Raw genomic sequence first — 72,089 nt, 5'->3', positions numbered from 1 at the left:
CAAAACACTTGGCATGTTTAATATTGAGAAAAGATGACTCGGGGAAGGGAGCTGATAAGTGTTCAGAAATGTTAAGAGATAGGTTCATTTGATCTCCACAGCCAACGGAGATAGGACAAAAAGTAATCAACTTAATCTATAGCAAGGCAGATTTAGGTCAGATATAAGGAAAATATTTCTACCGATAAGAGAAGGTAGTCTCTGGAATAGGCTTCCGGGGAGGTTGTGGAGTCCCCATTGAGGGAGGTTTTCAGAAGAAAAGTTGGACAAATAGCAGTCAGGAAAGGTCTGGGATTACTTTTATTGCCTAAATATTGGTGGCTGGACTTGACCTTATAAAGTCCCATCTTACTCTACATTTCTATGATTTTGTAAAAGGTCAGGCGCCTTTTACACTAGACACCATTCTGAAGAGCGTATAATATAAATGGCCAGCAAACAAAGGGTGGGAGGGGACAGAGAGGTGAAGTGGCTTGTCCAGAGTCACACACAACAGGTCACTTGCAAACCCAAGATTAGAATCCAAGTCTTCTGGCTCCTAGCCTAGTGCCACTACGAACTTAAGTATAAAGGGCCTGTTGCTTTTTCTGTTAACTCAAGACTCTCTCTAACTTTAATGGGAGTTGGAGCAGGACCTTAGACCATGTAATTAGCTAGTCTAGCAAAATGGCATGTGTGACATAATTTAATAGTAAATTGTAAAGCTCCCCCAATTCCTGATCAAAGGTTAGTTATCCTGTATCTGGGAGTGAAGGTTTTCAATAGTGAGCTTTATTAGATTCCTAATTACATCACTGATAAAATTCAACATGTGCCTTATAGAAATGTACTGATGTGTTGCTTTAAACACACCACATTGGTTGTTGAAATATTTGAAACTCTCAGAAGTTTTCAAAGGTGTGTGTTTGGGTTAAGGTTAAGTTGCCCTTGACAGCATTAAAAAAGTGGGGGAGTTTGAATTGTTGAATAACCACCTTTCACCCATCCCTAATTGTAATTTAAATGACAATATGCTCCCAATCAATAGCTCTTTGTTACACTTTGAAGATCAAGGATGAGATTTCACTCCATGAGTTTACATGGCAAAAGCTTCTTGTTCATAATACTAAAAATGTTGCATCCTGCTGTTCAAGTAGTATTAGAATACCTGCTCTCAAATAATTAATTTTGAATAAAAGCATTTAAATCACATTTTATAGCTGTTAATTTGAAACAATTCAAAGCCCTTCATTTTTGTACTTTGTTCACAGATAAATATTACAATAGAAATTTTAACCAATTAAAAAAATCAGTCATTACAGGATAATTTGAACAATTTAAGTTAGGTATTATTATAAGATGTAGATCTTGAGTAAATATATTTTTTCTTCCTTTCTCTCTCTCTCTCTCTCTCTCTCTCTCTCTCAATTTTATATATATAATTTTTTGCAGAGGGAAGATTGTAAAGCTTTTTGTGGTGATCAATTAATGCATATGAGCTGGTATTTAGAACATAGTATGCCTGTGTAGTACGTATATCTGTGGATATGTCTGACTTTCAGTATACATGTAAAAGTGAGACTTAGATACACAGACCCCAGTCATGCCATCATACCTAGGATTGTTATTCTTCTGTTCATTTGTTATTGGTATTACTACACAACTAGAACACCTACAAGCCCCATGGGCTATCAGTACACCAACAGACTAATTAGTATCAAACTTTTTTGTGGGCATCACAGCAAAGTGACCTGTTCATTGGTCAACTGGAAGAGATTGTCAACATCTTAATAGTGAATGAGATATGACAGGGTACAGATAAAATGTGAAAAGGCTTGAGGCTAAAGAGCAGCATTTTGTTTGAAGTGAGAGTGAAGTGATGTAAAAGAGAAATGACCCCTTTTGGCAGAAAATTCATTGGATGGCTTCTGCAATAGTAGAATGTAGTCATGATTTCTTCTCAGCTGCAGAGGGTGGGGTGAGGCGGAAGAAAGAAGCAACCATAGGAGGTAGCTTTGCCCCAAAATAGTCAATGCTGTTTCATTAAGACAAAAAGGCAGTCTAGTAGCACTTTAAAGACTAACAAAATTATTTATTAGTTTTGTTAGTCTTTAAAGTGCTACTACTGGACTGCCTTTTTGTTTTGATAGAAAGCTGTGTTAGTCTATATTCTATCTGTTACTGTTTCATTAAGGGATGTGATCGGGGCAACTGGGATACAGTGACTTAGGGTCTTCCCTCTGACTTCATAGCTGGAGCTTCTGTGTAGCCTCAGCTGACTTAAAACCTGCTCTCAGATGGCAGAAATCCTGAGCAAGGGCAGGTGGCAATATCACTGCTGTTTCTTCAGACTGACTTTCCCTTTGGAATATAAGGAAATCAGTTAGTACAAGGGCATTTTAAATACACCTGCACCATTCTTAGCTGCAGCTCACTCTCTGAACATAAACTTCCATTCATATTTACACAAACAAAGGAAAGAACGGCACTATGGTTAAAACCCAAGACTTTGAGCCAGGAGACACTAGTCTCCATTATTATTTATTTGTTTTTTTGTTTATTTGTTTATTAATTTATTTATTAGATGTTATTTGTAGTAGGGTAGTATTTATGTGCCCCTATTGTAGAAGAAGGTCCTATTATTTTGAGCAGTGTATAAACGTAAACAAAGGGGTGGTTCTTGACCTAAAGACATTACAACCAAGATTTGGAAGTCAGACAATCTTTCTATGCTTCAGCCTCCTGTTTGTAAAATGAAGGTAATAGTATTTCCAGATCTGACAGGAGTTCTGCAGGTGCTTTGAAACCCCCTAAACATAAAATGTGATACAAGGGCAAACTATGATTAATAATCTTCATATTGGCTCAAGTTATTAGTATAGTGACTGTGTTGTTAGTATAGGTTTTAGAAAAATATGATTTGTTGACTGTTTTTATTTCCTAGCTGTGTATCATAAATGCTTTAACAGTTATGTGCGGTAGTGGGGAAAACAGAGAAAATTCTGAAAGCTGAAATTCACTCCTCCCTATGTAAAGATTTAATTATAGCTTTTCACGAAGTACTCGGCGGAGGCTGGGAGAGATGGAATTTTCACACCCCAACCCATACACAGGCAGCAAAGTCCATTAAGCATGGCTCTGCAGAAGAGTAGATCTAATGTGCTCACCTCTGGCCTGCTTCCAGTGACAACACCGGCCTCTTCCAATCAGTTCATAGCCCCTATGCAATGTACATTGTGACTGGAGGCACAAGTTGACTCACTCATGTGCTTCAGTTCAGCCCCACAAAACAGCAGATCCAGGGTGCTTTTAAGTGGTATGAAGGACATTGCAGAGGTCTCCACAATGTGAATGAATTTCAGTATATATAACAAGCTATTAAGACAACCCTACTATCATGTGTTATTCATAGACTATAAATTTCCAAACATTTACCACACGACCATTGTGTTGTTAGACTGTGGCTATTTTATTTCTTTAAAGCTCTTTTCTCTAAGTAGTCCTCAAATAGCATTCATGAGATGAGAGGAAAGCTGTGCTCCTACAAAACATTTTAACAGTACTTGTTGTCACTAAGGACTGCACTTTAAAAGTGAGCCAGTATCAAAATGCAGTTTACAGGGGGCCAATGATGGGATATTACACTGATATAATAGTTGGAGCTGCAGTTAAGCTTGCGTGGGAATTTCTGCCACAAACTCCAGCTGTTGGAGTTTAGTATTTTGACCTTAATCTGAGAACGTCAAGAGAAACTTGTCCTATGAGTTGTTACCAGTGTTTCGCTTAGGTTGAGCACTTGGGCGGGCAGCTGCCCAGCTAAGATTCAGGTGCCACACAGCTGATTAGCAGAGCACCCACAGCTACCCAGAGCCAGCAGCATGTGTTTCTTTTCGTGGTGCACATCTGTTCATGCCTTGGTGCACATAAAAAATGTATTCCACCCTGGATGGAAAAAGTTAGAGGGAAAAAAGGTGAGCACCCAAATACATAGACAACGCTCCCCCACCCCCAAAACAAAAACCACCACAAGCAATGGCCGTCCTCCACAAGTATTAGAATTTTGATTGAGTAGACTTTATGCTACTTAAACGTCTTGTAATTTTGGGAGGTGCAGCTGGGACAAGGAGAACTGTGTAGGAATGTCTTGTGAAGAAAACTAGATGTAGAAAATGCTCAGCAGTGACTGTAGCTTTTCTACTCTTTGTGGTTACAGTGACTATCCTTCCCCATAGAGCACACAGTTCATCTGCAGAACTCATTGCAACCAGAGACCTTTGAGGCAAAGAGTTTAGCAGGATTCAAGAAATGGATCAGACCTTTGTGTAATAATGAGGATGTCTGGCTTTGTTTACAAAAACTAAAACTGATAAAAATAAAGAGATTTGGAAGGAAGCATGTTCTCATGTTTCAGGACATAACTTCTAACCAGGGAGGATTAGGAAAGATTTTCCCCAAGGTAGAGTTGTTCCATAACTGATTACTGGGAGGAAGGTTGGGCTAATTGTTAGGGTGCTAGCCTGTGAAGATCAAGTGCAATGCCCTGTTTCACCATAGTCTTTCTGCCTGACTTTCTCTCTTTGTGCCTCAGTTCCCCATCTGCAAAAACGGGATAAAACACTTCCAGCTTTTGAGGATAGGAAGATAAATACATTGCAGTTGGGAAGGTGGTACTCAGGTGCTATGGCAGTAGGGGCTGTACAAGTACCTTAGCTAGATAGCTTCTGATATTGGCCACTGCCAGAGACAGTCTATTGAACCAGCTGGTTTTAGTACAGAAATTGCTGTTTTTCTGTATTTCCATCTCATCAGCAAATTAGATAGAAATGGTACAGAGGATTCCATCATGCATACTCTAGTTTTCATAAATTTTATAATGATTTCTTCCTTAACAGAGAATTCTATGCTCCATGCTAGAGCAAATGTTTTGAAAGCAGATGAGAAGCTGTCTGGCAAATCTTTAAAATTACCTATGATACTCAAGATTATAAAGATAGGTTGGATAAGGTTCTAGGCTATTTGAGCATGAACATTTGCTTAAAAAAACTCCACTGAATTGCTAAGCGCAGAAACATTGTAGAAATAATATACAGTTCATGAATAGGAGCGAATAGATACCTACCCCTCGCTAAGAGAAATTTGTACTTTGGACCTGTGCTTTGCCAGGACTTTAATAACTTTCTTGATAACTTCTCTGCCTTTGCAAATGCATCTAATGATGTTGTTCTTAAGAATTTGCCTCCCAAAATTTATTAAAGTTTTGTTACTAATAGCCAAAGTTACAATCTGTTTAGGGCGTAAAGATGCAGGTGCCTTAGTGGAATCCGCTCCCCGCCCCCACACACAAAGAGGTTAACTGCCTATCTCCACATCAATAAATAAATAAAAAGTACATTGAATCTGAAATGCAGCTTTCGTTGAGGTGATGCATCTTTAAAAATAATGGGCCATATCATGAAGTCCTTTATGGGCAAACACCTAATGAAGTCAATTATTGTAAGTGCATCCACTGTGAAATAAACATAAGTCATCAGGTTTAAGGTGCTTTATAGTTTAAAATGAAAAGAATGGGCATACAAGTGCATTTTAATATGAAATACAGTGAGAGAGACACTTGCCCGCAAAGAACAGTTAATGCTGTACCTGCCAATATTGGGCTTTAAAATAACCTGGAAATATTTACAAATGTGGGGTGATCCTGTGATGGACTCCATGCAGATGGAATTCTGTGGTTGTGCAAATTCCCATTGGCTTCATTGCAGGATTGGGTCTGAAATCGCAATAATAGTTAGTTACACTTGTCAGATGAGCTGGAAATTGGTGCAGGTTAGGACAACACTTGCAGCCACTATTTGCTGTACAAATACAAACGAAGGCTCAGTCCCTTCCACAATGATCTTATAGAGAGAGAGCCACCAGAGAGGGACAGTATGAAGAACAACAACAAAAGCAAATTAGCCAGGAAGTGGGGTTGGGTGATCAGTGAGGACAAAGATGGTGATCGGCCAACTCTTGACAATGCAATATTGTATTAAATAAAGGGTGTATAGGAACAAGGCACATCTGTGTTGGAATTAAGTAGTGAATATATTGGGTGTCTGCTGGAGATCTAAATCAAAGCTGTCAAGGTTTTAAAAGTGATGTAATAGTGATTAGAATCCCACACTGAGGTTTAGAATCACTGAAACGGGCAAATTTTATTTTTTCCTGCATTTTCTCTCAAGGAGTTAGCATGTAAAGAATGTGACTTTCTGATGAGATTGTTATGTGTGGATCCTGACCACCCATATTCACTAAAGATTCCAGAATGTCTTTTTGGTTTTTGGTTTTTTTCAGAAGAATGAGGAGTTTAAAGTCAATGCCTTGACTAAATTCCATTATGAGTAACTACTCTTGACCTTCCAAAAACTGCTCCACTCCAGCTTCAATGGGAAACAATAGCACTTCCAAACCTAAAGGCTATGGTTACACTGACATCAACTGCTGGTAGCACTATGCAAATAGGAGGTCTCAAAAATGCAAATGGCTGCTCATTTGCATATTCACTCACCATCAGACACTGCCACCAACAGAAAAAAAGCTGTGTGAACGTGGTTCTACCAGCAAACCATCCCCTCCTCCGACTTTGTCAGCAGCCTCTTATGCCTGAAAAAAATCTGGCAGAAGAGGCTGCCAACTAAGTGCAGGGTTCACTGGCAGAACCAGGTTTACACAGCTTTTATCGTGCTGGAGGCAGTATCTGCTGGTGAGTAAATATGCAAATAAGCATCCATTTGCATTTTTGAGACTGTTCATTTGCATACTGCTGTCAGCAGTTCGCGTCAGTGTAACCATAACATGTGCATTCATCTTATTGTTTGCATTTGACAGACCAATGTTTCTCCCTAGAAATGGCTGCATTTCTGTGGTGAGTGAGAGTGGATTCGGATGATTCACCAAACTGGGTAATTGGTACTCTCCACAAATGTGCTGTACTTCCCCACCCAGGTCTCCATACACTTTGCTGTCTCCTGCAGGCCATCCACTGGCAGAACTCCTACTAAAGAAGATGGAGATTCCACTGCAGAAGACATTTGCAAATCAAACAATGGTCACACTAAGAAACATCAACTAAAAATTACTCTTGCTTTTGTTCCATGGCTCACGTATAGGCTGTGTCTACGCTCGCATTCCTCTTTCAAAAGAGGCATGCAAGTGAGGGAACTCTAAAATGCAAATGAGGCATAGATTTACATATCCAGCATATCATTTCCATATTCTTCTTTTGAAAGAAGAAAAGCAGTGTAGGTGCAGTTCTTTCAAAAGTAAACCCCATATTCAAAAGAACCCTTCTTCCTAGACTTTTTTTTTAGGAAGAAGAGTTCTTCCTTTCAAAGATGGGGATTAAAAAGCCACATCTACACTGCTTTTCATATTTCCAAAGAGGAATATGCAAATGAGGTGCAGATATGTAAATCAGTGACTCATTTGCATTTTCAATTTCCCTCATTTGCATACCTCTTCGAAAGAGGAATGCTAGTGTAGACATAGCCATAGTCACACTTCTGCTAAGCCTCACGGTACCTGATCTGGTACCTTCACCAGACACAAGGGAGCTGAGACAGATTTTGCAGTTTGCCTGAGTAGGAATGAACAGCGTCCAGGAAGGTCTTGCTAATGTATTGCCTTCTAAATTCATTTGACAGGGGAATTTTCTGATCATTTCTCCTCACCCATGTAAACAAAAAGTTGCCCGTAACACATATTTAGTATGGCTGCTGTAGAATAGCAAACAGAGCATATATCATAGTTCACGTCTCCAAGAATTAATCTTTTCACACTTAGGCTGGGCCTACATGAGCCCCTTCCTTTTGGAAGGGGCATACTAATGGGTGGGTTCGAAACATGCTAATGAGGTGCAGCCGTGAATATGCAGCACCTCATTAGCATAATGGCAGCCATGGCGATTCGAACGTGCGGCTTTCAGATAGGAAGAATGGGCTTGCCAAAACTGGGGGATCCTTTCGGAAGGTCCCCGTTTCCACAGGCGGCGCGCGATTCGAAAAGCCGCACTTTCGAATTGCCACAACCACCATTATGCTAATGAAGCACTGCATATTCATGGAAGCACCTCATTAGCATCTTTCCAGCACACTCATTAGCATGCCCCTTCTGAAAGCAAGGGGCTTTTGTAGACACAGGGTTGGTGTATTTGTATACTACAGCTGGGAGTGTGCTTTCCAGTGCAGGTAGTCAGACATTCCTCGGTGCTACTTGAGCTATTGCACTGAAAGTAACGGAGCAGCACAGGGTAGCATGGGCAGCAGTTTGGGCTAGCCATCAGAAATGTACCAAGGGGCTCTGGGTTGTTTGCTCCCCAGTGTCTTGCTACATCTGCTGTCCCGATGCCCCCAGATATACAGCTATTTTCAGTGCACTAGCTCAAGTGCCTGTGTATCTACCCAGACTGTGAAGCACACTCCTGGGTGCAGTAACATCAAGAAATTCAGTGGTACCTTAAAGACTTTTGTGAGCTGCAGATCACTATGTCAGATGCATGAAGTGAAAGAATCAGATGGGAGGGATACAGAGGCTGCTGCTACACTACCACGATCCCGTTGGAAGGGGCCATGGTAATGAGGCAATTGGAAGCAAGCTAATGAGGCACAGACATGCATATTCAGCACCTCATTAGCATAATGACAGCCATGCGAACAAACTTCGAGTTTCAGATTAACAGTGAAGATGGGGGCAGTTTCGAAATAAGTGCCCCACTTCGACATTCCCTTAATCCATTCTAGTTCTGTGGGAGTAAGGGAATGTCGAAGCAGGGCACTTATTTCAAATCTGCCCCCATTTTCACTGTCAATCTGAAAATCAAAGTTTGTGCACGTGGTCACCATTATGCTAATGAGGTGCTGAATGTGCATGTCAGCACCTCATTAGCTTGCTTCAAATTGCCTCATTCCCATGGCCCTTCCAACGGGACCATGGCAGTGTAGCAGCAGCCAGAGATGGGAGCTCTCCTTAGATATAGCCTAAGAAAAGTTATGACAAACGTCTAAGATCTCTAACCCCTGTGATTGTAGTCTAGCAATATGGTTTAGGACAACCCACAAATATAAACAATGGAGTCTGTACACAACTATACAATTTATGAAGCCCATATGATCCTACTATTGACATGAGATGGGGCCACCCAATCACAGGAAGAAATGAATATGTTGTTGGACAGGCTGTTCCCTCCCCCCAAGACACAAATTAATTAGGGACGAGTTGAGTGGGGAAGAGGTAGGGTAAGCATACACTGGTTAGGTTCCTTCTACCCCCTCCATTCCTATGCAAATCCATCATGAACCAAAAGGTTTCCAAATCATCCTGGAGATGCCTGGCTCTGCCATGCATTGTTCAACACTCTCTGGTTATTCTTTCTTATCCTTCCTATGCCTCATTTGTCCCTTGTGTTTTTATAGGCTCTGCAACAATGAAACCAGCTGCTGTTTAGCAAGGAAAGCAGCAGCCTGATTCAAACCCTAACTACAGACTGTTTCTTTTTATTGTTTGACACCACCCGCCACATACTGTACCTGGCCAAACCTGCCGAGTTATAGGTTTCCTAGAGTAGGCTTTTCATTCAGTCTTCTTGTCCACACATGCACGCGCAAACTCCAATTATATAACAGAGGAGCTTTCTGTCTTCCTATAGGGCATCCTTTGCTTTTTGCAAGCCAGCTAACGGATGTTTTTCATAGTTCACATCTATTGTTACCTTGTGCTGGAGTTCCAGTTCTGAGGACTCCTTGCTTCTTCCTTCTTTCCACTCCCAGACACCAATTTTTTATTTTTAGTCTATTTCCCCTTGACTCCATTTTCAGGGCTCTTAAAAGTTTCAAAACTGTCAGTGCTAAAAATGAGCTGGCCTTTCTAAACAGGCTCATTGAAGTGTTATATAATTTTGGACACATTTTCAATCTACCAAGAGCAGCTGAAGAGCTCAGGCAGTCATAAAGTAGCTTACTGCTTTTTATAAAAAACTAGCAAGAGATGATTCCTCTGTTACTTCTTTTAGAACCAGGTCTCTAAGTTTCTTCAGTCTGAGCAAGAAACTCCTGTGGGATGCACCGTGTTGTCATTAAAGCAGCCAGTAGGCAATTTATTTCTGATGGTGAGAAATATGCAGGGGTTTTCTGTACAGCTACAAATGATGCATGAGCATAGGACTGTCTAAAGCCAGAGCCTCAGGTGGTACAAATCAGCTTCGACAGAGAGGTGCTGATTTACCCCAGTTGAGAACTGATTTTACACAGTACCCATTCTAAGCCAGCATGGAGTTCTGTCTCCGTGAGTGACTCTGTTTTTGATTGAAAGAGCTGAGACACACAATCTTTGCCCCTCAATGAGCAACTAGATATTTTCCTTAGGAGACCACATATGAGGAGGATGGGGAAAAAAAACTACAAACAAATGAAGATGGAGTTAAGTGACTGAGCCTGAATTAAATTTGTTAGCCTCAGGCTGTTTTGTATGTTTATATATATTTAATTTAGGTTTAGCTACTTCAAAGTTCACATAGTTCTAGTTAACTGTACTATAACTTATTATTTTCAGATGTTGGCAGGTAGACAAGTTGTGAGTCACCTGGAGTTTGAGGCTAAAAAAGTAATACTCACTGGCAGGGACTTGACCATGACTGATTATACTTTGCTGTCTTCTGTGTTAGAAAAATAGAGCTCGTGGAAAAAAAAATTCTGCTTTTCTCACTTTCAGTGCCATTTTAGGTTGGAATTTCCAGGGAGTAGTTTAGATTTCATACACAACTCTGCAGTTTTCAAAAATGTTCTATCCTGTAATGTAGAGGATCTGTATTATTTCTTTTGACTATTTAATATGAACCTAACATCATTCTCAATATTTTATACAGTTCTAGTTGTTGCTGAAATTTGATGCCTACAGCTTGTTAGCTTTACATCACTGGGGCGCGGGAAAACGGACTTGGTCTCTACTTACTTGTGGTAGTAAAATTGTCAATGGAACAATTTTCTGTGTCTGTTAGCCCCTTTGTTGGAATTTATTCATAATGTTGGCAGCAGAAGAGAAAACAAGACAGAAAAAATTGTGTTTGACAAGAACAGAGAATCAGATTTTCTTGCTTCTCAGAACCAGAAAGGGCTCATGGGAAGATGTACCTGGACAAAGCAACATCTCAGTCATTGGCATAGCTTTCTGGAACTCCGGGGCTGTGAAAAATATTGCGGTGTTCACAAGTGTGCAAGTTTCCCGTGTCCCCAATATGGGATGAGAGGGTCAGGAAACATCTGTGTGCATTTCAGAATAATGCTAAATTGTACAAAGCAGCTGGTCATCCAAATGTTTATCAATTAATAATTAGAGAGGAATTAATCATGCTCTCTGTCATAGGGTTAGGCGAGGCTGCTGGGAACCCAAGCTTTTGTCCAGTAGACTGTTCCTTCCCTGAGTTGGAAGACCTCCACTTAGTTAGAATATGAATATGGCCTCTGCTTACTCTTCCTCCTTTGTTCTCTGAACAGAGAAGAGGAGGAGTCAACACCACTGCATCTTCACTCTTTGCTACACATCTAGGGACAGTTTACACTGAGACTGACCGGTTTCTTATGTTATTGCCCAGTCTCTACTCACTTTCTGAGGTCAGAGATAAAGGCCAATAAAACCCTCTGTTCTCCACTGGACTCTTTCTTTTGCCCTGACATAGAGCTTAGAAGGATATCCCTTTGCCCAGAACCAGATCAGTGAGAAGTAAGTCCCGTTCCCTGTACAGTAAACCCTCGAGTTATGCGCAAGTTGCATTTCTGCAACCCTCAGTTGGATCAAATTTTCCTGCACGTCAAAGGGAGATGGGCTTGCAGAAGCTGGAAAACTGACTAGCCCAGCAGTGCTGGTCTGTTTCCCAGCTCCCAGAGTGGCAGAGAGCCAGGAACCAGGGGGCAGCCTTGTTCCCATCTTCCTGCCACTTGCAAGACCCAGGAAACTGACCAGCTGACCAGTTACCTTCTAGCTAAGTGGTCAGTTTCCCAGGTCCCACAAGTGGAGGGGAGCTGGAGACCAGGCAGCAGCCTGATTCATGGCTCTCCTCAACTTGCAGAGCTGGGAAACTGAAAAGGGGAGCAGCAGCCAGGAAACTAACAAGTCCTGAAAAGGGGAGCAGCCTTGGAGCCAGGAAACTAACAAGAGCTGCTGCCCTGCTCAGTTTCCCAGCTCTGCAAGGGAAGGGGAACCAGGAGCCAGTCTGCCACCTAGTTCCCAGCTCCCTGCCACTCCAGAGATTGGGAAACTGCTCCTGTCGGGGCAGCAGCCTGACCCATGGTTTCCCATCGGGGTGACACCTACAAGTCAGGTTGCCATTCCTGACAGGAGCAGGAAACCACTTCTGTCAGGAGTGGCAAGAGTCAGGCTGCTGCCCCTGCCAGGAGCAGTTTCTCCGGCACTGTCAGGGACAGCAGCCATGTTAACCTGAGACGCTCAACTTGATTGTTCGTATCTCGAGGGTTTACTGTATTCCTCCATGACTTTATGAAAAGGAGATATCTAAACCCTTTTCCCACACACAAGGATTTTGTGAAGAGGTTTTTGTGTGCTGATGCTCCATTTGAAGTGTTACATTCACTGGGAAGTGGAACAACTTCAGAAGTCTGCATCACCTGACATGTGGAACCTTCTATCTTCCTGCTAAATGTTGTCAGTGAAAGGTACCCATTGAAGGAAATGGCAAAATACCTATAGATTTCATTGGGCCCAGAACTTCACCCTGTATAGTCAAAGCAATAGTTGATCTATCAGTAGCAGCATCAACTGAAGTAATGGTTAGGCTAAAACTCAAGCAGAAACAGCTGGGCTTATGCTGTATGTGGAAGCCCATCATCCAGGCCAAGTCAACTGACTGGCAGTGTATGGAAAAAATGGTGGTAGTGGTGAAAGACATTAATAGCCTTCCCCTTTTCCACTTAAAGAGCTAAGAAAGACCAAACTTTAGAGCTGTTGCAACAGGTGCCACAGTTACGACCTGTCATTCCTTATGAAACACCCCGCCAGACCATTGTGGGAGTAAATAAACAGATTTTGAAGTAACTCAAAATCAGTCGAGAGACGAGAGAGGAGTATTTCTTAGGCACCTTCAGTAGCTTATCATGGAGCAAGATTATTATTACAGTGTTGTGTGCCTGGGGACATAGAACAGCTGCTTTCATTTTCTAAACATCACTGTGAGATCCACATCTTCCCCTATCAGTATAAGCATATATTTTACAAACTGAAATCTCTATTTGTCAGGTCTACAGAAACAGCAGTATCTTGGTTGTTGCATCAGCAGAACATAGGCTGTGTATGTGTTTTGATATAGAACATTGAAATGTATTCTATGGATTAGGAGATAGTGCAAGTTCACAGTGTAACTTTGTGTTTTCTTCTCACTGGTCCTCTAGTACCTACCTTCTGAAGGTCTCTTTCATACTTTGGCTGTAGTGTTGAATACTGATCAAACAATACTTGGAACAAGTCCAGTTAGACATTTTCAGGTAACTGATATGAAAACCAAGCCCACTCTGTGTAGCTATTTAGCTATTGTGTAGGCTGAATCATCTATTTTTCCATGAGCACTTTCTGGGTACCCACATGATTTGTTTGTCTCCATCTTTAAAACAGAGCATGAATGGCATACAAAATATTATCAGGACATGTCTTGCTTTACAAGATAAATATATTTTGTTAAACAGGTGTTTTGAGAGCAAAGATTGTAAAATTGATCTAATAACACCATTTTGCTTAAGCATCCAAACGTAAGCTAACAGCAAGTTTCTTTTCCCATATATAAAATAAATCACTATTTTACAGTAAGATAAATTGTATATATTTAGAGTTGCTTGGCTGTCTCTTCTTCTTAGAACAAACCAGACAAAATCTTAGTTTCAGACATAACATACTTTCCTTTTTACTTGAAATTCTTGTTGGTTTTTTGGAGGGGCAAATCTGTATCAGCTGTAATCTGGTCATTATAAGCAGCAAGGCATTTGTCTGAGTGACGCTCTGGGCAATGGCTTCACAGGTGGTAGAACACTGATTTTTTTTCCCGTGGGGGCTAATTTGTGACACTGCCTATGTTTAGCCAGTGCAACTGTTTTCTCTCCTGCACAGGTGTGTGGTCAGTGGGCTCCACCTGAATTGTTCTAGTCCTTCCCAAAATTTGTTTGAAATGGCTCCTTGCCCTGCCATGGAGTAGCAATAGCCAATTTGTTGAAAAAAGCCTTCATGTTAATAAAGTACATTCTCTTTCTTGACATAACCAAAATTTAATGTGATGTATAAAAATATTTCTGGTTATTAAAAGGTCACATTTTGGGGAATTAAAGTAATAATTTCTGGAGTATTATTTCATAATCAGAAATGTGTGTTGTCAGCCATGGGAAAGGTCCCTTTGATTTTAAAATGTTTATTCACACTGGATGAAATTGACAAGGACTTGGTTTTCAAGTGGATGAAGTGCAGGTGGGTGGAAGTTCACCAATTCCTTTGACCTAATTGAGACAGGTTACAGAATTTCAGGTCTGCACACCTTTTGAGAACAGTGGTGAATTTGGCCTGCAAAATTTGTTCCTACATTTTTGGGCTCACAAATGAATTGTGGGTACAAATCTGATTACTTGCATCTACAACAACCAAGACTGTGGGCACAAATGGGATAGTTGTAAGCACAAATCCTTAGGCAGACACCCACAGTTCATTTTGTGGGGAAAATCTGCACCCACAAATGGGACTTGCGGCTCACAGATTGACAAAAACACCCCATTAAACACACATACAGAATGAAGACTGATAATATGGAATTACTCACTGGCACATTTGTACATTTCAATTTCCAATAGGCTGTGTTCTGTATAATCACATGAGTTCTAATCTTTTACTACCTAGTCACAGATTTTGAATTCAAATTTCCTTCTTTTTGTCTGTATTTAAAAATAATAATAATCATTTTCCATCTATTACAAATAACAATACAGATCCACAGACTGAATGCTGAAGTTGTAATTCAATCTCAGGGTTTGGCTGCCATTCATTGATACCTCGAGCTGTGCTCTTATTATTTATGACATCAGCAGAAACTCTCAATTGAATTGCAGCCTTATATTTAATTAGGTACCATGTATTATTTTGTATGCAATATCCAGAATTAAAAATAGCCCCTTTCCACAGTATAATGGGAAAAAGGCAGCAAAGTTTGAATATATGCTCTAATTGATATTTCTTGTACTTATTCTAAAAGTAATCAAATGTAAGTTAAATATTAATTATAATATTTTACTGCATTGTGCACATTGATTTATTGCTGCCTCTTTTGGTTCACTTTTAATTACCACACTTTATTTGAAAACTAAGATTTTTAATAGAAGAGTTATTTAGCATTGAAATTAATGTACAATTCAATACCGATTTTCATAGTGAACTTTATATGAAACATAAAGATCAAAAGGTGCATTTAACACAGTTTGCAAGTTTTTGTTACTTTTTTTATTTTATTTTCTCCCCTTTCACAACACGTCTCTCAACTCTCTCCACATTAAAAAAAAAAATCAGGGACAAAGCTCATAAAGGAACAAAAGACCAAAATCAGGAATGGTCTTTTTTTAAAAGAAGTGCAGTTTCAAAGCGTAGGAAAAGATATAAATCAAAGCACTCTTGAATACAGAGAACGTTTTAAAGGAAATATTGAACTGTTTGCTTAAAAAATCTTACATTATTGCCTGCTTTTTCACCTGGGTTCCTTTTTTGAAGGCGAACACCAGACAGGGACAAAGAGAATATTTTCATGCAAAAATCAGGCAGAGGTACAGTGGCACAGTCAGACATCATTTCAAGTGGGCACAGGAATTTAATTCAAGTTATTCTCCCCTTTATTCCACATTTAACAAAGTTGAAGGATTTATCTACCTCTCTGACACTGATGCAGACTTTACTAGCTAACATAAGTCTCCAGCAGCAAGTAAATATAGGGCTGGATTTTTATTTGACATGGATTCTGAATATAAACCTCAGCATGTGAAAATTGTGAAAGTTTTGGGTGAGGATCTACTCTCACGTCATCTCAAAAAGCAAGTCCTTGCTCTTCAAGGTCTTCACCAGCTGAAATCATTTTGCCGGACAAACACATTCTTTGATTTTAGGGGGAAGCAACATTACAACATTTGCGAACAAAGGGAAGAAGGTGTTTTAGTTTTAGTTGCTCAGTTGTTACTGTTCCTGTCAGCAAAGGTACATAGCAGGTTGTGTTATCTTATCTGGGAAGATTCTATGGAACACAGGAGAGAAGTGTGGGCATCACACAGGTCCTGGCTCAAACAGGTAGCAGCATGGCTAGTGAAACTGAGCTTGATCTGCACACCTTCGGAAACCCTGAGCCAGATGGCATAGATGGGCATAGCTCCACTGAAGTCTTTTATACCAGCTGACTGTCACAACCTCCTATGCTGTGGTTGCCATACCTCTTCAGATTATCAATACAGGACACTTTAAGAGCTGAATAAATTATTGCTAGTGATCATTTAAAGGCATTATCATTCGTCTGTGAACCTCCCCATCCTAGCTGCATGACCCGGTTTGATGAAAGTAAAAAAAAAAAAACAGGTTTGTTTTTAAATAAATAACTGATCCCACTTTAAATCATCTAACATACTGTCGATTTATATTTTATAAGGACAAATGTTTCTGACAATTCTCATAATAGGTTTGTACAAGCATGCCATGTTCTTCCCAAGGAGGTTTCTTTGAGTGACATAAATTGCCACTAATGAAAATTTTAACAATTCAGGCTAAATAATTTTTTACTTTTTAATGTGTAGAAATGCAACACAACATGGCAAGGCAAGCAAGAAAAGACACTTGTTTTGGAAACAGGTTGCAGAATCTATTTATTCATAGAGCAAAATAAAAGCAGCATGAACATTATATATTAATAGCTCCTGCTTTTTGGCTTGTGATACAGGACGCTGATATATTCCTTCAGTGAACACTAGAATATATGGTATGTTCGTGCCTTTAAGAAGTTCTGAGGAGCTGACATCCGCTCTTTTTCTCAGTGTGACCTCACAGGAGTAATGTTAGAGTGGTGGTTATGTGGCAGCAAATGATAAATCATCACCACATTTATCACATCATAACTCAAGATTTTATGTAAGATCATGCCACAAGTCAGCTTTTACACTCTTGAATGATACAGGAAAAGTATCCCAGGAGCTAGTAATTGTTCAGGAAGAAAACAATAATATTTCTTCACACTATTGATTTTCCCTAAGCCCAATATTGAATCCGTAACAGACAGGTAATGAATGGGACTCCTCCCATAAGTAAAGGTTGTAGGAGTGGGTTTTTTCTCATCAGGCATATTATTCCTGTCATCATAAACTATCTCAGAGGGGTACCTGTGTTAGTCTGTAGCTTCACAAATAACAAGCAGTCCTGTAGCACCTCAGACACTAGCATATTTATTAGATCATGAGCTTTTGTGGGTAAGACCCACTTCTTCACATTTTTGGAGCAGACAAACCCAGAATTCTATTTGTCTACTCCAGCCATCTGAAGATGTGGGTATTACAATGACAGCTCATGACCTAATAAATGTGTTAATCATAAACTACATCTCAGGTTCATTATTTGGTGCTAAACCCATAATCACTGTGTCATTTACCTTAGCTACTCCCTGAGGGCGTTACCCAAAGTCCGTTGAAATGAACCAAAAGACCCCAACTGACTTCAATGGGCTTTAGATCTGGTCTACTGGACTCCCCAACAAAGTCAGAGATGGATTTTTAGATCAAAAAAACCTAGCTTAATTAGTTATATTTTTCTTTTCCTGTATAATGATAACATTTTAAAATGAAAAATGGCTCTCAGGTCAGGTAAGTGTATGAGCTCTGGAGTTTACAAGATCCACCAGCCAGCTCTTTCAACTATACAACTAGCTTTCAAACACTGTTGTTTAAATGGTATAGTATTATGTAATAACTCAGCACTGAGTAACTTGTGCATTCTTTCTTACATCTTATGAGTCGCGGTATATGATTGTATAAAATATAACACTGGAAAGCTGAAAGTTTAAATGTACATACCCTAAATGTCTGATCTAGTGGAAAGAATGAACCATGCGTGTATTTTTTTAAACCATTATTAGAATCAAGGGTGATGCGCACTGCAAACATGGCCCCATAATGCAGTGCAGGATCACCTCTGAGTTGTGAATATGAATCTGACTTTGCAAATAATGGTCATGAGAATCATCCTGCATGCTCAAAATGGAAACATGCTGTCTAGCCAGGGGGTTACTCTGGTGGGCCCCAATTCAGGATGGTGCTTACACACATGCTAACTTTAAACATGCAGTTAGTCCTACTGAAGTCTATATACCCCACTGAAGCCAGTTAGGTTGCTTCTATGCTTTAAGCACATGCTTCAGGCTTTGCTAGAATGGGCCATATTATCTTCCTGCTAACACATACAACCTTATTCATGATAAATATTGAGGTTATAGTCAAGACTGTATGGGGATAGAAACCACCAAAGGAATGTGAAAATGCAGTCCATTGAAAAGACCAGAGATTAGACACCTCCTGCAAATCTGCTCCTACATTCAGAACTGTCAGAATAATCCCTGCAGGCAGGTCTCCATTAGTGCCACAACTCAGCAGAACATAGAAACGTGTATTGGCATAGTAGCTTTTTTTCATGTGTTTTCTCTCACAACAGTCATTGAATTGTCTTCTTTTGAGTGAATGTAAAGTGAGGGGGGCAGAATGAGAGGGAGGCCTCAAAGGAGCTAATCGCAAACCAACTGAAGTCTTTGGAAGGATTCACATTAATGGCCATGCATTTTGGATCAGGACCTTAGAGAATTTCCTTTAAAAAATCTCTATAGAGTCTAGTGAAATGGGAATGGAAAGTAACTCAGTCTTTTGCAAGATCCCATGTAATTATGAACTAAAGTAAGAAACACATCACCCAAATTCTGAACTTAAGGCCTGGTAGTACAAGGTTAATATACTGATACATGGACTAGTGATGAAAGAATTAATTTTTCTTTAATATAATAATACCATTAGGCAAATAATTTTCCATATCCATATTTTAATTTCCCCATCTGTAAAATGATGCTGGTCCCCATTGTAAAATCCTTTGAGATCTACAGATGAAATGCATTAAGTAAGAGCTAGGTATTATTTATGTAATAAGATTCCATTATTCTTAGTCTGAGTCACTCAAACACCTAGGATGCCTGTTGAGTCAGTGTGACATAATGGAAACAACAATCAGACTATCACCAGGTTCTGTTACCATGTGGATATTTAGTCTATCACCCACTGTTCTCAGTTAGTTTGATTTTACAAATTAAACCAGTGCGATAGCGAGGCATATAAAAGATCCTAGAGAAGTGTGATATCAGCAATATCTCAACCAATCACCACCCTTACTGTGCAGCTAACTTTCATGTAACAGTTTCATTGGTAAAATGAAAGAGATTACCCAGATTAGTTGACCCAACTCTTGCAACCATGTGACAGCATCAGCTTTCATCTACTATTCATTACCATTAAAGAACCATGGGCAGCACTGTGTCTAAAGGTGAGAGAAAGAGCTTGAGAGTCAGCATGCTTGGATTATACAGCTGATGTACCTGCTGAATTGCTGTGTTACCTTGGGCAAGTTATTTCACTTCTGAGTTGCAGTTTCTCTTTGTGCTGTATTTGGGTAATATATGCTTGCCTAATTTTGTAAGACATCTGATTGAGAGATACTAAAATGCAAAGAAATATATTATTATTCATTATATTATGATTATCTAATATTTTATTTACAAAACATACAGGATTCAGGAACACACTATATTTTGCATCAGAGGGGTAGTCGTGTTAGTCTGTATCCACAAAAACAAGAAGTCCTGTGGCACTTTATAGACTAACAGATATATTGGAGCATAAGCTTTCGTGGCCAAAGACCCACTTCGTCAGATACATAAGACATTTCAGAGACAGTAGCAGCAGCAGCAGCAGCAGTGGCATATTTGATGACCCTTTTAGGTTACAAGCACAAAATGTAAAGAGATTTTAAGACAGGGTGCATGCCAGGAATTGACTTTTTATAATGGCTTCCAATAAACAACATACTGGCTATGTCTACATGGGCACAAATCTTTGAAATAGCCATATTTCGAAGTTTACTAATGAGGCGCTGAATTGAATATTCAGCATCTCATTAGCATTGCGGGATAAGGGGATTTCACAAGGTGCAGGGTCCTTTCGGAAAGGATCCCCGTGTACCCGCGCCAAGCCACGCGCTTTCGAAAGCGGCGCTTTTGAAGTGCTGCGGCTGGAAGCATCCTAATGCTAATGAGGCACTGAATATTCAGTTCAGCACCTCATTAGTAATCTTCAAGATATGTCTATTTCGAAGATTTGTGCCCGTGTAGACACAGCCACTATGATGGGCTTCTGCTGGCCCATTATTTGTGTTGCTGGTGGGAGTGAGCTGAGCGAGAGGTGCTGGAATAGGAATTATACAGCTCCCAGCAGAGTGGTGGGAAGTTTACCAAACCAATAGACAGACAAAAGTTTAGGCTCTTTGCCTGTGCTGTCTATGCTAGGAGCTGGCAGTGATTCACTAGCTCATGTAGGCCGCGTCTACACGTGCACGCTACTTTGAAGTAGCGGCGCCAACTTCGAAATAGCGCCCGTCACGGCTACACGTGTTGGGCGCTATTTCGAAGTTGAAATCGACGTGAGGCGGCGAGACGTCGAAGTCACTAACCGCATGAGGGGATGGGAATAGCGCCCTACTTCGAAGTTGAACGTCGAAGTAGGGCACATGTAGCCGATCCGCGTCCCGCAACATCGAAATAGCGGGGTCCGCCATGGCGGCCATCAGCTGATGGGTTGAGAGATGCTCTCTCTCCAGCCCCTGCGGGGCTGTATGGTCACCGTGTGCAGCAGCCCCTAGCCCAGGGCTTCTGGCTGCTGCTGCTGCAGCTGGGGATCCATGCTGCATGCACAGGGTCTGCAACCAGTTGTCGGCTCTGTGGATCTTGTGTTGTTTAGTGCAACTGTGTCTGAGAGTGGCCCTTTAAGGGAGCAGCTTGCTGTTGAGTCCGCCCTGTGACCCTGTCTGCAGCTGTTCCTGGCACCCTTATTTCGATGTGTGCTACTTTGGCGTGTAGACGTTCCCTCGCAGCACCTATTTCGATGTGGTGCTGCCCAACATCGAAGTTGAACGTCGACGTTGCCAGCCCTGGAGGACGTGTAGACGTTATTCATTGAAATAGACTGTTTCGATGTCGCTACATCGAAATAAGCTATTTCGATGTAGCGTGCACGTGTAGACGTAGCCGTAGACATATTCAATCATCAAGACAGCCTCATAATAATAATAATAATACAGCCACAGAAAAAGTGGCTTTGCCATACATAAGCCAACCTCTGCCCCATGGATTATACTGCAGATGGGAGCATGCTTCCCAGCATGTGTAGACAGAAATGGAGTAGCTCTGCTTAAGCTATTGCACCAAAACCAGCAGTGTAGCCAGAGGTTGCATGGGTGGTAGCTAGGATAGACCAGCGTATTATCAGGGGATGTGCAGGGATTTGTATTTAGGCTGCCAGCCCAAGTTGTCACTTGTGCTTCCCCACATTCCTGTTTCACTGCTATTTTTAGTACAGTAGCTTGAGTGGTGCAAGTACACCTGTCTACCTTGCACTAGGAAACATGCTCCAAGCTGTAGCACAAGTGGGACCAAAGAGGCACAGCACTGTAATCACGGCCCCAAGGAGAGGAGCCAAACTGGCTTTTAAGAGACAGCAGCTTCCTCAGACAACAGCTCTGCATGGCACTCCAAAGTGCTCGGTGCTGTGACCCATGGCCACAATGCGAGGGTTTGTCAGGAGGTCCTTGGAAGAATGCTGAGCAAACTCTTCAGCTCTGTCTTCAAGAAGGGACTTCGTCAGAACCAGGGCTTGTATGCCACTCAGGCTCTGTTATATGATGTACAAGGGTCAGAACAGGGGATGAGAATATTACCTACACATTCTTGGCTTAGAAAAACTTGCCCTTCTAACTTCAGGAGTGATGCAACAAAGGAGAGTGACAAAGTGACAGGGATCATTCTGTATAGCTCCAAAATTATATCTGTGGTTTAGTACTCTTGTACTCATGATTATGACAATATCTATGGCGTGTTTCTGTAATTCCTGTTAATGGGCTTTAACACCCAGCTTTGAGGAAATTTGGGTAGCACAAGGCTGCAGATGACTCTGTTAATTAATGAAGAAGCCTTCTTAGTGAGAGAGTTGGGGAATGTCTTCCTTTTCTGAAAATGACTCTTGAGAGCTTCCGTGACTCTACTGAAAATCTACTTCCATAACCATTTAAAGACTGAAGCATTCAAGAGGATTAGTAATTATAATGACTGAGGGTGGAAAAGCAATGTGTAAAAGCCATAGAAAATTCTATAATCCCTTGCTTTGTAGGGTATAAAAATACCTCACTAGATTCATTTCACACTTAGATGTGTCATGATGTAACATTGGCCTGTCAGGCACACCGAGCAATGCAGTGTGCATTGCATTTCCTGACAGTAATGTCATATGCAAAAGTAACAGTAATTTACACCTATATGTGGAAACTAATCCTTGAGACCAAATGCTGTACCCAGTTAGCCTGTTGCCACCTCCCTGAAGTGTGTGTGATTTCAGCAGTAAAACTGGATATGGGATCTAAATTTCAACACAGATTTTGACCTGCCTATGTAGCAGAATTCAAGTGGTTCGGTTTTTTTGCTGGGAAGGTAAGATTTTGGGAGAGCCTGCCAGAGAACTGCACAGTGTAATGCTCAGCTGGATAGAGGCTCACTGTGAAACGGGGGTAGACTGCAAGTAGGTCATTTGGGAATCAACGACGTGTCCAGGGATCCCATCCCTACACAGATCTCTCCAACTAATTCTCAGTTCCCCTCAGCAAGAGGTGATTTAGTTCAGCCTGTTTAGTTTCCCAGGGAAGGGATGACTCAGTCGGGGCTGATCCAAAGGCCATTGAAGCTAGTGGGAGTCTGTCCATTAACTACTGTGGATTTTGAACAATCCCTGAGAGCGCGCTGTGATAGGTGCAATACAAAACTTAAACTGGGGAGCACAGAAATCCTACCACCTTTTCTCTCTTCAGTTCAGTAACTATTTTGGTGGTTACTTGGGCTGAACGCAGGACAGACGACCTGCTCTTTGGTGACCATACAAATCATCTTTTGAGCTCCTCGGAAGTCACAATACATATATCCTAAAAACAGGTTTCATTCCAATGCACTGGCCTATGTATTTATGAGGGAAATAGTGAACAACAGTAAAGTGAACTTTCCACATTTTGTATGCCTCATGTCAACTTCTCTGAACCAGAGACTGTTGTTTATTTGAGAACTGATTTACGAAAACCAGAGGGATGATTTTTATTAGCCAGCTGCTTTAAAACTGTGTTTCCTTTCGATAGCTTCAGAAATAAGGGGCACCAGTGCCCAGGACAGAATGGCTTGTCTGTCTGTCTGTCTTCTGGCTGTACTTCTAATGAGTCACTCAGGTGTTTTTAGGTTAGAGCGGTTGTTATCTAAAAAGAGAGAGTCACTCACTAAACCATCCAGACAGCTTGTTCAGCTCCTGAAGCTGCAATTACATGCAAAGGCATATAAACTGGGAATGTATCCAGACCCTCTTTTAAAAAGGTGTAGCATTTCGCACTGCCTACATTAACATCACTGGCGTGCTTTGCTCTGTCACCATGCCCAGACTCCATGCAGCACCCAATGTGCCCTCTGCATGCACTGAACTCTGGGCAGCCTGCAGTGCGGAAACCTCAAGAAAGAATCTCACACAGAACTGAAACTGGGCGGGTAGATTTAGGCCATGATTGTCAGGAGTCTTTAGAATCCCCAGATGCTGCGTTTTGCTTCACCGTATAATGTACTCAGCTAGCCCTTGTTCCTTTATTTTTCCCAGTGCACTCTATGCATGTACAAAATGTACAGTAGCAAATTATAAAAAGCGTGCGCAGGAGGAAGTATCAGACCTTTATGAATAAACAAAGCCAAAAATGTTGTTTTTGTAATGCTGCACGCTGATCATTGCTGAGTCTTATTGGCTTGATCCCTCCTCGTTGCATTGCAACTAATGTTACACCCCGCATTCTACACTGAGCACTGCATAGGAGCACTCCTGGCCCACATGGTTGTCAAAATAGGACTAGGGCCTCGATCTGTAAGCTTCTAAAGCAGGGACCAGGGTTTTTCTGGTTTGGGACACCTTTGGTCTCAATAGAAACAATAAAATAAAAATGAATAAGCTCGGGGGGAACACCGAAGGGATGTCTGCATTGTGTTCAGGCACTGTGCTTGCAGCATGTTAGACCTTCATAGACACTAGCTCATGTACCCACAGCAGTGAAGCTGCTGCTGTTGTGGCGCCTCTGCTATCAGCCTGTGAGCTACCTACGTTGAAGTTTGCTCTGGCACACCTACCTGCATTGTGAAACTAGGGCTAGACTGTGTCCTTGTCTTGCACAGCCACGAAAAAGAGAACTGGGAAAGTTTTAGCCTCAGCTAAGGGCTTAGCAGAGCTGGCATGAAATCTCGGGGAGGGGTGAGAGCATGCACCCACACAGTAATAATTAGAGCACTTGTGGGGAGGCCCTGGTTCAAGTCGCTTCTCTGCCAAATTCAGATCAGTAACCTGAATTTGGCTGTGTCTACATTGCGCTCTACTGCCAATAGTTTGATGCAAATAAGCAGTCTCAAAAATGGAACTACATTTGCATATTAATATAACTAATGTGCATAATCATGAGGCAAATTTGCATATTTGCAGCAGAAATCAAGCAGTGTAGACCTGGTTCTGCCAGCAAAAAACACCTTTGTTGGCAATCCATATGCCTAGAAAATTCAGGCATAAGGAGCTGCCAACAAAGGGGGGGTTTTGCTGACAGAACCAGGTCTGCGCTGCTTGATTGCTGCCGTGAATATGCAAGTTAGCCTCATGCATATGCACACTGGTCACATTAATATGCAAATGAGCCATCATTTTGCATTTTCAAGACTGCTTATTTGCATCAAAATGTCAGCACTAGAGCTCAGTGTAGACACAGCCTCTGTGTCTCCTTTATTCTACAACAGTTTCATTCCCACCTGACCATTTTGTGATGTCTCTCTCATTTTTCTGATGTGGAATGGGATAGTTTTTAATATCTTAAAAATAGTCATAGGACAGGAAAATTATTTCTTCTTGTACAGCCTGTATATATGCTTATACCCATGTTGAGCCTACCTAGACCTTGTGTCCAGGGCCTCATGTGGAGCATAGCTCTTGTTGGCCAGATATACCTCCCTGGGAGCCACTGAGTAAGGAAGAGACACACAAAAAAGTGGGAGAGGCCTTGTCTTACCAACCCATTCCCCATTCTGGCCAGCATGGCAACCTGGTAACAGGGAAAAAAGCAAGCTGTGCCTTTTGAAGGCCGCAGTAACTTGTCTCCTACACTGGCCCAAGGAAGAGGGGACCAGGGAAGGAATTGTAACCAGGGCACAATTCCTTCCTGGAATCTTCTGACCCAGTGGAGCCCAGCTGGCTGGTGGGGCCCAAGGAGGCAGGCTGACAGTCAGGCCCAGATGATAGGCAGAATACACTATAGTCAATTGGGGCATGAGGCCCAGGGCAACCTCCTTGCTTGCCTGGCCCTAAGGGCAGAGATGGTCTACTCCTGAGAGGCAACTGTTATGCACTGGCCCGGACTCAAGGCTTAGGATAAAATTTTGGAAAGCACCTCAGTCCCATTTGCAAAAGAGCTTGCAGCATTTTGACTGTTACAGACGTACACCAGTAAGTCACTTAAGTTCTTTTGAGTATTTTATCTTCAGTCTACCCCGGGATTTGCTGAGGATGTTGTAGGCTCTAAAAGCAAATAAATAACAGTTTAAAAAAAAAAAACCTTCAGCTGGAAGGTGCTATGGAAATGCAAAGTGTAAAATTTAATTATTAGGCAGCTCGAAGACTGGTTTCATCCCCCTAGCTAACTCTGGGGATTGCTTAGTACTACGAGTGATTATTTAATTAAAGATGTCAGGAGCTGTTAATTCAAAGGAAGTTTCGACAGTCAAATGGTTCAACCTCTGCTGTATGTGTAGGCTTCTGAATATGGCCTGTGTGGGTGGTTATGCAAAACCCGGGACTATTTCAGTGAGGAAATCACAAGATTTCTTTTAAAAATATTCTAGTAGTAAGTGTTTTAGGCTGAGATAACTAGAGCTGACCAAGAAATATGTTTCCCTATCTTCACTAAAATCTCCGAGGTGTCTTTGCAAAATCCTACCATCAAAATTTGAGCTTTATCTTAATGTTTGCTCTTTATATTCTCTGTCTTTGTGTTCTTTACTTGGCACTAAAAAATAATGGCACCTGTAGAATGATGGCCCCAAGGCATTGTTGGTGGGTTCAGTGAGTTACTGCTTAGCACCAACCTGCCCAATTTATTAACAGAGAGGAGGCAGCAGACAGTTTATTTGCATTATTCACAATAAGCTTCTGATCCTTTGTCTCTCTTTGGGTTCTCAACACTCTTCCAATGATCGCCATGTGTATTTCTATACAACCTCTCTAGCGCTTTTCCTCTTTTCCTATGCCAGTGAGTGGTCGTTGTACCTCCTAGTCTTTCTTTTAATTTAATTGAACTCTCTGACACTCTTGGTTTCCCCAAGCCTCTGTGATACTTTCTAAGGGTTTGTCTATGCTTACTGGAAGATCAATGGTGCTGATGGTCGATCTTCTAGAGTTCAATTTTGCAGGTCTGGCGAAGACACAGCAAAAGCAATCTCTCTGGGCTCAGCTGTCAACCCCCATATGCCACTCTATCCTGTGGATTAAGGGACATCAACGTGAGGCTAGAGAGAACTTGGTCTTCATGAGGGAAGTAAATTGATTCCAACATGTTGATTCTAGATATGCAATTGCCATAGCTGGAACTGCATATCTGAAATCAACTTAACAAGCTGGTATAGACTTACCCTTATTTATGTCCTCCAGGAATCCTGTAGCATTGACACCTCTCTCTGCTTCCTCCTAAATTTTTTGTCATTCCCAAGAATTTAGGCTAATGGAGAACAGAATATTATCAGCAAACCATTTTGTTCTCTATGTGGAAATCTAGCAGTATTGTTGAGATGTCTGTGGATGTTTCTACCTACCTAATTCTTCAGACCAACTAGCAGAATACCACTGTGAGCTTTTCCCTCTTAATTGTTAGACTCTGGTAGCAAATTATTTGGAATTGTAGATCTGGGAGACACAAATCTTTCTTTTCTAACAACAATGTCTCTTTCTGGTCTTAGTTGTCAAACTCATCAGTGCTTTTCCTCATTCCCCACAGCTTGTTGCACCTGTGAGTTTATTTAATAAACTAAAAATTTGCTGAGTAGCTTCTCAGGATTACTTGAGGCTAATTAAATGGTTGTTTTCATCAGCTCTTGTAATTTATTTTGCTATAGATAACAGGAGAATATAGCAGCCTTGGATTTGTATTCAATATTTCCCTCATACCATATTGTCAACAAAAGTTCTGCTGAATTAATGAATTGTGTGCATGCTTGAAAGTGGGATTGTACTTGTCTAATTGTGGCATCAGTTGTCACAGAGACTATCAGCCAATCAGTGAATAAACACCCTTACTTGGCAGGATTTAGGTAAAGCTGGCTTTGTGCAGTTGTCAGCCAGAGATTTATGAAGGTAAAACTATATTTGGCAGCCAAATCAATGTGTTGACCACTCTCTGTGCTTCTGCCCTTATTTTAAGTTAAACACTTGATATTCTACCTGAATATTAAGCGACCGTATGTCTCTGGAGCTGTTTTGTTATTAATAGATAACTTTTTATAAACTGCATGGAGGATGACTAGCTATTTGTATAAATGTCCAACGAAAGAAACTCCTGATATTTTCTGAATACCTAACTGCAAATGTCAGCTGTGGCAAGCAAGTGGGTATTAGAGGATATCTTTTTTATGCCTACTATTAAAACATGTCGAGTGATCTATAAATTACTCTGTGTAGATAAACAGTGGATTAAAATTAGGCACTGTCAGTCTGTCATCACTGTAATATTAATCATTGGAGTTTTGGTCTTTAATGTTACTATGTACCTTTTAGAATCATATGACAGTCTATATTAAATTACACTTTGACTGACAGATTTTTAAATCAAAACTTGCATTCTCATTTTTGTTTTCCTCATAACGTCACAACATGTTGCAAAACAAAGCATAATTTTGCCTATGTCTGTAATGTTGCTTTACTTTTACACTTTATTTTGTGCTTTATTGTCAATTGCTGGGATGGGCTTTAAGTCTTTTGCTCACTTGTTTATTTAGTTGGAAACCAGATAGTTACCTATCTCAGTTTTCTATCTGGGTTCTGTAGTTGAAGGCAAAGAAAAGTCAAGTTTTATATAAATTAGATACAGACATAGATATGGATATATTCCGCCTTTTTATTGAAGAAGCAGAAGGGAATATCTATATTCATCATCAAAATTCTAAGACAAGAAAATATAAAATATTGTATAATTATTTAAATACAACATAACCCTCACCAGTTTTATTGACTGCGCCTATTTTTAAATTTGTACCAAAAGAACATTATATTTCTGAATTTAAGAAACTAAATTCACAGTTTTAAAATTGCTGTATGATAAAAATACATCTGTGTGTGTTTCCAATCCAAATGTGCAGCAATGGAGACATTTGTTGCCTCTTCAAAAAGAAGTGGGACACTTCCTCATCTTGTAAATCCATGAAAATAATCCTCTGAGGAGATGGATTTACATCTGTCATAGGGTGGGTTCTTATCTGACCTCTTCCATGTTATGTCTCCAAAATAGTAAAGAATAACTTCGTCCTCTTGAGTAGGAACATATCTCCTAAGGGCAGAATTCACTCCTAAGAGCAAGACTCACTTAAAAGGGCCTATGATGTTTAATTGAATAACACTAGATACAAGGTAGTAATAATTTTATTGATAAACAGCCCCACCTCTGATTGCTGGTGAAGCTCAGAGACATCATAGGTTCAAATAAGTAACTCCTCGGCCGTGTCTACACTAGCCAAAAACTTTGAAATGGCCATGCAAATGGCCATTATACTAATGAAACGCTGAAATACATATTCAGCGCCTCATTAGCATGCGGGTGGCCGCTGCACTTCGAAATTGACGCAGCTCGCAGCCACGCGGCTAGTCCAGACGGGGCTCCTTTTCGAAAGGACCCCACCTACTTCAAAGTCCCCTTATTCCTATGAGCAGATGGGAATAAGGGGATTTCGAAGAAGGCGGGGTCCTTTCAAAAAGGAGCCCCGTCTGGATGAGCCACGCGGCTGCGAGCTGCGTCAATTTCAAAGTGTCGCGGCCACCCTCATGCTAATGAGGCGCTGAATATGTATTTCAGTGCTTCATTAGTAAACTTCAAAATGGCCATTTGCATGGCCATTTCAAAGTTTTTGGCTAGTGTAGACGTAGCCCTAGTGTCTAATAAGTACATCTTTACTGGACTTACATTTTATGTCCTTGATCTTCAATGCAATTATGGTACAAATACATTTTGAGGGATTTCAAACCAGTCTGATATGTTCTGAGTTTGAAATGTCCCAGTGCAATGGAATCTTATTTTAGCAATTAGACTTTATCAGACTGTCATTTTAAAGCAGATGGAGACTGGGACATTTTCACAACCATTGTATACATCCATTATGCCCAGCTAGATTATCACCACACTGGGGAAAGCTCATTAAAAGGAGTGTCAACAATAAACTAGCAGGTGAGCAAAAGCAGCCTCCAACACTTTGTAGTGCTGAGCAGTGAAATTTTAAGTTGCTGTTGTTGAGCAATGAGGTCAGGAGGTAGCAAGAAAAGTCCTTGGAAGCAAAGAAGGTGTTTCAAATAATGAGAGAAGCCTTGGAACAGAAAGTTGAGTTCAGTAGGAGAGGGAAAGAATCCAACTGCCAAATGAGGGCTTTGTATTTGAGACTAGACCCAGTAAAAGTAAGAAAGAGGCAGAACTCTGAAACAGAAGACAGAGGTAGACCCAGGGGCTATGGTTAAACTAGAGAGTTTTGTCAACAAAACAGGGGTTTTGTCAACAATACACACCACGTGTTTAGACATACGGTCCCTTTTGCTGACAGTGTATGGACAAAACCCCCAGTTTTCCCTGACAGGGTTCTGCCTCTCCGCTATGAGGCATAATGCCTTTGTTGACAGATTTCTGTCTACAAAACAACCATGTAAATGCCCCCAGGGGGCCTTTCGCAACAGGGCATCCACAACAATGGGCAGCCCTGTCTGCTGTGCTTTTGGGTGCCTGTTGTGTCGAGAGAGCAGCCAGTCACTCTGGCTGCTCTGTCAACAGAGCTGAGCACTCTTCCGATTGGCTTTTGTGTGGGCTGCACTCTGTCAACAGAAGTTACGTTGGGAAATCTCTTCCAACAGAGGCTTCTGTTGACAGAGCGCTGTAGTGTAACAACAGCCAGGGATATGTTTGGAATGGAGATCCATCAACTATACAATATATTAACCTGTTAGTCTTTAAAGTGCTACATGACTGCTGGTTTGTTTCATAGCCACGGAGTAAAACTTAGAAGGTGCACCTACACTTGCATCCCTCTTTCGAAAGAGGTATGCAAATGAGGGAAATAAAATGCAAATTAGGAGCATATTTGCATATTTTGTGCCTCATTTGCATGTTATTATTTCAAAAAAAGAAAACCATTTGTTTAATGGGAAGAAGGATTCTTTTGAAGATGGGGTTTACTTTGGAAAGAGCAGCATATACACTGTCTTTCTTCTTTCGAAAGAAGCTCTTTCGCAATAAGAATATGCAAATGAGGTGTCAAATATTCAAACATGCACCTCATTTGCATTTTCAATTTCCCTCATCTGCATATCTCTTTCGAAAGAGGAATGCAAGTGTAGATGCACCCAGAGAGGGAGAATTGACTAGTATATCCTAGAAGCTTAATGAGTGCCTCATTCAGCACTCTTTGTTGAGGCAAAACCGCCAAGGAAATCAACAGCAATTCATGGCCTGCTGAATAGACCAAAAAAATAAAGAGATAAATGGAGCATGAGAGCAACGGAGGAAAAGGGGGACCCTTGAAGCATAAAGACTGAGGAAAATGAGATTCTAGGGGAAAAAAGAGACATGGGACCTGAGTTTAGGCCTTAGTAGCAAAGATCATTATCTCCTTGTAGGATGGGTCCTTGATTCTGGCAGATTTCTTTGGAAAAATAAGTATTTCTTTAGAACATTTTTACAATTTATAAATGTTTTTTGTTTAGCATTGAGAATTTTGTAGGAGCTCCAAATGTTCTCATCCCGCTATCTCCCCCATCTGCAAGTGCCAATCCTCAAGACCCCACTACAACATATTGATAATAACCAATACAGTTGTCCATTGTGGAAATAATAAAAGCTACCGACCGTACTAGATTTTTAAAGTTACATTTGGAGTTTAATGCTTATAACAATATCACTGGGAGCATGTACTGAGCACAAATGTCTCCACTGGAGCATAACACCTTGGCCTATAGCCTCTGAGAGTTTATCAGTGCCATGGGAGATATTTACTGCTATGTACTTGCTCCTCTACAATGAATGAACAGCTTGCAACTACATATTAATCTACTTGATGACCTAGATCAAGAACAAGGAAAATAATGTTGATAAGTCAGTCATTTTTTTCCTTTACAGTATATCTCCAGTGTGAGTGGCTGACAGTCTTCATTCATTTATTTGCCTTTGTTTCTTATGCTTTGTTTTTGGTGTAGTCATGCAAACATCCTTATTTTAATTCTTTCATGGGTCAGGCTGATCAAGGAAATGCATAGTTAGCATTTTGAAAACCTGTTCAGCCCTGTTGAGACTGATTCTGCTAGCTGCTGGTTGTTAGCAGTATTACATTGGTCCAGATTCTCAGCAGGTATGTTCATGTAACTTTACACCAACTTACATGAACTGAAGCACAGGGATGTTGTATTTTTTCCCCAGAGTAAACACTTGGGCTGTGGCCACACTTGGCCAAAACTTTGAAATGGCCATGTAAATGGCCATTTTGAAGATTACTAATGAGGTGCTGAATTGAATATTCAGTACCTCATCACCATTAAGATGCTTCCGGCTGTGGCACTTCAAAAGCGCCACTTTTGAATGCGTGTGGCTTGGCGCTGCTACACGAGGGTCCTTTTCAAAAGGACCCCACACATTTTCAAATCCCCTTATTTCCCTAAACTGATATGAAAATCTGCACCTCATTTGCATTTTCAATTTCCCTCATTTGCATACCTCTTTTGAAAGAGGAATGCAAATGTAGACGCACCCTTGGTGCAAATTTACTTTCTCAGCATGGTGTTGTCCAGCTAGGTGATGATAATTGCACACCAACTGCAACAGAGTTCAGTACAGATAAGTCCAACACATCCTTATTTTGGGTTATGCAGCCTTGCAATCATTCAACTACTTTGTCAATACAAACTTGGTACGTCTTCTCCTCCTCTTGTTGACTTTCATGTGCTGCTTTAACCTCTTTTTATGTTACACGCCTGCAGAAGATTGATCTGATCATTGCAATGTAGTCATTACTCTTTACCTTGTATATTTATGACCCCTGCTTGGCTGACAATTTTGTCGCCTAAAACATTCCACCCTGGGGAGAAAGGAGCTTTCCACAGATATGTATTAATACAGATTGAACCTCTCTCATCTGGTGCTGGATGAGAGAATTTGCCAGACCAGGAGAGGTCAATATTGTCTAGGACATTACCAACCCTTTCACAGCTTAGTGGGCTCTTAGAAGACATGTAGGGGTAATTTAGAGCTAAAGAACAGCACAGAACACTGAGATCCTGGACTGGTGGCTGTAAATAAACTTTGTAGGACCTTGGGAAACTTGGCCACACCTGTAAGAAGTGGTTGTCTGGCTAACTAAAATCATGCCAGATTATGGATATTGCTGGATGAGAAAATTCTGAAGTTCAATCTGTACACTGTCGTCATATAACATTCTTTATCCAATAGCTGAAACTGTATTCACCCTGTGTTCAGATCTGAAATCCCCTTTTCCACAGTCACATTTATTCTACTTCTTTTTTGTTGTAACTGTCTGTTTGCAGCACGAGCAAGAACTTTTTACCAGTGGAATAGAAGTCTGAAAATAAGAGAAAAAAGGAGATGATATTAGGGGTAGGAGAATGAAATGATGGTAAGGCATCTCTACAGAAACTGTCTCACAGAGTCTCAAATATCTGAGACTGCAGGAAATTCATCTCATGATATATGTATTCAGTCACAATGGTGTCCTCTTCTAGTTAAAGAAAGGCACTAACAGTCAAGCAAACTAGGCTCTTTCTCTAGCTTTTTCACAGTTTTCCGGGGTGAGTTTAGACAAGTCATTTAATGCCTGTGTGTCTCAGTTACCTTGTCTGTGAAACAGAAGGATTCTTGTTAAATTCTCTCCCATGAGTGGTATGTCCTTCAAATTTAGAAGTCCCTTGAAATCTTAGATACTTTCATCTCTAATTTTTTTATTATTAAGCTGTCTGTGCCTCAGTTTTCTCATCTGTAAAACAGGGGTAATCATTTTTATAGTCATCATTTTTAAGAGCAGAAGAAACCCATGCAATCATCTAGGTTGACTTCCTGCATAACACAGACCACAGGATTTCCTCCCCTGATTACTGTACTGACCCCAGTAATTTATGGTCAACAAGAGTGTATTTTTAGAAAAAACATTCCCTATCATTTCAAAGGTTTCAAGTGCTGCAGAATCCATCAGATCCCCTGATGAATTATTCCAGTGGCTATTTTTCCTGTTAAAATGTGTGCCCCAATTAGGAACTGATTATACTTTCCTACCTTTATCAAATGTTTGGAGAGCCTATGACAAACCTTGCTCTATAAATCCAAAATGTTTATCCTTACTTATTTTATTGACAGGTGTGTCAGTGTGAATACGTTTATAATTTTTCCGAAATCTGTAGATGGCCTGTAGTTTATGGTGTTTTTTCTTCTATTGCTAAATATGGCAATATGCTTTTTCAGATTTGATATGTATTGGCTGAAAGATGCACAATAGTACTCTAACGTGGTAACCAGGGATAAAGATGTGTCATTAGCAATAATGAGACAGAGATTTTACTCAACTGGGCAGAGAAACATGGACCAAACTAGTCCATTAGTGGGTGCTCGTTATAGTGAACTCAGTACTATATCTGGCTTTCCTACTTCTCTTTCCTTCACATTTATGCAGCACTCTGTTATTTCAGGAGTCACTGAAGTATGCAGAAAGGAGCATTCCAAGTAGCTAGAACCATCTGCTTTCGATGGTGTTACTGGCAGCTTGTTTTCTTGCTGCCTCTTAGTCAGGAATGTGAATTTCTTTCTAATTTGAAATAATGAATAAATGTTCCTATGAATTTTGTCTTTTCCGTTGCTCTCATTATCAAACAGGAAAATAGGAATAAAATAAAATCCACTGACAGAACATTGAGAGTTAGACTCATATAGGTGCAGCACATACCAAAGTGTTGCTGAGATTACCGCATAGGTTTTTTCAACTCTACATGTTTCCTGATTTTGCATGTTTTGGATTGGTTAACAGCAAACTAATTCAACAGTGAAATTGCCCAGTATGGCTCTGTTGGAGAAATGTAATCTGTCAGTCAAAATTCCTGATCTTGGTATCTGGTGATTGGAATTTCGTTGGATTTTCAAGGTCACAGATTCAAACAATAATCATTGCCTGTTAGCAGACACTTGGAGGCTTTGTAGAAAACATGTTACTTTCATCCTTTTGTATTTCAAAGATCTTTTTTGAGCTTACTATGAATAGAAAGGCTACTTTGGTGTTTTATTACTCTTACTGTATATGTAATAAACGAATGGAGCACTTCAAATAGCACAGGAGTAGACTTGCCAGGGGGACATAATTCACCCACTAGATAAGGTTTGCCAGATACATATAGTTTAAGATTTTTGGGGGTGTAGACAGCAATTAAACAATAACAATTTTTGAGGTACATAGTTTCTCTGGTAATTGAAAGTCTGGAAATATTCGATGACCACCTAGAGAGTAGTTTATTAATGTCAAGGAAATTCACATAAAATATTTTTACAGTAAACCCTCGAGTTACACTGGGGGTAACTCGAATTTTCATGCAAGTAGAGGGGAGACAGGAACCAGGCCTGCAGGAGTTGGGAAAAAGCAGGGCTGGTCTGTTTCTTAGCTCCCAGAGTGACAGAGAGCCAGGAAGCAGCAGGCAGCCTTGCTCCCGTCTCCCTGCCACTTGTGAGATCCGTGAAACTGACCAGCTGGTTTTTCACCATTCCTGTCAGGGATGCCAACCTGACTTGCAGCTGCCACACCTGACAGGAAACTGCGGCTGTCAGGGGCAGTAGCCGTGAGTCAGGCTGTCACCCTGAAGGGGCAGTTTTCCAGTCTCTGGAAAAGCAGGGAGCTGTGAACCACGTGGCAGCCTGGCTCCCGGCTCCCCTCCACTTGCAGAGCTGGGAAACTGAGCAGGGCAGCAACCCTGGTTAATTTCCTGGGTCCAAGGAGCCAAGGGGACCCAGCAGCCAGACTGCCCCTGCTTCCCGGCTTCCCGCCACTGGCTGGAGCCAGGAAACTGAAGAAAGCTGATGCCCTGCTCAGTTTCCCCTCTCTGTAAGTGGAGGGGAGTCATGAGCCAGGCTCCTGCCTGATTCCCAGCTCCCCGCCACTTGCAGGACCTGGGAAACTGGTCAGTTTCTTGGGTCTGACAAGCTGCAGGGAGACGGGAACAAGGCTGCCCCCTGGTTCCCAGGTCTCTGCCACTCTGGGAGGCAGGAAAAAGACCAGTCCTGCTGAGCTGGTCATTTTCCTGGCTCCTGCAAGTCCAGGAGAGCCAGCAACCAGGCTATAGCCTGGTTCCCATCTCTCCTCATCTTGCATGAAAATTTGAGTTCTGTGAGTAGTTGCAGAAACACAACCTCTGCATAACTCAAGGGTTTACTGTATGCTTTGTTGCCATGTCACAAAATAAGGATGTTTCAGAAATCCCCACTCTGAAAGTCCTTTCTGTAGGTTTGATTAGCAGCAGTAACTCAGCTCGTAGACTCTTATGAATACCTTTTTAGAAGTATAATCTATAAATATGAGGGGTCACATTTGTGTGTACATGAATCTGGCTTCAACTAAATTATGCAAGGCAGCAGGAAGCTCATTTAAGTGTTTTCTGTGATTACACTTTCCCACCCACCTATGTGAAAAGTATTTTTGTGTCCTAGACAAACTTCTTCTCCTCTGTTGTCTTGGGTTATGTGCCACATCCATGGCTTTCTGAGGGTTACATGATGGGTGAAGATTGCAGATTCTTTATAATGATCTAAAGCAATAAAACCAGCTGACTAGATCAATGGAAATACTCCAGTATGTGAATTTGTTTGGTTGTGGGTGATCTAGTGTGAGATGGTATATATTTATACCACATTTCCCACAGGGTCATACTGCTATCCTATTATATTCATGTCACATTGACATCTGTCTAATTGATATTCATAATGCAATTATTTTGTAATTTTTGACCCATGCCATATCATAACTGTAAAAATAGTCTAATGCCAAGTAATTAAAAGCAATTTTAGAATAATATGATAGTAAAATCTGGTATAAAACACCTCAATTTTGGGAGCCATTAAACCATTAAACTTGTCAGTTTAAAATGAAGCCTCCTTTGTGATGTATTGAGATCTTGTATGTATTTCACTGCCCTCTACTGAGATATGGCATTTTTCATTTATCATTCTGCTCACTAAACGACATGAATCCTGTTCATTTAAGACCTGAACCAAGGGCCACTGAAATCATTGGGAGTTTTTCCATGACTTCAAAGAGCATTGCATCTAGCTCTTAGTTAACTTCATCTTGAAATGGGAGGTTGTGTTAATGGGGAAACATTTAAAAATTTTCTATACTGGAAAAAAAATGATTTATTACAAGGATCTATTTTTTTCTTTTGGATCATCAGTCCGGAAACACTGTTTAGAAGTGGTTCTGCAAACATTTGTACTGGTGTATCATACTGTCACTCCACATGTTAGGTTACAAGAACTTAGTGACATCATTCTTACTATCCTCTTATCTATTATTTCTGTTTCAGAATCCACCTCAGGACTGTGGGATGCACCAATGAGAAGCTGAGAATACCATCCTTCTAGAGCAGGGGTCAGCAAGCTTTCCAAGTCAGAGTGCCGAATTTTGACCTCTACATATGGTCAAAGTGTGGGTGATACTTTTAAAGTCACTAATAGTCCTACTTCCAACAGCTTCATTAATAAATAAATTAACATGCAGAGTGTTACTGTTTAGGTGGTGGTTGGTAGCAATAGCTGGTCTTTTGTTAATCCACAGGCAGCATGGCTTTGAGCAAGCTCCCGGCTGCATGGGGACAGAGGGATGGGGGTGAGCTAATGGCTCATATGCTGCTTTTGGCGTGCATGCTGTGGGGGTGGGGAGTTGTTGCTGATTCCTGTTCTAGATTTGCACATATGTCAAATCCTAGATCTCAGGGCAAGGTGACTGCCATTCTTTGAATTATTCACACCTACAACAAGGAAAGAATCTCAGAGAAACAGTTGACCTAAATTTCTGCATGAACCAAAAATAATAAAAAATAATATTTCAATCCTTATTAGCAATATTTTGCAGTTCTGTAACACCTTTAATCATAGAATAGCAGAACAGGAAGGAATCCTGAGAGGTCATCAAATCCAGTCCCTTGCTCTCATGGTGGGACCAAGCAACATTAGACTATCCCTGATCGGTGATATTCTAACCTGCTGTTAAAAATCTCCAGTGGTGGAAATTACACAATATTCCAAGACAATTCATTCCAGTGTTTTCCCACTCTGACAGTTGGAAAGTTTTTTATGATATCCAACCTAAACCTCCCTTGCAGTTTAAACCCATTGCTTCTTGTCCTATCATCGGAGGTTAAGGAGAACAATGTTTCTCCCTGCTCCTTATAACAACCTGTTAGGTACTTGAAAGCTGTTATGTCCCTTCTCAGTCTTTCTTTTCCAAACTAAATGCACAGAATTCTTTCAATCTTCCCTGATAGCTTATGTTTTCTAGACCTTTTAATCATTTCTCTTGCTCTTCACTGGAACGTCTCCAATTTGTCCGTGTCTTTTCTGAAATGTGGACCTCAGAACTGGACACAGTGGTCCAATTGAGGCCTGAGCAGCGCAGAGTACAGCAGAAGAATTCTCACTGAGACACACAAACTCAACTTCTCAGGGGTCACAGTCAACCCCTGTACTCCTTGTGAGATGCTTAGATAAGGCTTTTTCAAAGAACTAACTAAAGCACTCAAGAAACTCTCCCGTCAACCTTCCCCTGTATAGACAGCCATGTTAGCCATGTGCAGATACATCGATTTTAGCTATGCAATTGCTATAACTAGAATTTCATATCTGTGGTTGACTTTGTTAGCTTAGTGTATACACAGCGTTAGATTCACTTCCCATTGGACCTTATCTACCAGCTGTCTGAGTTTGCTAAAGTCTGTCTTCTTGAAATCCATTGTTTTTATTTGGCTATCTCCCAGTATTTCTCCTATTTTGCTATCTTGTTCTATTTCCCACTATTTCTCAGAATCATGAACTCTATCATGTCATGGTCACTTCCGCCTACACTGCCTACCACTTTCTCAGCCAGTTCCTCCATTTTTGTTAAAATCAAATCTAGAACAGCCTCAACCAGCAACTTTCTCCACTTTCTGACATACAAAAAAGTCTCCAATACATTAGATAATCAGTGCCCTGCTGTGTTATTTTCCCAACAGATGTCTGGATAGTTGAAGTCCCCTGTTACCACCAAGTCCTGTGTTTAGATATTTTTGTAAGTTGTGTTAAAAAGCATCATCCACCTCTTCTTCTTAAAGATTGCAAAGCATATTGCAAATGCTGAAAAAGACTCACAACATTCCTGTAATGTGGGGATCACAATACTGTTATGCCCATTTTACAAAGAGAGAAATTAGTGCACAGAAAGGTTAAATGACCTGTCATGGGTCATTTAAGTTCTGAGAAGAGCTAGGAATAGAATTCAGATCCTGTAGATTCTGTTTCTGGCTATGTCTGTACTACAGCGATCTTTCAGAAGAAGATTTTCCAGAAGATCTCATCTGAAAAAACTTCTTTTGAAAGCACTCATCCACACACAAAAAAGTGGATCAAAAAAACAATCTGCTCGTTCAATGGAATACATCCATATGCCCCCGCTCTTTTAAAAGAACGGACCAGGGACCAAAAAGTCCAATACCATGTTTTGAAAAAAAGGGCCTGTGGAGCATCTACATATGCCTTTTTTTCAAAAGAAGCTTTTGAAATAAGGCACTCTTCCTGATCTAGGAGCGGAAAACGGCTTCCAGAAGAAGAGCTGTGTTCTTTCGATTTCAGCTCAAAAGAGAGCATGTTGTACGTAGATGTTCCATGTATTCTTTTGAAAAAGGGCTGGATTTTCCAAAGGAAATTGCTAGTGCAAATGCAACCTTTGTGACCTTTGTGTCTTAATTACACAACTAGCCTCCCTCAAATCAGGTTATGTGGCATTCAGTCTGACTTCCTTTTCTGGTATTCTGCATTTGGTGCTACTTTATTCTAACTTGAAAAAAAATGTGAATAGAGCCTCAAATAATCCAAGAGATTGCAGTAAAATATGGTAAAATGTTAAAATTTTTCAAAAACACATAAACACATATATAAGGAAATTAACACTGTTATAGATTGCCATAATCAAACAAAATATGGTTCATTAAAACTGTATATATTAGCATTCATTTAAATGAATGCTGATTGAGGGAAAAGAATATATTTTCCCTGTGCACAAACAAAATGCATGAAGAAAATAAGTGATATCCTTTTGAAAAACAAATTATTAAAAAAAATCCTTCCTTAGGTAACATATGGTAAAAGAACAGGAATAGTTACTTTGGTTAAAGAGTAAGTCCACTGAAATACTCTGCAACTCTTTTTTTCTGTGCGGCAAGCCACATTATATGTAATAATACAGTAAAATCCTCCAACAAATATCTATTAAAGGAATAAACCTGTCAAAAGAATTAATTTTCTGTGCAACAAGGTTATTCATTCAACATGCTTCCACCATATGTAATTTATGAAGCAAATTGTACTATTTCAAATAGGAGAGGGAAATTCATACAATACATTTAGAATACAATAAGGTTGACTACAAGAATGTAGCCTTAAAATTCAGGAAAATGTCTAGGAAAGCCAACCATCTCCACCTTCGGTAAGCAATGATGTTGACTGTATATACCAGGGATGGGCAATAAGAAAGCAGCAGCCCTCTAGGATTAGCCCCTGGTGGACCACTGCCTCTGTATTTACCTGTGCCTCTGCAGGTATCAGGGGATCATAGTGCTCATTGGCTGCAGATCACTGTTCACAGCCAATGGGAGCGGAGGGAACCAATGCATACCAGGACACCAGTTTCCACTGCTCCCTTTGGCTTTGAGCAGTGATCTGCAGCCAGCAAGAGCTGCAATCACCCAATACCTGTGGATGCACAGGTAATATAGAGGTGGTGGCATACCAAGGACTAACCCTGACAGACCAGATCTAGCCCACCGGCTGGTATTTGCATACCCTTGGGTTACATCAAATGCTTTACCATGATTGTTTGGAGAAACAAATATGTGAACCATTCACATATTACAGATTACTACTCAAGACTACTGTTCCAACATATTACACATCTATGCATAAATAGGAGAGACAGGTCGATTCTAGTGTAATTATCAGCACAGCAAATCAATAAGCACGGAAAGCATTAGCCACCTAAAGAATAAGAGCCCAGTAATCAGTAATGCAGGACTATCGGATGATTCTTTCTCACTGGCTTGTATTATATATTTTTGTTCCATAACATTGATAAATTTTACCTGAGAAAGGCTAAGGTGCTCACTGACAGCTATTAGCAAAGCTAGTTATCAGTAACATTCACAACAGTCCCTTTATAATGTGCTACAGGGCATCATAAAGTGTAGCACAAAAGGTGTGTTCAGTTTTTCCCTAGGCTATACTTTGTGTAACTGAGCCAAATTTGTAGAGACAAATCACTTCTTTGACTGTGCCAGATGTATATATTTAAATCCCCTTTGTAATTTTTTTCTTTTGGATATTTGGAGCCCATTCCAACTTCCACTGGAGGCTTGCAATCCAACCCAAAGTGTCATCTTTGTGTCAAGTTTAGCAAGCACTGAAATACTTCACTTACAATATTCTCTATTTGCAGCCAAAATTCTTCCAGTGCTGGGCAGTTTAATTTATACAATGAATGAGTTCCAATTTTATTGTATTTTAATAACTTTTTGTTAACCTCTAAATGTTACCCCTAGAGCTGTGCTAAGATTTCCTTACTAATAACTGCAACAAGGTGAAACATGCCTTGTGTGGGCTTTTGTTACAAACCCAGCACTTAAGCCAGGTTCTCTGGGGTTCATGAACCTTTTGGCAACCCTGGGCTGAGTTTCAGTTGAACCCATGCCAAGTTTAGAACAAACCTGGATGGATTCACAGTTTTGGGTAGAAATCATGTGAAACCAACAGAAACGTGGCAGTTTTGGCTGCATTCTGCTTTGGTTTTGCATTTACACCCGCAACTGAAAGAGGAATTGAATGGGTGTGGATAGTGAAGTTTTCACATTTGTGGATCTGATCCAAAGGCAGTCTTTGCACTGACTTCATTTACACATTAGATCTAGTCCTATGTGTGACTTCTAGCTAATTCGAGTCTTCACAAACATTTATGCAGAGATTTAGTGACAAATCAAAGAGGAATCTGCAATGACTGGCGTACAAATATCTAAATAGGCACTGTCACCAATGGTCCAAATATCCTGAAACATATTCTTAATACAGACTGGAAGCAGATCTATATACCAGATCAACTGATTTACACCTTTACCTTAAACTGGACTTCATATCACCCGATATACACTAACTAAAGCATTGTTTATAACCAAGCACTCAGAATCAGACACATCTTCAGGCATGTCAAGAAATGCAATAAACCATTGTAAGAGCTGTCAGGGCAATTCCTGTGACAAGGCCAGCCCTTTCATTTTGCATCATATGAAGACAATTTCTTTTTTAAGCGGTGATTGTGCTTACCAAGAGTGCTACTCAAGAGTGCAATAAACACAAGCAATAATTCACTTACTCTTAGCAGATAGCTTCCAGTGGAAAACTCAAACAAAATTACATAAATGGTACCTAAGCCACTAATGATTGCCCATTCCCAATCACTTAGTTTACTTAAATTTGTCAGAGCAGAATTAAAAAAATGCCATTACAGCTCATGAACTCTACTGCTCTGACTGAGGTAGCTATGTTTCATGATAACATATGTATCTGTTAAGCTGCCATTTTTCAAATTTTTGTTCTACAAGCGAACCACACAAACTAATTTACAAATCCACTTATCACTGTATTTTATGCATTCAGTGCCAAAACCAGTGCACAAAAAGGAACATAGGCAGAGCTGGAGAGCGCTTTTTTGCAGTTTTGAAATTTCACAAGTCAGCTATCATTCTTATGAATTGTTCTATTTGAGATCACTCAGTCAGGGTCCAGCCCTGCCAGCTGTATCCAGAATTTCCCTGGCATTACTCGTTGGCCAAGTGTGAGTCATGCAATGTAGAATTACGCTTATGAAGGTAAAGTTACAAATGTCAGTGTCTTATTATATTAGATAAGTGTATCAGTACCCATATTGTATGTAAATAATAATAGGGGTCTTTTAATTTCACACAAGATAAAGAGGAACATTTTGCTCTCATAGAAACATAGAGTACAACTGGACAAGTCCCCTGTACTCACAGCAGGAACAAGCACCGTCTAATCATCCCAGATTAAATACCAGATGGTGCTCTCTGATGTATGCTAAATGGGAGCATCAGCCACGTTCGAGCAAAATTTGACCATAAACTAGGTTTTTGGTCCACTTCTACTTGGGCAAATTCTCACTTCCTCATAACATGTGTGACAATGTCTCTGAACAGCAGCAATGAAAACCAAAGTGTTAATTTCTGTTCTAGCACAACTTTAAAAGCCTAGTACTCTGAGTTCTCAGAAAAGGCTTTAAAATGTTTTCCCCTCACATGTTCTGAACATTCCATGAAGCTGTGTTTATTAAAAGGTTGTCTGTGGTGTAAGGAATGGAAGAAATTCTGCAAAGAGTGAAGAGATGCTTTGTTTATCAATTGTGTTCAGCCTAGGATGGTTGGAGTTGAATTATTAACTGTTTAAGTTCCTTTTATTCTAGTATGTTCTCAAATTAAAGAACATCATATGTACTTTGGGATATGAAAATGAACTCTATTAGTTAGCATTGACAATAAAATCCTGATTAATAGTTTCATTTTAAAACAATTAGATTAAAATATTGTTTGAAAGCATTCATTTCAAACAGCTGACTCTTGAATGCATAAATATAATTACAGATTCTTTAAAAAGGCTTACTCATGCCTTGATATATATGTTAGCAATTGTGTATTTGAAATAGAATCATAAAATGTAAAACTTTTAAGATCATCAATGTCAAAAATATTAAGTATAATATTAAGTATTAATAAGTATTAACCCCAATCATTGCAGAAGAGACTGTGATAAAAAATACAAAAGCCCATACTGAAAACATAATCTTTCTAATCCTTATGATGATTTTGAGATGTCATGTCATCATGCAAAGGTGAACAGGTCAGATATAAAATGGACATTTTAAAAAAAAAAATGTTGTGATCAATTTGCACCCCTAAATAGGTTTAGAATACTGAAGTCCTCATTTGACCACAAAGAAGGTGCAACATTTGGTGCCAAGACAATGAAAGCTTCTTGTTCTGCTTTTCACAACTAAGAAGGGTGATGTGGATTAGCACTGCTTCCTAAACAGACATTATAGGTCTATACTATATTTATTCTAAAACTAGATCTATGGTAACAGAATTAAAACCCCAACATTGAAAAATAGTATGTAACTAACTATCTGCTTATTATTCCTTGACATGGTCCCTGCACCCTTTTAGTTACTAGAAATCTTTCCAATACACCTCCTTAGGCACTTGTATGATTCACAGAAAGTGACTGATTTTCTAATTCAGAAAGGGACTTACAGTGTCACTTATTGACTTGGATGAAGCTACTCTGGATTTACAACAGCGCAAGAGGAGAAACCAGTCTGCACTATAGTAGCATTTAAGAACATTCTTGGTTTTCACTGGTGGCTGTAACTATTTGTGCTTTTCTGTTTGGCTCAACAATAATTTCCTAAAGAAATAATAATCAGTCCTAACAATAAATCTGCTGTTACATTTCCAGTCCATTTGTGCCTATCAAGAAGGATGCCGCTTTTAAGTTACAGAGAGGCACAAGTAGCATTGAACGTTTCTTCCACAGCTGCTAGAGGAATGCCAGATTGCTTACAGAACAAAAGACTAATGTATTATTATTGATATTTATTATGATGATATATTTATCATTTGTATAGTGCTCAAAGTGCTTGAGAGGCACTACAGACAGATACAAGACACGGTCCCAATGCACAACGTGTTCCATAATACAAGGTAGTAAGGTTGGGTGGTGGAATTAAACACTAGACTTATAGTTCTTACCCTGAATTACTGCATTTCACTGAGCTGTGTTCAGCACAGGACTCGGAAAATTTTGCGTGGGCAGATTAGCATGGGCCTTGCAAACTCAGGTTTATTAGTTCAATCCTTGAGGGGCCTTTTCAAGGTTCTGAGGCAGGTTAGATTTAAAAATAATCTGCTAGGGATAGTGATAGGTCCTACTTTGAGTACAGGGGATATATCCCCTTTATTTCCCAATATCCCCAAATCATGAAGCTGGTCAGGGCTAGTGTGTAGCCTCTGGTGCAATTAAGAGCAGCCTCATAGCTTCTTTAAACTTCACGTGGCTACATCGGCCACCAAAGGACAATTGCAGTACCCAGGATTCACAGCTCAAGCTCTCTCATTTGCAGTAACTGGTGAATCTCAAAAATATTTAGCTGCTCAGTGCTATTTGGAGAAGCAGCCAACAGTTTATGCCAAACTGCTAGATTCTTCTAGCCCACTGTGGTCAGGAAATAGGTGGAAATCTTGTGTGGACAAGCTATTCCAGAAGGTTTCCAATACCTCTTCATTACAGCCAAATTAGAATACCAAGAGAACAGCTTTTCCTAATGGCATTTTTGTTTCCAGAAGCAGATGTGATCCAGGAGTGCAGAGGCTGCACAGAAATTATAATAAACTCATATACAAAAATAACTCTAACAAATACCTAGTTTAACATAGAGGCTTCAAATATATTGTATTTAATTGGCTACAAGTGTCTTTGTTTGGAATCATAGTTGCTCAACACTTATGAAGATAGAGTCCTTAATCTCTTTCCACTTCAGTTTCTTATATGTAATATTTCCTTTCTTCTATCTTTTGTCCACCTTAGCTGCGTCTACATGTGCACGCTACTTTGAAGTAGCGGCACCAACTTCGAATTAGCGCCCGTCGCGTCTACACACGTCAGGCGCTATTTCGAAGTTAACTTCGACGTTAGACAGCGAGATGTCGAAGTCGCTAACCTCATGAGGAGATAGGAATAGCGCCCTACTTCGACGTTCAACGTCGAAGTAGGGACCGTGTAGACGATCCGCGTCCCGCAACGTCGAAATTGCTGGGTCCTCCATGGCGGCCATCAGCTGGGGGGTTGAGAGATGCTCTCTCTCCAGCCCCTGCGGGGCTCTATGGTCACCGTGGGCAGCAGCCCTTAGCCCAGGGCTTCTGGCTGCTTCTGCGGCAGCTGGGGATCTATGCTGCAGGCACAGGGTCTGCAACCAGTTGTCAGCTCTGTGTATCTTGTGTTGTTTAGTGCAACTGTGTCTGGGAGGGGCCCTTTAAGGGAGCGGCTGGCTGTTGAGTCCGCCCTGTGACCCTGTCTGCAGCTGTGCCTGGCATCCCTATTTCGATGTGTGCTACTTTGACGTGTAGACGTTCCCTCGCTGCGCCTATTTCGATGTTGGGCTGAGCAACGTCGAAGTTGAACATCGACGTTGCCGGCCCTGGAGGACGTGTAGACGTTATTCATCGAAATAGACTATTTCGATGTCGCAACATCGAAATAAGCTATTTCGATGTTGGCTGCACGTGTAGACGTAGCCCTTGTGTATTGTAAAAACAGCAAGCAATTCTATAGGCCTACTAATGACAGGTAACTTATAGTACCGTCTTCCCCTGCCTTACGAGGGTAATTCGTTCCTGAAAAACTCCTCTTAGGGCTCATTCTTGTAAGTCGAAAATGTAATTAACATTAATTTCAATGGGAAAAAATTTTATGTGTTCCTGAGCCCCAAAATTAATACCCACTTAGGCTTACCTGGCAGAGGGCACAGCTGCACAGAGCAGGTGGCGGCGGCCCCCTAGCTGCCTGGGGAGCGAGTGGCAGAGGCGGGGCCAGGGGCAGCACCGAGGCAGCCACCAGACCAGCCCCAGGGAAAGGCCGAGCTGGGGCCTCTGGGAAACCGCCACCTGGCGGTGAGTGGCGCCCATGGCACAGCTGTGCAGGGCGGGCGGCAGCGGCCCCCTAGCCCCCCAGGGAGCAAGCAGCAGGGAAGTGGCCAGGATGGACTGTGTGCCCAGCAGCCACATCTCCCAGGAGTGCCTGGGAGCCCGCAGCCACCAGCTGGGCCAGGGCACACCGCTGCTACAGCACCAAGGCGGAGACGAGCCCAGCCCCAAGGAAAGGCTGGTCTGGGGGTTCTGGGAAACCGCCACCAGGTGGCGAGTGGTGCCCAAGGCACAGCTGTGCAGGGTGGGCGGAGACGGCCCCCTAGCCACCCGAGGAGCGAGCGGCAGGGGCGGGGCCAGGATGGGCTGACTTTCTTCAGCTGCAGGGCGTCTGCATCCTGCTGAGGCACTCGTAAACTTGAGTAAATGCCTTTTAAGGAGAAGTAGTGGTCCTTAATCAAGCTGCTCATAAACTTGAATTCTCGTAGCCCAAATGGGCGTATCTCGGGGTATGAATGTATTATGTTATCTTTGTTTTTTTGCTTTTATTTGGTTGGAGATTTTTTTATTTTTGCTTGCTTGCTTTTATACTTATCCTGGATTCTACAATTTCCACTCCAGCTCATCTGATGAAGTGCATTTTACCCACAAAAGGTCATCACCTAATACATTTGTTTGTCTCTAAGGTGCCACAGGACTGCTTATTCTGTTTAAACAACACGGCCACCGCTTACAGACTTTTTGCTCACTGTAAATTCTTCAGCATTTAATAGGGATTCTCTCACTTATCATGCACCTGTTACTATCAGGTCCTGATCCCTATTAATGTTTGTAAGATTTATTTTAAAACATCTGATCATAGTGAGACAATCCTTATATACTTAGCACATAAGTAGCATCACATAAGCACATGGTATTCTAAAATAAATAAAAGGTCCTAAGACAAATGTAATCTCTGTGAAAGAGTACAATTTACACTTACAAGTTTACACAAAACAGGACAAAAACAAACACAAGGTGGTTCTAAAATTAAAAAAAAATTAAATTTTAAAGGTTTACATTTTATTATGTTTTCTCCAGGTCTCTGAACTATTGCCATTTTATACTTAGCTGCTCAATTCTTAAGAAACTCCTGATTTTTTGTGCAAGTGTGTATATGAATTCTTAATGCTTTGCTTGATAAACCAGAAGGTGTTATGCCCATCCAAAAAATAAAAATATAATGGATTTTAAATATTGTAGGAATTGTTGACAGTTGATGAGAGTGCTGGTTTCACTTCCCATTTGCCGCCAAGGAAAAGCAGACAAGGTAAAAATTAACACAATTAAAGGGAACAACGGGAAGATAAGTAAATCAGGGCTTTTTAGAAATGATATACTTATCTTTCAACAGTTAAAATGAGATACAGATGTTGATTTGAAAGGCAAGTAAACTAACAAAGAGGCAATTCAAGAGAATGATTAGATCATCTGAAAAAAAAATCCAAATAGAAAATTATTTGCTTTCTAAGACCTAGACTTGTCACAAGGATGTTTCCCATAATGATATTGCTGTAATGCCTCAGAAACATCCCAGAGCAAGATCTGTGTCTCAGAAGGACCCTAGGCTAAAACTAGGAAAATGCAACCTAGATGGAGCTACTGTAAGGTGGGTACATAATTGGTTGGAGAACCAATCCCAGAGAGTAGTTATAGATGGTACATAGTTATGCTGAAAAGGCACAATGAGTGCGGTCCTGCAGTTCTAGTTCCAGTTCTGTTCAACATCTTCATCAATGGTTTAGATAATAGTATTCAAAATACAGTTACAAATTTTGCACAATACCAAGCGGGAGGACTTGCAAGTGCTTTGGAGGATAGGATGAAAACTCAAAATGATCTGGACAAAGTAGAGAAAAGGTCTGAGGTAAATAGGATGAAGTTCAACAAGGACATATGCAAAGTGCTGCACTTAGGAAGGAATAATCCATTACAGACAAATAGGCTGGGTCTACACGTGCCCCTTCCTTTCGAAAGGGGCATGTTCATGAGCAGGTTCAAAAGATGCTAATGAGACGCTGCAATGAATATGCAGCGCCTCGTTAGCATAATGGCGGTCATGGCGATTCGAAAGTACGGCTTTTTGAATCGTGCGCCGCCCATGGAGATGGGACCTTGGGGGGGTCCTTTCAGAAGGTCCTGTCTCCACGGGTGGTGCACGATTCGAAAAGCCGCACTTTCAAATCGTTGCGGCCACCATTATGCTAATGAGGCAGTGCATATTCACTGCAGTGCCTCACTAGCATCTTTGGAACCTGCTCATGAACATGCCCCTTTCGAAAGGAAGGGGCATGTGTAGACCCAGCCATACAAAATAGGAAATGACTGGCTAGGCAGAAGTACTGCAGAAAGGGATCTCAAAATCATAGTGGACCACGAGCTAAATAGGAGTCAGCTGTGTAGCATCTGGGATGTATTAGCAGAAGTATTGTGAGCAAGACACAAGACGTAGCTGCATAATTATTAAAAATAGAGATGTATCATGATAATCCCTTTTGTTGGAATTATGGGTCCAGGCCTTACCAGGTATACATCAATTTACACCAGTTGATCTATATTAACAGGCATTTTTAAGTACACTAACTACATCTACGCTAGAAGCATCTGTCTACAGAAGTTACTGTTGGAAAAGATGTTCCGGCAAAAGTTCTGTCAACAGACTGAGTCTACCTATAAAAGCAGATCAATCTTTTGACCCACTCTGTTGTCAAAAGGGCCCCCCAGACTGTCTACACAGCTTGTCTGTTGATGGTTTCTTTTGACGAAATGGACTTTGTGTGTAGAGGTCTCTGTAACTTTTGTCGACAAAACTCTCTAGTGTAGCCATAGTCACAATGTATAATATGATCTATTTGGAGGATACAGGTAGGAGGAAGACTGGTATGCCTTTCCCAAGCATCCTCGATTCTGTCTGTCTGGTTTTACATGTACATTTACTACAGGAATGGTGATCTTTTGCTGATCTCCACTTAACAATAACCACCAAAGAGGAATTCAGGTTGATTTTGTTAGATCTGTCAACAGTCTTTGATTCTGTTGCAAGGAGTCTTTATTAACTTGTGTACAGAGGTTTTTGAGAGCAGAGGGAAGTCCTTTCCATGGTCTGAAGATGTCCTAATAGCCAAGTAAATGTTTCTCAATTCATGTTCATGGGCACAGGTCTGTTAATTGTAAAAAGACTAAACCTGGCAACATTTTGGGAATAACAATATTGTCTGTTACCAATAATAGAATAATAGCTGCTGTCAGCTGGGGAGTGATGCAAAGAAAGGAGATGGGATGGCCTTTGCTTTATAGAAAGATTTTTACAACAGTTTCGGATTTCATGGAAATTTCTGAGTCAACATTGCCTCTGAGTTGAATGAACCTTTTGGTTTTTTTATGGCAACATTTTACCAAGTAAACAGGAACTTGTTCAGTGTCATGGATGGATGATACATAGAGGAGAAAAAACCCCTGAAAATAATGGCTTTGTCCTGTACAGAATGGAAGGGAGAAAGGATATTATCTTCCAGGGAAAAAAATAGAGGCCTGAGCAAGAGAGCTGACAGTGGCATTTGGCTCACTTTCATCACACTGTAAATGCAGAGTACAATGGATGTCTTTGCATATCTAATGGCATGCTGGATATCAGCCCTGGCCTCAAGAAACCTCAGCGGCACATGCAGAAAATAGCTTGCTTCTATTTAGTAAAAGCATAGTTCTTAACACCAACGATTTCTGATTATCACTTCAATAATGTGTTCATGCACATGGCACTTTGGTCCATCTCTAGAAGCACTTACAACAGCAATCTGCAGACAAGGATACAGTAAGCTGTAATTACATAAATAAATGCAACAGAGATGGATTTAAAGATCTAAAATTTAAGGACCAGATTTTCAAAAGTTCTCATCACCCACAAGTGGAGCTAGATCTTGAAAAAAGCTCAGCTCCCATTTTGACACCTGAATAGGCAGTGTGATTTTTCAAAAGTGCATACCACTCAGACACTTCATTTAGTTGCTGAAATGAGAGACAAGTGATTTTTGAAAATCCCATTAATTTAATTGTATAAATGGGGGCATGTTGAATATTTCTGGTGAAATATTTCCCATTGATGCTCTTCCTCAACAGAAAAATGATAAATAAATTGATAGATAAATTTTAATGGGAAATATCTGCTCTCCTGACAAAAAATATTTTTGTAGGAAAACCAGCCCCCCAAATCATGAGCATTTTTGCCTGAAAATTAAATTGTAAAACATGGTTTTGGTGCTATGTCATATATTTTGTCTTTGAAAATTTCAACTATTTTATGTTTTTTGTCAAAAGTTTTCTAAGAAAAACTCCATTTTTTTAAATCTTGTCTACTGCTGATCTCCTTTAAAAACTATTTAGGTTCCCACAAAATTACCTAGGCACATATTAGCCACTAATTTTGTCAAGGAGTGTGAAACACGTGATTTTGAAAATTCCATCGGGCATGGAAAGACTTTCAAAAATCTGTCTCATAGGTACAAGTGTCTAACAAAAACAGAAAAACATGCTAACCCCTGAAAACATTATTTGAGGAACTAAATAATTGCACACACTTCTTTTCTGCCTCTGAACAAAGTTTAGAAGAGCTTTCAGGTAGCCATACGACATGCATGTAGAAATCTGTAACTGATGGTAGATTAAGAAATGGAGCATAAACTTCACTTAACTTTTGCACATAGACTGAGCTCTCCAAAGCCCTTAGAGGTTAACAATAAAATCTTCAATTGAATCCTTACTTTCAATATGAGGACAATTTAAGTTATAAAACAATAAGTGACATGAGCCTAGTGAGGCCAATGAGGACAGTTAAACCAGGGCTTGTCACACTGCCCATGCTTTATCACCCATGAAGGGATGTAACTCTCCATGACATTAAAGATGCACGATTTGATGGAGTGTCACAGTTCATTGACACCAGAATCATCCTTGATTGTAGAATCCCTGTCATATCCTGCCACGTTTGAGTAAAAGCTAATGATTGCACTGCTCTGCAATACAAGGCATGGTGTGACAGGGCTAGCTGGGTAAATGACTACATTGTCGTAAGAGTTACCAATTGAAGCAGACTTCTGTAGATAAGAGTTAGGAATACAGAAGTCTAACTGTTGGCTCTTCTGGTCACATAGAACAAGATCTGAATATCTGGTGGGAGCAATAATATGTGAAAAATATAAAAAAATTATTCTAGGTAATTGCACAACTCAGAAACTTAGCTTTTTTCTCTGGATGTTGTGTGAAATAGTATACTGAAAATCATGCTTTCTCGTGGAAATTATTTTTTGTCCAAAAGACTGAAATTTTATTTTATAAACAATTTGATCTTTTTTAAGCTAGCAGTGACACTTCAAATTTCAAACCAGATGTTGTCAATATTTGTAAGTATCATAGAAAAATGTCATTATGAACAATCACAGAAGCTGTTAATAACAGAAAATATAAATCTCTCTTTTTTCAGATGCAATAAAACTGCAAGTTAGAGCTGGTCAGCACTCTTTTGATAAATTATCAGTGGTTTTTTTTTTTGTGCTGCTACTTGCCAGTGTGGAGTACTGGTACCACAGCAGCCCCAAACATGGAATTGGCTGGGAAGAGGGGGCAGGGACCTGGCAAAGTACCTGGAACCTCTCTCTTTTTTTTTTTTTAACAATAAAAGCACTGTAAGCCATTATTTCACCAATAAATACTGATTTGGTGAAACAAATAGTTCTCAATACCAGGTTGGGTATCAGACACTCCCTCCCTCCAAAGGAAAAAAAAAACTAGCTTTTTTTTCCCCAAAATTGACTAAACATTTTGTTTTGACATTTTCTAAACTAAAAATCTGGTTCAAAATGACATTCGTGTTAAAAAATTTGGCTGAAAAAAGACTAAAAAGAGAGCATTACAAAATTATTAAAATTAAGTATTTTGGTTGACCCAAACCAAAAACAGTTATTTCTTTTTCGCAAATATTTTCTAGATTGTGATATTTTGTTCTGATTCAAAACAGAAAAAAATTAAATTGGTCAAAAATATTTGAGGGATGTGAAAACCATTTCCAAGGCATCCCTAGATGAACACCCATGCAAGAGTGAATTCACTTAGATGAAAAGTTCTCTCTCATTTTCTCCAAAGATAAAGAAATTTCAAAATCAAATCACAAGGTGTAGCACTTAATAGACAAATGTGCATCCTCCATCCTCTGAGTTCTTCCATGTTCATTTAACCATGTCCGGGGGCAGTAACTGATGACTGTGTTACATCCATAGGATAGTCTACCCTTGCAAAATGAGTGCTTCTGAAATTCCACTCCTATGGCATGTTAGGGCTGACATGAGTTCAGGATCACCTGCACAAAGGATATCTGAGCCATGCTCTGCATGCCACCTGTAGGCAGAGGTACTGGTGTAGAGGCCACTGTACTGTGTATTCACCACTAAAGTATTTCCCTATGCTGGAGTATTCTTTCCATTGTCAGCTACACCAAATAGGCTGCAGCATAACATAGGATCAGTTCTAGTTCATTCGGTCTATTACGTGCATGATAAAGTTATCAAAGCCTGCAGAATGACAGCTAAATAGCACAGCTTTCCGGTCTGCCTGGGGAGTGTCGTTTACAAACAAGTGTACCTGTCTTGTTACACTAACAATCGTTTGTTGTTCAGCAGTGAAGATACGCTGAATAATGAACGATGCCTGAAGAACAGAGCAAGAGTAAGCATGTAGTTGCATGGAATTGTTTGTGTTTGTGCATGCAACCCTGAGTGGAGCTGAGGGAATGCCAGGCTTGCCTTGTGGATGAGCTCTGGCTCCTCTGCCCAGAGAAATTGCCCTTCAGAATTTCCAGATCGGAAGAAGTGGTCTGTCCCATGAAAGCTAATAAACTTAAATAGATCATTTTGTTAGCCTTTAAAGTGCCCCAGGACTGCTGGTTTTTGTTTTGCTCTTTAGAACACAGCTAAACTTAACCAAGGCTCTGTGAGCTTCCCTGGACCATGAAAAGCATCTGTCAGGAAGACAGCTGAGTTGTGGGTATCAGGTGGAGAAAGACCAAGATAAAACCAGGAGTCTGTAATCAGCTCTTCATATGCCTGTGTCCTTTGGTCAGCCAAATTGACTTCAATATGACACCACATGGCTGCCAGGGTCCACCCAAATGAATCCATGTGCATGACTTGGACCTCACTTTCACAGTAAACTCTTTGGGATGGGGACTCACTTTTTGCTCTAAGTACCATAACAGGGACCTACAGCTGTGGCAGGTAAGCATTATTGCAATACAAGTAAATAATAAATGAGCTATCAAAACAAAAAGCAGCCAAGTAGCACTTTAAAGACTAGCAAAATAGTTTATTAGGTAAGCTTTAATGGGACACACCCACTTTTGCTAGTCTTTAAAGTGCTACTTGACTGCTTTTTGTTTTGATAGTGTATAGACTAGCACGGCTTCCTCTCTGTTACTAATAAATGAGCTACATTTCATTGGAATAACTAAGCATGTAGTCGTAAAATTCCCATTTATATTACCTGCTGAATTGTCACACCTCTTACTGAAAATATACCTTATGGTGTGTTTAGTGGAAACATAGCCCTGCTTCTTTGGGTTTTGCTGTTACAGCAAACCTTAGTTGCTCTCCAAGAAGGAGTGATGTTTCTGAAGATGACTCATAGGTCAGAGATGGCATAATACTGATGCAATGGCTATAAACTAAATAGAGGAAAACCCAACATGGTCAAACCTAGAAAATTAAGTGATCTAAAGCTTAGGTGGGACAACAGAACAGTCAGAAGAGATGATTCTATGAAACCCAGGGGCAGCTTTGTGGTGTCAGCCAGAAATAATTGAATGGGGTTTCTAAAATTCAGATCCCCAAGTATTATTCTAAATGAACATCATTTCAAGATTAAAGAAAGCATGACTTCTGTGTGACAGATTAGCTCACATTAAAAGTGAAAAGCATGTGCTTTTAGTTCATGAGAAAGAAAGAAATAACAATGCCCAAACAGAAGCATTCTCACATTAATTATTTCAGTCTCTCCAAAAAAAAACATATCCCTGCTTGCATTTTATTATGCCTGGCAGCACCATCTTTGAAAAATGTTAAGAAGCAGCAAGCTATTTTCAAGAGAAAAAAAAGAAAGAAAGAAAAGTAAATAATCGTTGAAGCAATTAGAGCTGAACAACAGAATGTATAAATATTTTTTTACTTATTCTCTCCTCGGTTCAAGTCCCCTACTTTCTTCCACCTCCCATCTTGGCAGCCACAATTCGATCATCTTTGCTTGAACTTTGGAGGCAGGCAAGCATTTCTTTTTCATCCCTCAGAGAGGAATGAAAGCCTATTCTGACGAGTTGTTTGCCAGTGGTTTTTTAAGGGGATAGGGTGTAACTTCTGGAAGCTAAATACAGCATTTCCATAGCGCATTTGTCTACTTTTCTAGGAGAAGCCCAGCTACATTGCTCAATCTTCCCTTTTAAAAGTAATAATCGGTGGACATGTTGGAAGAAAAGTGTGCTAACTTAAAACAAAACACAACATTAAATAATAGGAGCTGTCCTCCTTTCTGTAGAATTATCCAGAATGAATTTTACTGTAAGAACAAACAGTCAGAAACATTAGAGAGCATATTCATTTTTTTTCATTTGTTTGTTTAATAAAATATTGAAGTGGCTCAGCTTTGGCACTACATCAAGTGAATCAGAGTTTTATCACTGATGTCATTGAGAGAAGCAAGGGCAATGCTCAGCTATTTTGAAAGTCACTCCTTAAATCCTTTAAAAGTTGAATTTTTCAGTTTCTTTCCGGCATAGTCTTCTATATACACTGACACAATCAAACGAAAGTATTGCCAAATTAAACAACAATGAACCTGTTAGCTGTACTCCACTAATAGCCACGCTAATAAATGTTTCTTGTTTTTAATTCTCTGTAATGTGCTTTCTTTTTTTGCAATAATTGGGCCATGCATGTGACTGGAGTACCATTTTGGGTCAGGTGGCAGCAGCAATACTGAGAGGGTAGAAAACAATGTTTTAATATTGAGTTGTCTGACTACAGAAATTTGCCCCAGCAATTTTCAGGTGGAAGAACATTAAGAATGTGAATATGTTCAACAGAGGCATTTAGGGGCCAAATCCTAATCCAAATGCCTGGCCCAAAAGGACCCAAATAGAACTCTAGGCTGGCAACTTTGCATAGGAGTCCTCCCACTGGACTATGGAGGTGAAATTTCATGGGATAATTCCATGCAAGCATTTAATTTAGGTATGAAATGAAGTAATGGGTAGACTCTGTTCTTCCATCTTCAGAGATTTCCTTGGTATTGGAAGAGGTGTCCCTGTGCTGGGAGAAAAGAACAGGGTGGAGGATGATGTGGTTCTGTCTTGGAGGGTGACAGTGGCACCATAAAAATGTGATGAAGTAGTGCCCATGTTTGGTGACTGGAATAGATTACCTAGAGAGGGAGTGGAATCTCCATTCCTAGAGGTTTTGAAACCCCAGCTCACAAAGCCCTGACTTTAGTTGGAACTGGTCCTGCTTTGAGCAAGGAGTTGGATGATGATCTCGTGAGGTCTTTTCCAACCCTAGGATTCTATGGTCAGTGAGTAGTTACTGAGGACTCTCATGGCTCCACATATATGAGTAGTTGCTTAACAGACTAGTCCCTTTTTAATGGGACTACTCAAGTGAGCAACTTCTCACCACTGTCAGTAAATTCCTTCATAGATTATAAAGCAAGAAAGTTCATTGTGAACATCTAGTCTGATCTGTGGCATAACACAAGCAAGAGATGTTGCTTGAATTGACTCCTGTTTGAGCTAAATCATCCCTTCCCCTTCACTTTGGTAAGGTAAATAGACTGAGCTCTTCAGTATTTCATTATACGATGAATTCCAGTCCTCCAGTCATGCTTGTAGCCCCCCTTTGATGATTGCCTCTCCAATTTTTCAGCATTCTTCCTGAAGTGTAGGCACCACACCTGTGTACAACATTCCAGTAGTGGTTTCACCAGGGCCAAAACCAGAGGTGCAGGTTGGGCCTCTCTGGTCTGGCATCCTCAGGACCTGACCAGTTCCCTGCTTCTGGACTCCCAGTCTGTCACACCTCCGCACCACTGGCTCCACTTCTGCCCCAGCTGCCCTCCTGCCACTGATCCCCTATGGCAGGCCCATCTGAGCTGTCAGCCCTGACAGGCCCCAGACCCACCCCTGGCCCCACTGTTGGCCTCAGCCCAACCCTCAGCCAGACTGCTGGATGCTGGGCTGAGTCCTGGCCCCATGGACACCTGTTCCATCCTTGAAGTGCTGACAGAGGCCAGCCCTTGGCCCATGGATGCCAATTCCTGCCCCAGCTGGGCTGATGGGCACTGGTCCCACCCCAGAGGATGCTGAGCCGGTCCCTGCAGATGCCAGCCTGGCAGGGCTCTCAGCCCTCCTGCCACTAGGCTCCTGGCCTGAGGACTCTCTGGTCCAGAAATATCCATGGTCATCCTGGACCACAGATGTTGCTGGACCAGACAGTCCCAGTTTTGAGAGGTGCAACCTGTAATAAAAACTTCTAAACACCTACTCAGTATTCTCAAGGATCACATTAGCCCTTTGGCTACAGCATTGCTCCAGGAGCTCATATTCACCTGATTATCCACCGTGACACCCCAGATTTTTTTCAGAATCACTGCTTCCCAAGATATAATCCCCCATCCTGTAAGAATGGCCTACATTCTTAGTTCCTCACTGTGCAACTTTGCATTAGGCCATTTTGAAATACATAGGGTGTGCTTTCATACAATTTGCCAAGTGAGCTAGAGTTTTCTGAATCACTGACCTTTACTCTTCATGACCGCTTTCTCAATTTTGTGTGTGCTTCGTACTTTATTAGTAATGATTTTGTGCTCTATTTCAGGTCATTGATAAAAATGTTAAATAGCTCAGGGCCAAGAACTAATCCCTGCAAAACGCCACTAAACACACCTCAATTTGATGATGATTCCCCACTTACAGCTACTTTTTAATCTATTCACCGTGTCCCCTGTAAATTTTGTATGGTTCCAGGTTTTCTAAGCAAAATGTTGTGTGGTACAAGGTCACATGCCTTAAAGAAGCTGAAGTATATTACATCAGCACTCTTACTTTTATCACCCAAATTTGTCTCATTAAAAAATCAAATTAGTTTGAAAAGATCTATTTTCCATAGACCCATATTGCTTGGCATTAATTATTTCACCCTTCTTTGATTTTTTATTAACCGAGTTTTGTATGTGTGTGACAGAAGGGCTTCATAGCCACCATGAAGTTTTTTTTTAACCCAACATTGATCCACTACAACTGAGATTCCTTATTTTGGTACCTATAAATCCTCTTTCCCCAAAACATGATGGGGATAGCAGGATGCACCTTGTTCTTCTCTTGCTTCAAAGCAATCGATGATCTTTCTTCCACACACTCAAGTGAAATCTTTTTTACACACAAGAAATATCAGCTCTTAACCTCCTCCTTTTGCTTAGTATCCTACAAAAGATCTTTGGAGACCCTGATTAAGGAAGTCACACACACAGCTTTTTCTACCTGAAACTGAGGGAGAAGAAGAAACACTGATTTTTAGACCTTCTAAATACCATGACAAATGAAAAGGACAAGAGAATTTTACAGGCACCATTTATGGTCAGCAAGGAGTTGCAACGAGTTATCTTGAAGTCAGCTGTCATTCCCCCACATTTAATGGAGGTTGTTCAGGTAAGAAACAATTATATGAGACATGAGGGAGCATGCATGTTGTTTTCTTGGTGACACGATAGCATAGGAGTAGCACATATTTGCTTGTCTTGCTCTATATTCTAACAGGAGAGAAACTGTTTGTTATATTATTTACCAAGTTCCTCTAGTCTAACCTTTTTATGAGTATGGGATTCCTACAGAGAGCAAAGCCAAATCTACTCCCTGAGGACACGTTAAAAGAACACTCACTGAAATGTTGAATAACGATAAATTCCTTTGAATTCCTTGGGAGCATTCTAATCCACCATGATGAAACTTTCATGTTTTGTCAGCTATTGTAATTTTGCTTTCACAAATGCAGTACAAATTCTTCCCAGGTAAGTGACTTGCACATTTAGCAGTGTCTTTCAGAAGAGGCTTGCTATTGTAGTGTTATAAATGGCATGTGTTTCAGAAGCACTCAAAAACACACAGGCTCCTCAATGGTGTATAGCTGAATTCCAATTGTTTTAATCGTCTGCAGCCAGGTTTTTGATTTTTAATAATTGCTGTGTGCTTTATTAATTGTAGAATGCTGTGTTAAATGCAAAATTAAGGTTGCATTGTTAAAAATCACAGGAAGTCGAGACATGAAAAGATTACAGTCCCAATTCTCTTTTGCTTTGCATCATATGTAGTCACAAAACTGATGGGATTTGAGTTGAAGAATAAGGCTCCTGGTTCTCAGGGAGGACTGTGTTCATGCCAAATTTCAATTTTCATATATCAGCTGCTTTTGCTATAGTCTCCCTGACACCCAACTAGTTATTAGATTTTTGCACTGTAAATAAAAAAAAAATCTGCTTGCTTCATTCTCTCCCCAGACTCAAAAGTAGCCTTAGAGCTTTTTTGCTCCAGTGTCCCCTCCACTGCCCCAAACAAAAAAACCTTCCTTTATTTAAAGACCAAATACAGAAAATTACTGCCCAAAATGTAACTATTTTGAAGGAATATGAGGATGGTATATAATGGATAAACACTTCACAATTTCAGCTAAAGGACTTGTCTTGCTGTAATAAAACACAGGTTAATATGAGTAAATGTAATATAATATATATATCATATGTTCAGTAACAACAGAAGAGGCAGCCTGGCTAAACATAATTACGAATCTCATCAGCAGTAATTAAAATAATTTGATGAGAAATAGGGAATGTGTAAGCATCTTGGCAGGAGAAGACATATGGAGGTTTTGGGTAGTTTCTTTTATATTTATTCCATATACAGTATATTATAGTAAATATGGGCACTGGTGAGCTAACATGGCATCTGGGTGGAGCAGGGACAGGGTCAGACTTGGAAATGGTGATTTCTCTTGGCTGTGTCTACACTACAAAAATAACTTCAGAGTTGCTTACTTCGAAGTACAACTTTGAAGTAAGCAACTTCAAAGTTGAGCGTCTACATACACCCTATTTTGAAGTTAAACTTTGAAACAGGGCACTACTCCATTCCCAGGAATGGAGTAAGGACTTCAAAGTTCGGCTGCCTATTTTGAAGTTAACTACGAAGTAAGGGAAAATGTGTGTAGAATCTCTGCAGGCTACTTCAAAGTTGTGTCTAACTTCGAAGTTAGTTCCTAGTGTAGATGCAGCCCTGGGGCTTTCTTACTCCCAAATACAGTATGTTGGGCTAGACTGCACAATCCTTTTGTTACTCACACAAGATCATAGAAGATGTCCCATTGCAGTTACTTGCATGAATATGACTTGTGTGACTAAGTGGTCACCAGAGTGATTACAGATTGTGCAATTTAGCCCAATAATAGCAGAAATAAGTAATACTGGGTGCTTATTTTAGTTAGTTAGGACTGAAAAAAGGTATTAACCTTTACATTTTGCTTTTCTTTAACATCAGTGAATCAGTTGACCCACCCCCTTTCCCCCCAGTACTTGAAAAATGTAGAGGTAAATATTTTATCATATTAAAGGAATGTGATTACACTAGTGCCATGGTAATAAAAACTTTTTTGACATAAAAAAAGAATTACCTAGATTTTTAACCAGGGAGCTGACTTCAGTATTTCCAGCAAAGCTGAGTGGATGTTTTCTGCACTAGCATAATCAGACCTTACAAAAACAGGGAGCTATCTTCACATCTCAATTTACATTATTGATGCAGTACGAAATAAGTCCTGTAGTAGATGAGGACTCTGGGGATTCTCTTGTTTGTCTCAGCATGTTAAATGTCTGCAAGGCATTACACATCAGAGATGGAAATGCTTAAGCACATAATTCTTCCTCGTGGCTTTGCTGGGATCTAAACGAACCTTCTTAAACTAATAATAAAATAATCTAACATATACAAATGTTTCTTTTGGAGAAATCTGACATGTTACAATGACAGAGTGTTTATGACTCACAAACACCACCTCCACCACCAGCTCTGCTTTATTTAGAAGCAGCAGGCTCTGGAGTTGAAATAGGCAACCTCTAAGTTTCATATCAAACAAAGTAGCTAAATTCTCATTGAATTGGGATTAGATATTAATGAAGAAAAAATGCTGGATTTCCAGGACTGTGGTCCAAGGAAACACTTTGTTATTTCACTAAGACTTATAGTTATGTCTAAATTCAGATATAAACAGATGAGGACTTCAAGAATGAAATGTAAACATTCCCAAGTTCTTACAGCTCTAATTTAAGTGAAGTTTCAGGAATGTATTATTTTAGTCTAAGTTCTGTTTATATTTGATTTTTACATGTTATGAATTACTTAGTCAAAAGAGGACAAAGAAAATAAGAAAGGTGGCTCTCGCTGATTGCGTATATTGTAGGTGCTTTGCAGCATGCAGTAATAAATTTACTCGAGTGGGAGAAACTTCAGTGTTTAGTAATCCCTAAAGACAAAATGTTGAAAAGTTTAAGACTACACCATTGTGTGTCCAAGAGAAAGTGCAGGACTCATTCATAAAGTTATACCCAGACTTTTAGAAAGAGGCAATTTTTATATTAACTCCTCCTACTTCATGACAATACGTTTGCAGCTTTCTGAAGCCACCAATTATTTTTTTCCTCTTTTTGATAAAATTGTCTAACCTTGACAGTAGACCAATGCTCACTCTTTAAAAATGTAAGAATATTGGGTCAGACCTATTGTCCGTCTAGCTCAGTATCCTGTTGCCAGCAGCGGTCAGTGCCAAATGCTTTAGAGGGAATATACATAATGGAACAATTACGTATCGTGTCGCAGCCTGGCAATTGGAGGTTTAGGGATGGCCAGACCAGAGGGTACATCACTGATTATCTAGGCTAGTAGCAATTGATGGACCTACTGTCCATGAACTTACCTAATTGTTTTTGAAACTAGTTATACTTTTGACCTCCACAACATCCTGTGGCATTGAATTCCACAAGCTGGCTGTATGTTGTGTGAATAACTTCCTTCTGTTTGTCTTAAACTGTGTGGCTATTAATTTCATTGGGTGACCCCTAGTTCTTGTGTTATATGAAGGGCCAAATATTACTTCTCTACTCTCTTTCACCGTAACCTTCATGATTGTACAGAGCACTTTCGTAGGCCCCATTAGCCATCCTTTTTCTAAGCTGAGCAGTCCCAGTCTTTTTATCTCTCCCCGTGTTGAACCTATTCCATACCCATAATGATCTTCATTGCCCTTATCTTGATATAGACTTTAAATTCTGCAGAAACATTGATTACCTACTCTGATTCTGCACACTGCAGGCCACAGAACCTTGCCCACACATTCCTATAGCAGAGCCCAAGCTTTGGCTAGGTTAATGAAATCTTCAAATCATGCTGTAAAGACTTCTGTTTACAGAAAATATGTCATTTACACCAGTTTCAAATGACAAGTGACCCATGTAGCAAAGAAATGCGTGGAAAAAAAAAAGAAAAAGAAAGGAAGGTCACTGCCAGCTTGCAGTGGGGGTGGGGAGAGGTTTTTTCTGGCCCCAGTTAGGGGAATCAGTTTGAATTTTCCCACATGATCAGCATCTACTAGTCAGACACCTGGGAGAGATTCTTCACATTTTCCAGTTTGAATTTTGGTCAGGTGTGCAGTCATATATTTCTGATGCAGCTCTATTGTTAAATCATGGAATTCCTGTCACTAGGAATTCTATAGTACAGTCTCATTCACTTAATATTTTTGCTACATGTAACTCTATGCTTTCTTTCATATATAATGCCACTCCCCCACCAGCATGACCTACTCTTCTATCTCTATATATTTTGTACCCTTATATGACTGCATCCCATCAATGGAGCCAGGCATTCACCAAAAGAGTTCCTTTGAGTTTCTCCAAATTGGTTGATGTCTCAACTTATCTACTATTAATAATAATTAAAATATAATACCCTCATTCTTATATAGTATGTTTCATCAGTACATTTCAGACCATTTGACAAAGGAAGTATCATTGATTCTAAAGTCAGAAGTGACATTGTGATCCTAGAAGCTGAGCTCTTGCATAACACAGTCCATTCCACATTTCTGAATTAATTCCAGTTTAAGCTCACACTGATGTTTTAGAAAAAACATCCAATCTGTATTCAAAACTTTCCACCACAACTCTTGGAAATTTCCAATGGGTAATTACACTTGCACTCAATCTGCACCTTATTTCTAGTCCAAGTTTGTTGAGCTTCAGCTACCAGCCATTATCACATTTTGCAGATGAGTAAACTGAGGCGGAAAGCAGCAAAGTGACTTGTTCAAGGTCACTCAATAGCCCAGTAGCAGCGCTGGGAATGGAATTCAGATCTCTTGAGTCCTAGTCTAGTGTACTATCCCTAAGGACAACTTCCTCCCAGTGAAATAAAAATGTTGGCTACAGTTAGACTAATGATGGGAAAATAAATAGAAGTTCAAATATATTCCTGACAATTTTCTCTACATATTGTACTGTCCTGGCCATCCCTCATGTTTCCAACTAGCCACCATCTTATGTTGATCAAGGTTCATATTCCATCCTGTCATTTGGGAGAATTTCAGCTGCACCTCCCTGCTTCTGATCTCCAAGCCTGTATGTTCTAGAGGTCCCCTGTCAGGGACATTCCATGTTGCATTGGGTTTCAAGGTATGAGCGATGCCAATTCTTTCATGTGTGGCTAGCAGATGGCAAATCATCACTGACTGCTAAAAATGTTATTACTTTCTACTACCACATCAGTCACAGCTCCCTGCCCCGCTGCACACACTCACTCTGCATGTTTCTCTTAGACACCGCAAAGAGCTTAGCATCTAAAGATGTGGCCTCTATTTAAAATTTTCCAGTGATGGAGAATCCACCACAATCTGGGGCAAGCTGGATCTATGACACAAGAACATATGTCTCCTATGCCTAGCACAGAGAGTTGAACTGCATATTATTAATAAGAAGAAGAATAAATAATAAATAAAAGCCAATTACAGAATCTATATTTTTCTTTTAGACTATTCAGTTTTTCCTTAAAAATAATAAAAGCATTGCAGAAACCATTCTTCCTGAATACTGAGGTTACATATTATGGGTTTGATCTGACCTCAGTTAGCATACTATAAACTGGGGGTAACTGTGGAAACGTATGGCGTTAGCCCTGTGTTTTAATAAGATAAGTGAAATCAGAATGGAGCTCAGTATCCTTAAAACAAAATTATTAATTTCACATGCAAAATCTCTTAACAAATAGTAATACAAATATTATAATGATAGACCACCATTCAGATAGACAGATTCTTGGCTGGTATAAGAGGGTATTTTCCAATGAAATCAATAAAACTGTGCCCCTTTACACCTAGCAAGGGTTTGGCCCATAGACTTTGCGTATTTCTTCCCTTGGCACAGTGTAGCTTAGTTGGCCTTTCCTCTCTTTCCTACCAGAGTCTCTCAATTCAGTATACTGATGGGATGAGTGGGATCGTATTACTAAGTCTGGCAGCTACCAAGTTTATCTTCGAATATTTAACAAAAGGCCTCTCATAATAAGCTAATAATCTGTTTCCTGTTTATGTATCTTTCCGAAGGGTAGATTTTTCCAAACTCCTAAACATTCAGTAGGAGTTGGCATCTTCTATTTCTTCTACTAGAAGGCAATTTGTAAACCTTGGGAGCTACTAGAAGGCCTTCATCTGTTTCCCATTAGTCTCAATCATTCTTCCTGAAATCTCCATCACCTCTGCTGAGACTCTTGCAAGCTCTCCTAGTATCTCAGAATTCCCCTGCTATGGTTCTTGCACCTATGTGCTATTTCTTATGAGACCCTAATGAAGGCCAACTCTGGAGCCATGGAAATGCTCCTTACAGAATAAATGGTGTAGAAACTTGGCTAGGGAAGAACATTTCATTTTCAGAGGTCTCACGTAGTCCAGAGCCATTCTCCGTGGGCAATCCATGCAAGACAGGTGGGAGGGGGCGGCAGAATAAATGCTCCTATAAAGGTCGTCCTCCAATCATTCTCTTACCATGAAGAGGACACTGTAATGTTTCACAGAGGCTACTTTAGCCACTGGACTCCTGACATATGCATATGCCCCAGTCCAACCCAGTTATTCAGAATTCTGGAGTAGAATTTATCCCTATGGGTTTGAACTGCAAGAACTAAGAACTGCAAGGTGCTTTCTAGTTTGAATCATGTAGTCAAAGCAGACAAAAGACATCCACATCCACAAAGGGATGTAGCTGCACAGATGGTTTTTGTCTTGTTTTGATTAGTAAAAGCAATACACTGGAGTATTGTGTTGAAATAAGGGGTGAGTATGTGGTCACAAATGAATGGCATATCCTGCATAGTTTACTTTTGGCTTTGCCATTTGGAGAAACCTGAACCTATGCTCATAAACCTTTTGTTGTTCCCTATACTTTAATCTTTTGTTCTTATGAACAGTCATGCTATATATGTCACACACATGAAGGTGTGTTGTGGGATTAAGATTTACTGACACTTCTTTGGGATGACTGTTGTTCACTCAAAAACATCTGTGTAAATTTGGTTTTGGTATGACATATTTTAGAAAAAATATTTAGAGTGTTTCTGAAATTTGTGGTGATATTTATTTTTGGTTCCTTATGTCTAAAAGCATATAAACATCACAGACTCCACTGGGTAAAAGGAATATCAGTTCCCATACATTTTTTTTAAAGTTCTTGGTTTAAAAAATGTGGCAATATTGTTAAATGTAGGTTTCCTACTATGAGTAATTTGTGAACTGCCAGGAAGAGCTATGAACAACCCCCACGTGTATTTTGTGTTTATCCACAATACACAGTCTTTACTTCTGTAACCCAGTTTTAAAACTTTCCTTGTCCTTTGTGAGATTCCAGTGCGTTTGCCAGCCTTGAAGCATAAGGAAACTCTGTGGGCAAGGCAGTAAAGTCCAATGAGCATTAATGGTCTAGAATTATCACTCTTAGATAATTGACAGGTTCCACATCCCAGTGCAAAGTAACTCATATTTTATCCTCAGATCCATACATCTTACTCCCACTTAGATTGCTTCCTTAATTATCTCCCCAGCCTTCTGCAGTATGGTTTCCTCAGCTAGATTTACAAATATCTTCATTTAATACCACTTCGTCTTCTTTGTTCCAAGATCTTTTGATTGGTAAATTAGCCCATTTTGATTCAAAGAACAACAATTTTCTGTATTTTCAGAAGAGTAGTAGGATATTTTTGCTTCAGCTAACCTTGTCAAGCACCATAACTCTATACTGTTCCGAGAGACAGCCGAAACTTTTCTTAGGAGTAGGGTGACCAGACCTCCCCAGGCCAAATATGGGACGAGGGGTGAGCTAGTATCCCGGACAAAACAGAACAGATGGTCACCCTAACAGTCAGGCGGTGGCTGCCCTGTGGGTGCTGCGCGTCCCTGAGCAGCAGGGATTCAGGAGTCAAGCAGTAGCCACGCTGGTTCAGCTCCAGCTTCCCCAAACCACAGGGAGACAGATCCAGGCCAGCAGTGCCAGTGCGATCCCAGTTCCCCACAGCTCAGGAGCCATGAGCCAGGCAGCAGCCACACCTCTCGAACTCTGGCTCCCCCAAGCAACAAGAGCCAGGCAGCAACTGTGTCACTCAGGCTACAGTTCCCACTAGCAGCAGGAAGCCAGGCATCAGCCATGCTGGTCCTGCTCTAGCTTTCCCAAGCCACAGGGAGCAGAAGCCAGACCTGCCTTGCTGGTGATTCTCCCACCCCCCCCCCCATTGGTGCAGGGAGCTGAGAACCTGGCAGAAGGCATGCTGGTCAGGCTCCGGCACCCCATGGAATGGGGTGCCAGGAGTCAGCAAATATGGGGCAATTAGCCCCTTTTTAGAAATAAATTGGGACACCCGCCTGGTGCCTGAAATAGGGGGCTGTCCTGGCCAATACAGGATGGATGGTCACCCTATTCAGGAGTGCTCTTATTTCTCTTAGTTTTAATTATATTTTAGAATTGAAAACTCAGATTCTTAATTGAGATGGGGATTTCAAGCATCATTGTTTCCATTTATACCTAAGTTACATTAGAGGTGGTCAGAGTATCTTAGAATAACCTTGTAGATCAGAAGATTGCCTCATCACTTACTTTATCAGCATGGGTTTTGTTTGCTTGGTAGCCAGCCAAAATAAGTACTGGCTCAGCAAACTAGGTCCCAAAGAATGTCCAGTTTTATTCTTTCTAATATGTATTCCAAAGGACAGTTCTTTAGCCATATTATGAAATAATATTGTCAAGGTTTTCTAATCAGTTGATTATAGTCTGTGGCTACATCTGCACTAGAGAGTTTTGTCGAAAAAAACTTATGGAGCATCCACATTACACATGCGTTCTGTTGACAATAAATTGACAGAATGTGGCACTTCTGTTGAGAGCATTCTGCCATTCCCCCAGGGGGCAGAACGCCATTCTCGACGGACTCTGTTGACAGAAAGCCATTTGGGATGCTCCAAGAGGCCTTCTGTTGAAAAACAGGCTTCCGGGACACCAGGCAGCCCTGTCTGCTGTGCTTTCAGTTGGCTGTTGTGCTGAGAGAGTGGCCAGGCGGTCTGGCTGCTCTCTGTGACCAGAGTGGATCAACAGAGTGATCCATTTTCTGACAATAACTTCTGTTGAGAGTTCTCTGTAGTGTAGATGTAGCCTGTGTGTGATGGCAAGCCAGTTCGTTGTTTGTTGTTTCCTGCTAACAATGAAACCCTACTTTTTTCTCGGGTGCATTCTTTTATTTTTGGATGAATCCAATATGGCATCTTTATTTGGCTTTTGAAATTAACCAAAAAAAGAATCTATTATGCACCAAGCTGTAATGAGCCTGACTTCAACGCGGGAAAAACTGGTGGACATTATTTCATAAACAATTTTGCCTGTGGAATTTTGCCACAGAAAGTGTCAGTTTTTCACAGCCTTTACACTATTGTTTGATTGGTGGCCTGAATGTCTAAGGTCAGGAAACCCCAGTACAGATAGATGAGTGAGGTTTCCAGCAGCTATCACCTCCATCACCTTGTGCAACAGTTGATTTGCAGAGGCACAATTCGGTAGCTATATGTGCAAGTTGGTTCCCAGGGTGAGAGAACACGTGTGTCTGTCTCTGAAGCAATTGCTAGAGCATAACACCATTTCTGAGTGTGCTCCCATCAGAGGTCCTTGTCCTTAACCCTGTTTTCTGCATACACATGCACACAGGCACAAATACCAACACAACTTTGACTAAAAAGCCCAAACCAGAGCCTTTAATTAGCTAATCATCCATATTAACATGAAACTCTAATGCTAAACCATACAGTGTCAGTGAAATAGTGATCATTTTAGGTGCTGGGTGACTGGGCCAAACCCTTCCTAGTGGCTAGGAACACACTGTCCCGGTTCCATTGGAAGGCATTCATTTCAGTGAGGGTTTGTTGGGTTGGAGGGTTTTTTCCCTCTTGATGTTTGATCAAACATGTTGTTATTACAACCATGGCCATCTCCTGGTGCATACATGAGAACATAACTCCTCTCTGCAGCTGAGCGGGTAACCACATGTTCAGAGAATCTGAAATTATTCAAACCATTTATTCAGTTCCCACCTCTTGCAGCAGGAATAAGATATCTCCTGCCAGTGGAATAAATGGTAGGCACACTCTGTCTTTCTACCTAGTGCAGCTCTTCTGCTGACTATTAATGTTTCTTCATGTGAGAGACCGGCCAGGTCTACACCACAGAGGATGAATTAAGGTACATGATTCTAGCTCTGTTAAATACACAGCTAAAGTTGACATACCTTAATTCAGGCTGTCACACCACCTCCACAAAGGGAGGTAATGGGAGCCTGGGCTCCCATCAACTTCCCTCACTCCTAATGGAGGCAGAAGTACTTCAGTCGATGGGGGCTCTCCATAAATTCAATTTAGTGCGTTCCCACTAGGCGTACTAAATCAAATGGTGGAAGATTGACTGTGGCAGGGCTGATCTTTCCTGTAGTGTGGACGGACCCTCAGAGTGCTGTACTTGAAATCTATGCCTCCCTCATGCACGCACACTCTGCCCCTGCTGTCAGACATTTATTCTGCCTGCCCGAGCTCCACATCTCTTCTAAGGTGCTTCTCTTAGATCAAGGTCCTTTCTGTCTGTTACAGGCCCTTTTCTCTTCTCCATATCAACATTTTCCTTCAGTCCATTCTCTGTAGCCTCTTGTTCCCCCTTTGTCAACAACACAATATTCTTGATTCCACTACAACTAGGTCACTCCACGCCACGTGCCCCTGCTGCTTACCTGCTTATTCTCATCTTCTTCTTACGTGCTACTCAGACCATCTCCCACAATTTGATCAGGTGGCCTGGGGGTTGTAGGTGAGTAAACAGGCTCTTCAATTCTCTTCCTTCTCAACCAGTCATAAATGGAAAGTACTGTAAATGGAACCATAGGTGGTTCAATTTCATCTGGAAATTTCAAACGTGTAATGTTCAAGCAGTTTAATAAATTCCCCCAAACACTTTCCTACTATCCCTGTAGTAGTCAGCTGCAGGTTGTATCTGAACAAGCATGTCTACCTTGGCATACAGTCTCCTCCTCCTTCAGTCTGGCATTGTGAGTTTTCAAGCAGTGACAAGCTAGAGTATGTGACAAGGTCACTGAATGCATATTTCCTGGTTCTCTGCAGAATGAGGATTTTTGAGATGGTCAATATAACCTCTTCTCACAGGTATTTTGCTCAAAGTTTGCAGTTTCATAGCTCAGTATTACCTGAGAGTATTGATATGTTCACCTGTTTCTTATTATCTTGTATACAGGTCCGAACTGTGATATTGAGGCCCTAAGCTATGTCAGGTGCAAGAGGCCCCATACCATCAAAAAGACTTTATTATTTTCACAGAAAGAGCACTGAATATCTAAACAAACACCAAACCTTTCTGTTCTCACAGTAAAACAAGAGAGGGCATACAACCTCCTTTCATCACAATATGGAAGCTATCCTCCTTTTCGTATGAATAAATAAAATTACAGTTTGATTGATTTTCCCAGGGGAATACAAAGTTTATCCAGATTATACAAAAATATATTCACAAATATTTATTCTGATTTAATTTTCAGTACAGAACAATGATTTGTTGGGATTTTTCTTTTGTCATAGTATTAAAGAAACAAAAACAAAAAACAAAACAAAACAAAAAACAAAAAACAGTGAAGGTTCCTGAAACTGAGAGAGGGAAACCAGCACAAATTATTCCTCCCGAAGATCCTCTTGACCCAAGTCAACAAGACAATCACCTGCAAACTCAGCCATGTGAAGCGTAGCTAGTGCATGAAGCAGAAAGTGGCATTTGCACTAAAATACACGAGTATAGGTATGTATAGATCAGAAGACAAAGATGACACGAACACATAGGAAAATAGGAAAAAGAAGAAAAACCGGAGAGAAGGCACTATCCAACTGGGTGTGCTGGACCATAAACAAAAGACAGCGGCTTTCCATTTATTATCAGCCAAGGGCATGCATGCAGTCACTCTTAGGATGAGGTCCATGTGATTATGAACTTGAACTTGGCAAGATTACTGTCTCTGACTTCACGTTTCCCAATTTTGCATGAAGCGAGATTATTTATTTATTTAAATAAGTTATAATGTCACAGTCAGAATTTTATGAGTAGCAGCTGATAAACAAAATGATGCCTTAGGAGACCGCTAACAGACTTACTTACAGAAATACTAACTTTACACATGCAATTATTGTTGTTGGTTTTTTTCCTTAGCCCTGGCCTCCCACATGCCATTAACGAACAATTAGTGTGCAGCAAGGATATTTGTGTAGCCAGGCGTGTGTCTTTTTGTAATTTTATACAACCATCTCTATATTTAGAATGAGTCTTCTTTTTCCCATATCTCCTTTATTTATTAACCAGTTTTGATAAAATTTGAAATCAAGACAGTTTTATCTTTTGTAGATACCACTCCTATTTTGAGTCTCAAAGATCTATTTCTTTACGCCTGAATCTGGCACTGTTTGTGTACCTCCATGTTTATCAGGAGATACCATTAAAGTGACATTTTCGAAAAAGCGTTGTTTCTCCCAACAGAGTTGATGCACAGCATTTTCCCAGATCCTTCATGTTTCATTCTCACCTTTAGGGACAGTCTGCTTTAAGAAAATTTGCACCAGTGTCTAACTGTGCCAGTGAAAACTACATTGCAATGCAAACCTGTGCTGTAGGTGCCCTGTTCCATCACTAACCAGATTTATTCCAATTCAACCTGGTCTGGTAGCATTAGTAGTTTGCACCAGCACAGTGCAGCTTTGTACCAGCCTAGGTGGCCAACAGACTTGGGCCCGGGCAAAATGTTGGGGGATGTGCCTCTGTGCCTCTGGAAGGAGTATGAATTTAAGAATGGGTGGTGCAGGACCTACCTTCTCCCAGCTGGCTCTTCTCCACCACTTGAAGCAAGTCGGCCCGCACTCCAGCAGGGCCCAGGGCTCCAGGTGTTACCACAGCCACAGTAATGGCGGCAGCAGCAAATCGCTAGGCCCAGGGGAGCTGCTCCCTTTGCCTCCCCTCACTGTTGGCGAGCCTAGAACCAGCACGATACATCTGCTTTACAGGGTTTTCTGTTCCTGTGACTACAAAGATGTAGTATCCGAGGGGTAGCCATGTTAGTCTGTAGGTTCCCAAAATAGAAGCAGGTCTGTAGCACCTTAAAGGCAAACAAATTTATTTATTCGGTAATGAGCTTTCGTGGGTAAGACCCACTTCTTCTAAGAAGGTGCTAATCTTAGAAGAAGTGGGTCTTACCCATGAAAGCTGATGCCCTAATAAATAAATTTTAGTCTTTAAGGTAATACAGAACTGCTTGTTTTTGATTTACGCAGATGTAGTTTCGCTCACTGAGATTTCACTCATGCCTTAGTCTAACCCACCCGGCACTTCATTTTTCTGAATTGGTGATGAATTACAAACATTACTAAGGACCTGACGCTGCAAGCACACAAATTAATTATTCATTAAGTTCAAGGGAACTACTTGGTGCCTGAGGGCATGTCTACACTGGCAAGTTTTGTCACCAAAAAAACCCTTTCTGGTGACAAAACCCCAACAGAACTCAAACTGCAATGCAACAGCACCAGGGGCATTACAAAGTAGAGGATGGTTTGCTGGAAAATGTGGGAAATCATGAATATTTAATCAGGGGGGTTTCCTATTCAAAATTTTGATGACAATGTTTCTTGAAAAATTGAAATTGAGAAAAATGAGACC

At 40.5% G+C, this 72,089-nt stretch overlaps 1 long non-coding RNA gene across 1 annotated transcript; it reads right to left on the bottom strand.

The window, feature by feature from the left end:
- Positions 1 to 33,128: 33,128 nt before the first annotated feature.
- On the bottom strand, positions 33,129 to 69,139 carry LOC142018861 (uncharacterized). The gene is made up of 3 exons (XR_012646951.1): positions 69,115 to 69,139; positions 33,505 to 33,646; positions 33,129 to 33,235 (listed from the first exon to the last, which is right to left on the bottom strand). It is a non-coding gene; the product is annotated as an uncharacterized LOC142018861 (long non-coding RNA).
- Positions 69,140 to 72,089: the final 2,950 nt, after the last annotated feature.

Source organism: Carettochelys insculpta, chromosome 11 (assembly GCF_033958435.1).
Source record: "Carettochelys insculpta isolate YL-2023 chromosome 11, ASM3395843v1, whole genome shotgun sequence".
Classification (NCBI taxonomy): domain Eukaryota; kingdom Metazoa; phylum Chordata; order Testudines; family Carettochelyidae; genus Carettochelys; species Carettochelys insculpta.
Note: the sequence above shows the minus strand (reverse complement) of the source record. Positions and strands in the feature narration are given on the sequence as shown.